Consider the following 60,948-nt stretch of genomic DNA (forward strand, 5'->3'; position numbering starts at 1 on the left):
TGGCACCAAATTCTCCATCTACCCTTAATGCCCATGTCTCAAGATTCCTCCTGGCACTGACTGTCTCTCTCTTCTCTCTTTGAAGTTGCAGGTTGGATGATTTCATTCATTTCCATGGCTCAAGCAATCATGGATATGCTGACATACACATTTCCAGCAGTTCCTGATATTTTGATGGGGCCATTCTGATTCAGCCTTCGGAAGAAACCTTTCTATTTTCACTCTTGCAATGCTTGAAACTGGTAGTCACATCCTATCCCTGGGCTGCATCCCATGAAATTAAATATGTTTCATTGTTGAACTCAAATCAATCATATAATGCTTAAACATTACAGTTTCTAGAAAACAACAGAATGCCCAAATCCTTTTATGAAACTAAGAAAATCGGACAAAAATGGCCCTGGTTCAGTCGAATATAATATGAAGAACAAACACACCAATTATGAATATAATTGCAAACTTCTAAGTAAAATATTAACAACTTGAATTTAGCATTATGGTAAATTTGTGGTTTATTCAGGAATGCAACAACAAAAAAACATTACCATGTAAATAGATGCTAGGTAGTCAGTTGACAAAATTTAAAATTCATCCTCAAGCTCAGGCTTGAAAATCAAAAATATCTGATTTAGAATTATAGGTTATTCACTTATAGCTATCTTTCCATTGGATGTAAATTAACCTATTTTGGAGGCTAGTTCCACTAATTTTTAAAATTAGTCTAGACTGCCTTAACCCTCTGGTTTGAAATACATCTCAAACTTTCCTTTACATAATATTCTTTATCCTTGAAATTACATGTTTAACATCTGTTTTCTCCACCAGACTGAAAGCACCTTGAAGACATGCCTTGCTATTCACCATGTGTAGCTTAGTATGTGTGAGTATGCATGACCAATTACAGAATTTGTGGGGTCCAATGCAAAGTGAAAATGAGAGTCTCCTTGTCCAAAAATAATTAAGAATTTCAAGACAGTGACTGCAGAGCATTAAATCAAACCCAGAGCCCTTTCTAAGCACAGGCCCCATGTGTTCTACACAGAACACATGCCCATGAAGAAGTCCTTCGTGTGTGTGTGTGTGTGTGTGTGTGTGTGTGTGTGTGTGTTTGAAATACGTTGAATATCATGCCTGGAAAATTAAGTTATAGGAACTTCAGAAAATCTCTATAGACAGAATGATATCTAGCATTCAGATTTCAGACTACAAAGAATGGTCATATTAAGTTGGGTAAAAATACTACAGATAATTATCAAGAAAAGATTTTCAGGTTACCCATAATGAACTATTTAGATTGAAGATTGCAGAACATTTAAAAAGACATTAGTTAATCTTTAACAATTCTCTCTTTAAGTTGACATTCATATTGCTTTATTTCCATTTTTTTCAGTACATTGTACTAATCATTCTGAAAATGTTGTCTTCCTTCTTAATGTTTATTGGTTATAATTCATAAACTTTATATACTACTTTGTTTACATATTGGCTTTTCTGCACAATTCTTGTGTCTATGAGTGAACATAATGGTAACCACTCCATTTCTGTATTACAAAACATTGGCATATAAAAATTCATAAAACATTTCTTTTTTCCTTATCTGTCTTATGAAAAATAATGTTCAGTTTATCAAAATATCAAACACGCATTTAAGACAACATTTGGATTTTTTTTTCAAATGGTATTAATTCTGTCATAGAAGAAAATAACTTGATGTAGTTAGAATGTGCCAATTTTCATATAACAATAAAAATGCCAAATGCTTTATGAATATTGTCTTCCGAGTGATTCTCCACGTTTGGGGTCAGAGTCCAGTGTGGAATTTACATCTCCTCTCCTGGAGCTCCGAATAATTTCCGTTCATGCTCCCCAAAAGTTCAGTTATGCACAAGCCCTTGTTCAACCATGTTTTATGGTGATTGCATGAAAAAGGAAGATGGATTTCCTGTTGAGCAAGTTATTGGTGGATGATCTTTTATCTGTCCCTGAGAAGTTAAAAAAATAAAAAAACCTGCAGGTTGTGTGCAATTACATACCTCAATGCTGCTGTCAGGCATTTTAAATAAATCAATAGCCAAGCTAGTTGTGTTTAGTTACAGCATTCATTTTTACCAGTTACTCCAGCCTCCTGTTTCTCTACTCCCCACCTCCAGGCTAGGTTCCATTTTCTTTTCCTCTTTTCTTTGTTCACACTATAGCAGAATCTGGAATGTTCACATGGCCAAGTTAACTGACCTGTTTGGGTCTCAATTCAGAATTCACAAACTCCAGAAACTTTCCCTGAGGTCCCCATACTGGGGCAAAGGCACATTCACATGATATGTGACCCTGTCTCTCTCCTGGCATCAATGTCTGTATTGTTCACAGGACTTCTAATACAGGGGTTCCAAGTGCAGACTCTAGAGCTGGTTTACAGCAGGTTTGTGTCCCAACTCTGTTACTAACCAGCAGAGTGAATCTGGCAGATACTTAAGGAAGTCTCAGTTCCTACATCTGTGAAGCGCAGATAACAAAATTGTCTACCACATAGAAAATTTTGCTTGAGATGACATACCTAAAAGACTTAGCACAATACTAGTACAGAGCAAATGTTAGATAAATGATAGCCATAATACTATTATCACTGTTATTACTTTACATTACCCACCTTCATTTAAGCAGGATTTCTGCAGAATATCAGAAATCAAACGAAAACAGAAAATACCTAAATAATTCAGACCTAGAAAAAAAAATTAACTCTTCTGTAACAGACAGTCAAGATGGATAAATTGATTTATTAGCCAATTCAGATAAATGCATACGAGGCAGTCATTGGTACCATCTATTGTCAGTCTCCACTTTCTCCACCTAATTTGGGCTTTGATTTTCAGGTCCAAAGATAGCACTTACCAGATTAGGTGGACACACCGGGTTATTTTTCTTGGAGGTCTCACCTGGGCAGGTGCATGTACAAAAGACAGAGAGGAAGGAGACTAGAGAGGTTAGAGAGGCTGAGGGCGTGGCCCGTGGCCCTCTTAATCATTCTTTACTTCCTTTTTTTTTTTTTTTTTTTTTTAATTTTACACAAGACGACTGACTTGGCGTCGTCCACCACCACATCCGCGGCAAGAACTGCGACGCCTCCTCCCTGGCGTCCGCTTGCAATAGCCCAGTTTCGCCCTACACCTTTGTGGCTTCTGTGGACACATTAACAACCGATGCTTTTAGATCCTAGTCGCCCGCCTTTGCCAAGGCGGCTTAGAGGTCATCTGGAAAGTCTTTGCCTCGAATCGCCCCCATTCAGAAGGCCAACTCATTCCTTCTGCGGTGCTTTGGGACTCCGCGTCCTCCTCTGGTCCTGGTCCAGGAAGCGCTAGGGGAGGACGCAGGTGACCAGGAGAAGGAGGCGTGCGGGGAGGAGAAGGTGCCCCAGTGATTAACTACTCAGAGATCGAACCTGCAGACCAAGCGCAAAGTAGAAACTGAAAGTACGCTGTCGGCTGATCCTACGGAAGTTATGGGAAAGGCGAAGCGCAGAGCCGGGCGGTGGTGTGTGCCGCCCCCCTTGGGATGGATGAAACAGCAGGCGCGGCGTGGGTAGGAGGAACCAGCTGCAGAGACGGCCCTAGCCGGCACGGACTCCCGGCAACTCCGCGGAAGACCAGGGTCCTGGGAGTGACTATGGGCGGTGAGAGCTTGCTCCTGCTGCAGTTGCGGTCATCATGACCACGCCCGCCTCCCGCAGACCATGTTCCATGGTAAGCGCTCCTCTCCCGGGCGCATAAATTCGCGCGCCCGGCACGCCAGGGGACTCTGGGACATGCTGCGGGGCCCCGCGCCCAGGCGCATCCGGGAACAGCCCGGCCTTGCACTTTGGACCTGCGGAGAGCCTTGGCTCTGCCCCTGGGCAGCCGGCAGCCTCACCCGAGTACTCTGGCCCATCGCCACTTGCACCTGGGGCTGCTGAGCCTGGCGGGCTGCGTGGGAGAAGCAGTCCCCGACGCCTGCTTTCTGTCCCGAGACCGGGCGCTGCAGCCTCCGAGCCGCTCAGCGGTGGCAGCCCGCGCCCAGGTCCCAATGCTCTCCGTCAGTCTCCCCTGGCCAGCGCTGCCCGCTGTCAACCCGGCACCCAGCCCACCCTCCCCGGGCTCCTGGTCGCGCCACGGTACTCACAGGCGCCCCGGGACCGGCGAGGATCTGGGCTCTTGCAGCTCCAACTCCTTAGAGAAGCGAAAGCGAAGCTCCCACGGGACACGCTTTTAAACCTCAAGGGGACAGGTCTCTGGAAAACCCCGTTTTCCCTCATTGAGGCTGGGAGTTTCCAACTGGGGCTGTACCTTGTGTCTTTTGCTGGGAACCCAAGTGCTCGGGCTGGCACTGAGAAAGGCCAGTTTCGGGTTTTGGTTTCTTTCCTATATGGGCACTCCTGGACGGAAGCAGGATTAACAGGCATAATTCTAAATTCTAGACCCTTGCCGAGATTTAATCTATTTTATTTGTGCGAAATACGGACTTAAAATGGACAAGGGCAGAGTTGAGGCGAGCTGGATTCCCGTTGGCAGCCATATGGCCAAGGTAAAGGGTCCAGAAGTTGACTGGAAGAAAGAAGGGGGAAAGAGATGTGAGTGGAGAGGATCTGAGGAGGGAAATTCTACTGTTTTATAGTAAATACTTCCTTAAGCAAAAGGAGACGGGTGGGGGAGGGTGCCAGAATAGGCAGCAGATTGTTCTTGTGTTTGATGCCTGGTCTGTGCCCTTTCCTGGCGGCACTGTTAGATCAAAAGAGCCCTATCCCCACTCACAGGTATTAAAGCATCAAAAATTGACATAGTCAAGAAGTACCTGATCAGTAGCAAAGTAAAGGGGGGTGGGGAGCGGGTAGAAGATTTGTAATGGGCGTCCTCCAGAAGTTTAATATAGAATTAGAAATTAGGTATATCCCTGTTTTCCTTACAATGCCCATGGATCTCCTGCAATTGCTTTTTCCTGGGCCACTCCCAGTTCTAATCTTTCCATCACCTCTGATCTAGAGTGGAGAGGTAAAACAAGAAATGGAAGCTAAGGTGCCCATTATGAACAAGGAACCTCTATTTCCTGAAGTATATCTATACTAATCATGCATCATAAGTTATCAGCAACCAAAATATTAGAATTCTAAACTCCTAATAATAATAATTATGAGTGATTTTGATAATTTTTTTTTCCAGTAGATTTCACTGGAAGCTTAAGGATAGGGTTACTTTTTGTCCTTTTACTTTGCCACTTCTTTTGGGAGTTGAAGTAGTTGAGGACCTACTATGTGGTCCTCAACTGTGCTATCTAGTTTCGATAATTTAATCATATTTGAGGACCCAAAAATGGAATAGTAATAAAAACAGAGAACTGAGAAAGATTAAAAAGCCTGAACAAGTATAAAGGAGGGTTACACAGGGTACCACATTAGTGTTGCAACACCTTAAGCAAAAATGGAAAATGTTATTTTGTAGGACCAACTTACATGTTGATGTCACACACGTGATGTGAGATTGCTTTTCTGGCCTCATCTCTGACACATAACCTAATGCAATAAAGCAAATAATCCGTGTCTTTTTTCCTGAAATAGGAGTACGTGATGCCGTGTTTCAGGAACTGGCCAAGGAAGCGCTGTAGTGAGGTTCATCTGGAGGAAGATGGACTTTTGTACATTTCCCTTGACTACACACATGCAGTTATTTTTATAGGAAACAGTGCAGCTCAGTGGCTAAAAGCTTACTTTCTAGACTCTTGGATTTGAATCATGCCTCTTACAAGACATATTTTATATGGGGGAAAAATGTTTGGGCCCCGATTCTCCATCTGCAAAAATGTTAGTGATTGGTAGTACTTATCTCAAGAAATGGTTATGGTATTAAATGAAATATTGTAGGTAGTATTATAGGATGGCTTCAGAAATGTCTTTAACTGTTGTTTATCATGGGACTTGTGGATAGAATTTATAATCCAATCTTAATATGTTTGTGGAATGTATTAGAATTCTTTATGCGAGCATAATCACATTCAATTTTGTAACCTTAAAAAGCTGATTTTCATATAACATATGGTTATTGCCTACTGTTTATTAACTTTTTCTTTTTTACTCACTTACTTGTGCCAATTGTTCATATTAAAGCCAAGTCTTATATATTCAGATAATGTCTTTCATTCCATCCTGAATGTCTTTTGACCATTTCTTTAAAATCCCAGTGAAAATAGGTCTATGTAATGTCTATAATAGACAATCAGTAAACACTGATTGGTCTTAAACACTAATGAAAGATTGGATTTGAAGGACTGTTGAAACTAATTTGTTCATGTTCACTTTGACCCCATAACTTAAGCATCTGAGGATTAAATGTATTATTTGGCTTAATTTAAAAACCAACAAGAATTTTTTTTAGACAGCCATCATTCTGGTTTAACCAAATTCCCTACTGAAAACAAATTCTCCAGTTTCAATCCCTTCCGGAAATCTGAAGAAAATTCCACAAGCCCGAGCTTGCCTTGCATTATTCTTTATGGTTTGTCTTTTTTGTAACCTAAGGGAAAGTTCAAGGTGGGGGGAAGGAATGGGTATCTATGTATAATCTAAAACAAAACAAAAATAAAAGCAGAGTCTTTTTCTATTGTGACAACAATGTCAAAAGCAGGCTCAAACTAGGCAATACTAATATGTTACTGTCTATGTGGTGTGGAGAAAAGACTTCAATTGCAGACCAAACTGTAAGTCATTAATGAGAAAGCTGGGAACCTCTGAGATGTGGGTTTGAAGCCCTGGGTGTGTCTGCAACATTGTTGGTCAGGCGATTTCAAATCTAAAGAGTTATTGTATTTGGATGGCTAGGTAGATTCTTAGAATTAAGGTGCTTGAGAGTTGAAAGCGACATTAAGAGATCATTTAGTCTAAAGTGAAGCTTTTAAGAGGCTCTGTCCTTCAGTCAGTCACACAACTCATTGGCATACCAACAAAAAACCCCACGTCTTCCTCTGTACTTTGCATTGCCCTAGTCTATCTGGGGCTAGCCTATTTAACAACAAAGATGGCAACCAAAGACATGCTTTACAGATAAGGCAAATATTGTTTTAGAATTGAGAAACTAGTTACTCAAAAAAGACTGAATTTTCCACTAAGCCATCATTTGAAAGCATTGACAAAATGCCATCAAATGAATAAATGGGTGGATGTGAATTTTGGGAGCACTAATTACTGAAATTTGGAGTGAAGAGGGCAAAACAACTAGTGCTCATAGAAAATAAAACCACCTCCTTTATTAAAACATAAAATGTGGACCTTTGAAATGACGTTTATGTATAATAGTAAAAATGTCTCTTCTTCATTCTAATATTTAATTACTTTGTTATATTTCTTTTAAAGCTCATTTCAAGTTATATGCTGTATAAATTTTCCTCACCATCTACTCCTCGCAAAGTATCCCTGCTGGACATCTGTAAGGTGACAGAGAAAGTAAAACGTTTGGCTCTATGCAATCTATACAATCTATACAAAGCTAGGACTCAGTAAATAATTAGCAATGGACCATTGTTTGAGAATCTTCAGGATGAAGGGACTGTGGTAGAAGAAAGAGAGGTAGGGCTGTATAATAGTACATGGAAGTGGTTTTCATTCAGAACACCAAAGTGATGACATGTTATCAGAAGATAATGGGCATTTCTGATCAAATCCTGGTGAAGCAACCAGCTCAGGTTAGGATCCAGACCTGGCACCTTACTATTTATGTTTTATAAAAAGATTAACTAGCAGGTAGGACCCTTTTGATCCTTAGATAGTAAGTATAAGGCACTGAACAGTGCTTGGTACATGACAGGTACTCAATTAAAGGTAACTAGCATCACCATCATTATTAATCTCCAAAGTGAATTCTTGCTCATCATGCATATAGAAATTTAGTGGCAGAGCTATGAATAGACTCCACATCTCATTTTGTTTCTCTTACCTTGTTAAGTGTCAGTGACATATGAAGATTAGATGTAGGATTCCTGTTTGTTCCCCTATCTGCTGCCCAGCCTACATTCTCTATTGTAAAAATATAGGTCACTAATGGCACATAATTTACTGGGGAGAGCTACTAATTTTTATATGACAGATAATGATGGAATAGATGAGAATGTTATGGGAAATTTATGATATATTTGACAGTTTTTAGGTTGTTGTCACAATATTAGTTCCTTGGGTTCCAAGGAGTATTGTTTGTAATCTTAATCAGGAGAAGGCATACATGCGAAATATCTTGCACTCAACAAGAACAGTTAATGTTCACTGGGGAAAATCACAGGAAATATATTGTCAACAATATTCGAGGGTTTACAGAAACATGCAAACAAGACACTCCAGCAGGCTTATGAAGAAATAAAGTCAGTCCCTATAAAACCAGATTTTAATGCCTCAGGGAATCACTGGCTTTCTATCAGTGTATTACTACTGCCCACAATGATACCATTTATAATTTCATTCCTTTTGATTAACAGTTGCCCCTAAATGAGAAGACTTATTTAAAAACAGATATAAATCATTAGTTAACAGGGTATGAATTTATTTATTGGGTTTTCCTAACATGTCAAGAAGCTAAACAGGGCTGTGTTTGAAGAGAATGTGGGTCTCTGGACATTTAGAAAAAGAAGATACTGAAAAGATAAGGAGTCTCATAATATAAATATCAACTTTGTCACAGTTCTGAGGAGGGTAAGCCTTCTAGGATCCATCATTAAAAAGAAAGAATATAATCACAGTGCCATACCATGCAGATAAACTTCCTGCAATGTTGTTTCCAGGAAGCAGCTGGACACTTGAACAACCATCAAGTTTTACATAAATATACAATCACGTGCCATAGATCATAAAATTTCAAAAATGTATAATTGTTAACCTGTAGTTTACCTGTTTTTCTGTTGATGAAGCAAAGAGATTTTGCTGTCATCACACTTGTTCTGCACATTCCCAAAGACTTATATCTGAATAAAAAGTGAAAGAAACCTAGACTCTAAAATATTGTCTTTCTTTTGTAGTTATATAATATTGAACTTTAGAGTTCTTCCTACACTATGTAAAACCAAGATACATTTTAAAAATTATTAGATATAAGTGGTCAGGCCAATTGAAATACCACCATCAAATGATATAATATGACTTATGGCATTTAGCTTATTCTTACTTACTGTTGAATTTAGTTTCTTTTAGGTATATCTTTGGAATTCCTCCCCTGATCCTTGTTCTGTTGCCAGTAGCATCATTTGATTGTGATATTGAAGGTAAAGACGGCGGAGCCTATCAGAATGTTCTAATGGTCAACATCAATGATTTGGTATGTGTTTGTTTTCCTCACGTTTTAACTCATTGGGAAAATTTGAAATATACTGTTGCTATGCAGCTTTTTATTATAATATTTATTTATCTTCCTTGAAATAGGCTGCTAACAATATTTCTTTTTAAGTTGGCATTATTATATCCTGTAATAAGAATTCTTTCCTAGATATCAGACTCCCACAGCTGTCCTCCTCAATCCTAGTTCCCTTCACTACCAAAATTTTTCTGAACATAATTTAGCATAATTATCTGCATTTCCTCACCTCCCATTGATGGTCCCTGTAAAAACATATTAGGAGAAGGAAAATAACAGAATATAATGTTTAAAAATTATCATGAAAAAGTTGTATAGTTATTTTATCTGAAAGTGTGTACATGCATATCCTTAGGTATTTTTATACGTATGTGTATATATATAAAATTTGCTGTTTTTTTTTTACTTACTATGGACTTTTTAAATAATAGCTATTATTCTTTAGAGTAGTTTTAGGTTTACAGAAAAGTTGAGGAAAAAGTAGAGAATTCCCATATACCCACTTTCCTTCTACACAATTTCCCCTAGTGTTAACATCTGGCATTTGTGAGCTGCATTAGTTACAATTGATGAACCAATATTGATACATTGTTATTAACTAAATTCCGTAGTTGACGTTAGGGTTTACTTTTTGTGCAGCACAGTTCTATGGGTTTTGACAAACGCATAAGGTTGTGGATCCACCATTATAGTATAATACAGAATAGTTGCACTGCCCTTAAAAATTGCCTGTGTTCCACTGATTCATCCCTCCCTCCCTGCCTCTGAACCCATGGCAACCACTGATCTGTTATGGTCTCTGTGGTTAGCCTTTCTAGAATGTCATATAGTTGGAGTCATGCAGTATGTAGCTTTTTTAGACTGGATTCTTTCACTTAGCAACGTGTATTTAAGGTTCTTCCATGACTTTTTGTGGCTCGATGGCTCATTTCTTTTTATTTTTAAATAAAATTCCATTGAATGGATGTACTACAGTTTGTTTATCCATTCACTGATTAAAGGATATGTCTTGGTTGCTTCTAATTTTTGGCAGTCATGAATAAAGCTTCTGTAAACATTCATGTGCAGGGTTTTGTGTGGACATACGTTTTCAACTCATTTGGATAAATTCCTAGGAGAATGATTGCTGGATCATATGGTAAGACTATGTTTAGCTTTGTATTAAACTGCCATACTGTCTTCCAAAGTGTACCATTTTGCATTCTCACCAGCAATGAATGAGAACTCCTGACATTTGGTGTTGTCAGTGTTTTAAGTTCTAGCCATTCTAATAGGTGTGTCTTGGTACCTCATTGTAGTCTTAATTAGCAATTCCCTAATGTCATATGATGTTGAACATCTTTTCATATACTATTGCCATCTATATATATCTTCTTTGGTGGGTCTGAACTCACATCTTACCTATCTTAACAATATTGAATCTTACTATCCATGATCATGGAATATCTTTCTATTTATTTAATTTTTTAATTTCTTTCATCAGAATTTTGTACTTTTTCTTGTGTTGATCTTGTTAGTATTTTGTTAGAGTTATATCTAAGTATTTTGTACTTTTGGTACTTTTGTAAACGGTGTTGTGTTTTGAATTTCAAATTCCAATTATTTATTGCAGGTATATAGGAGAGCAATTGACTTTTGTATATTAACCTTGTATCCTGAAACTTTTCTATAATTGCTTTTTAGTTCCAGGAGGTGGTATTGTTGTTGTTGTTGGTTCTTTGGGATTTTCAACATAGACAAATAAGTCATCTACCAAAATTAATTTTTTTACAGTTTAAGAGCTGTATTAAAATAATGGGATGTGTTGTTTTAACAGTGACCAGTACTTGAAACCCCAAATGACAAAGGAAAACCCTCTCAAATGTTCATAAGATGGGAGGAAATTGTCTAACCTTTCCCCTCCTTCCACTCTACTGTCTTCTCCTCATACTCATAGAGAAGCGGCATGACACCTTGGGAAATTCAATGTTATACCTCTTGGAGGGATATGGGAAACTCAAGATGATATGTATTGAACACTGTATCACAGAGAACTGCTGATTTTGTCCACTGACAAAAAAAAAAAGTGCTCACTACATGGTAATTGCCCCCATTTTATATTTCATTAATTGGGGCATTTTTTGCATTAAATTATGCTACTAAATTAACCATTTTGAGTTAAGATAATGTTTTTTACTTGTTACTTACTCTTATTACCTTCATTTCACAGAGGAAAAATCTGAGACCCAGGGCCACCCAGTTAAGTGACAGAGCCAAGATCTGAGCCTCTGCTGTTAACCAGCACACTCTCCTGCCTTCCAGTAGCAATCTCTCTGCCAGTTTATTCATTCAGCAAACATTTATGTGGAGCCTTTTACGTGCCAGTTATTATGGAAAACTCTTTTTTGTGCTGGGGTGGTGGAGGTGTGGCAGTAGACACAAAGGTGGACCAGATACAGACCCTTCTTTTAAGAAGCTTACATTTGGTGATGGTTAAGTCTTGGTGTGAAGAATGCAAGTTGTAGCTTGAAAAGGAGTGGCTGCCATACTCTCATTTCAGACAGACTGGTTGTGAGTCAGATTTGGAAACAAAGAGATATAAACTGTGTTCTAGGAGGAGTTGAATAGATCAGCTTGACGCTAGGAGATAAACCATATTGTGGGATAGTGTGCTGATCTCCAGACTTTTTTAGACAGTACACCCTTTAGTAAAACTATCTTGAGCCTGAACTTCCAATACACATTAGCATTTATTTATATGTCATAGCATTTTCATAGTAATTTTGCACACATTAGTAATGATCAATACCAAATAATGAAAATTTACAGAAGATGAGGAAAAAATGTAGATAGAGTTCCTAAAAATTTTCCTCCCATACTTGCAGTGGATTGTCCATTGTGGACTCCACTTTGAAAAGACTGCTGACATAGTGGAAGACACAAGTGGATATATGTTATAACAAGATTGTCAGTGGTCTTGATGTGATGGTATTTAGACAACCAAAAGTCAATAGTGATTTGATCATAAAAGTAACATTGAATTACAATGCAAATTTTGAGCATTTACTATGTGCAATGTGAGCCATTAAAAAATAAGATAGTCCTTGTTCTTCTATAATTTATGAGGATAAGGTGTACACATGTCACTATAATACGAAATGATAATAGCAGTGCATTAGAAAACAGCTTCATACACATTATTTTATTTGAGCTTCATAATATCTCTGTGAGGTGATAATAATAATAACAACTAACACAGATTCAGGGTTTACTATGTGCCAGAACTGCTCTGACTACTTTCCATGTAATAATTATATAATTCTTATGATAATTCTATGTAATGAGGAAACTGAGACCTGGACCACATAGCTGGCAAGTGGCAAGGCTGGAATTCAAACCCAAGCAATCTGGTTCCAGAAAAAGCCCTCATTATTATGAGGCAAAGCAGATAATAGCCCTGGTTTTTTGTTTGTTTGGTTTTTTGTTTTTTGAGGGAAAACACAAGATAGTTATGATGATAACATAATGAAAGAAGAGTATCAGGGACACTAGATGGTGACTGAACTGGTTGAATTGTAGGGAAGGTGATGGAGAGCTGCACAGATGTTCTGAATACTGTTAAAATCATCCAGAGCAGGTCAATAAGGTAGAATTGAGTTGTAGAAGTAAGAACATAGAAATGATGGGAACTATTACATAGAGTCCAAGTAGGGCCCAGGGTAAGGGTGAGACTCATTTTTCTACCTAGCTCAGAGGGAATGGGAGGGTCATAATAAATAACAAAGGTCCTTTTTCTATATGGTCTACTAAATAAGGAATTCAGATTCCTAGAACTGGGATGACTAGGTTGAATAGAATCAGCACTTTAAGCTTCTTAATACATATTACCAAATTATTTTCCAGAAAGGACCCATCAGTTTACAGTTCTTACAACAATATATGAGAGCATCATTTTTGTCAGCAGTGAGTATTTTTATTTTTGATAATATCTGCCAGGGTAATGGAAAAATAACCTTTTGTTTTGATTTACATTTCTTTGACTGCTAGTGACATTGACTCGTTTTTTTTCAACATGTATTCATCGTTTATGTTTTCTGTGTTTATTTTGCATTGAGCTAAAATTCAATGTACTCTCTAAAGTGTACAATTTAGTGACTTTTAGTATATTCACAAGCTGTGCAATCATCACCATTATCTACTTCCAGAACATTTTCATCACCTCAAAGAGTGATAAAACCATTTGCTATAGCTTTCCATTCCTCATCACCAGACCCTGGTAGCTACTAATCTACTTTCTGTTTCTATGGATCTGCCTTTTCTAGGTGATTCATACAAATGGAATCATACCATATAGAGCCTTTTGTACTGGACTTCTTTCACTGAGCGTAATGTTTTCAAGATTCACCCATATTATAGCATGAATCAGTACCTCATTTCTTCTTATAGATCAATAATCTGTTGAATGGATATACCACATTTCTGTTTATCCATTCATCAATTGAATGGATAAGTTGTTTCCTCTTTAGTTATTACAAGTAATGCTTCTTCAAATGTTAGTTGTACAAGTTTTTGTGGAATACTCTTTGATATACACCTACAAGTGGAATTGCTGGGTCACATGGTAACTCTATTTTTAACTTTTGAGGAAATGCCAAACTATTTCCAAAGTGACTGCACCATTTTACACTCACACCATCAGTGTATGAGGGTTCCAATTCCCCCGTATCCTCACTGAAACTTGTTGTCTGACTTTTTTACTCTAGTCATCCTAGTGGGTGTGAAGTGGTATCTCACTTTTCCTTTGATTTACATTTCCCTGATGACTGATGATGTCAAGCATCTTTTCAATATTGACCATTCTTCCTGGCCATTTGTGTATCTTCTTTGAAGAAATTTTTTTTTTCAAATACATTGCTCACTTTTAAATTGGGTCATCTTTTTATTGTTTGGTTGTGAGAGTTTTTTATATATTCTGGATACCAGACCTTTATCAGATGTACAATTTGCAAATATTTTTTCCCATTCTCTGTGTTTCTTTTCACTTTCGTTATGGTGTCCTTTAAAGCACAAAAGTTGATTTTGATGAAGTCCAATTTATTTATTTTTTCTTTTTTTGTTAATGCTTTTGGTGTCATATTTAAGAAACTATTGCCTATTCCAAGGTCACAAAGATTTGCACTTACATTTTTTCTAAGAGTTTTATAGCTTTAGTTCATATTTAGGTTTTTGATCTATTTTTAGTTAATCTTTGTACGTGATATGAGATAGGGGTCCAAGTTCATTTTTTTCCAGTTGTTCCTGCACCTTTTGTTGAAAAGACTATTTCCCTCCTTTGAATTGTCTTGGCACCTTTATTGAAAATCAATTGTACCAAAATGTATGTGTATATTTTTAGATTTCCAATTCCATTCCATTGTCTATATGCCCATCCTTTTGTCAGTACGACACAGTCTTGATCACTGTAGCTCAGTAGTTAGTTTTAAAATTGGAAGTGTGATTCTTCCAACTATGTTCTTTTTTAAGATTGTTTTGGCTCTTATGGTTCTTCATCACTTATATTAAATCAATTGTTGCTATTTATTCTACTTAGGGATTCTGTTGTTAAACAGCTTTAGAATTTAAATGCAGTGCAAAACTCTGGTGATGCCATTCCTCTGTGCAATAATTATACCACATAACTCCACACACCTGTAATCATGGCCGAGTCAGTGGCATGGACAGAGGCAATGACAGTGGACAAGGTGGAGACCAGCTTAAGGATATCTTCTCCCTTATAGTCCTCAAGATCCTTTGCCATTCTCTTATTGGCTTTTATTGATATTCCCATCATTTGGTTGGAGCTTATTATATACTAAGTATGATATGACTGTCATATTTGATGAAAACATTTTCCAGTTTATCATTTACTTTTTATCTTGTTTTTTTGATATACAGATTTTATTTTATGTAGCCACATCTATAAAATAGAATTACATATAAAATAGGGCACAATGTAGGCATCAAAATGGGAGCTGCCATTTCCCTTTTTAGGGAGGAGGTCAGTCAAGACTTCATAGAACACATGAATATTTTTTGTCTTGACTTTTTTTTCAAAGACAACTTTTTAGAGCAGTTTTAGGTTTACAACAAAATTGAGAGAAAGGTACATATTTCTTATGTACCCATGCTCCCACGCATGCATAGCCACCCCTATTATCAACATCACTCACTTTTTTATGAAGTACATATTTTATGAAGGATGCACCTACATTGACTTATCATAATCACCCAAAGTCCACAGTTTTCCCTTAAGGTTCACTCTTGTACATTCTATGGATTTGGAGAAAGTATAATGTCATATATCCATCATTGTATTGTAATATCATACAGAGTATTTTCACTTCTCTAAAAGTCCTTTTATGCTCTGCGTATTTATCTTTCCATTCCCCCCAACCTCTGGCAACCACTGACCTTTATATTGTCTCATTGTTTTGCCTTTTCCAGCTTTATGCCTCCTTTTCCAATCTGTATACCTTTTATTTCCTTGCCTTATTGCATTAACAAGGACTTATTGCATTAGCAAGTACTTCCAGTACAGTTTTGAAAAGGAGTGGTGTGAGGGGATATCCTTGCTTTCTACCTGATCTTAGTGGGAAAACTTTGAGTTCCTCACCATTAAGTAAGATGTTAGCTGTAGTTTTTTTGCATAGTCTTTATCAAGGTGAGGAAGTTCCCTCTTTTCCTAGTTTGTTGAGAGATTTTTATCATGAATGGGTGTTAGATTTTGTCAAATGCTTTTTCTGCATCAAATGATAAGATCATGTGATTTTTTTTAAAAAACTATGTTGATGTGGTGGATTAAATTAATTGATTTTCCAATGTTGAATCAGCCTTGCATGCTGCGAATAAATCCCCTTTGGTTTTGGTGTATAATTATTTTTGTATTTTACTGGATTGGATATGCTAATATTTTATTGAGGATTTTTACATCTATGTTGATGAGAGATATTGGCCTGTAGTTTTCTTTTCTTGTCATGTCTTAATCTGATTTTGCTATTAAAGTAATGGTAGCCTCATAGAGTGAGTTAGAAAGTGTTCCCTCTACTTCTATCCTCTGAAAGAGATTGTAGAAATTTGGTCTAATTTCTTTCTTAAATGTTTGTTAGAATTCACCAGTGAACCCATCTGGACCTGGTGCTTTCTGTTTTGGAAGGTTATTAATTACTGATTCAATTTCTTCAATAGCTATAGGCCTATTCAGATCATCTATTTCTTCTTGTGAATTTTGGTCACAAATAATTCTTGAATCTTAAAATGCATGTAGGTTTTGCTGAATGGAGCAGAACAGGGTTGGGGGGCTCCCCCAGGAAGGGGATAGATCACCTTGCAAATGAATGTAAATAAGAAAGCAACTGCATGGTGTGGTTGGGTTATAGGATACAAGAAGAGAACCAAATCCTCAGAGGAAGCCTGGACCACTGAGTGCTGGGCCTATTATACAAAGGAGTTTGGATATTTTATCTAAGCACTAGGAAGTCACTGAGGAATTTGGAGGGGAATAAAAGGCACTGAATATAACCACCACAAGAATAGAAATCTTTGTTCTTTGTGTTCACTGCTGTACCCTGAAGGGTTAGAAGTCTCAATAAATATTTGATGAATGAATGAAGAATGAAATAACATCATCAGATTTTTATCTTATAACTGTTTTCTGGCAACCACGTAGATAATTTGTGGGTTAGGATGGAAAGCAAGGAGACAGTGGGAAACAACTTCAGTGATTTAGGTGTAAGTCATTGATGGTTGTAGACTAAGGCAGTGATTCATAACTTTAGGGTCTTTCAGATGAACTGAAAGTCTTGTTAAAACACAAATTTCTGGGCCCTACTCCCAGAGACTCCTATTTTTGAGGAATTTTGGCGATCTGGGAATTCCACTGGATAACTTCACGTATGTCCTTGATGCATATGGAAAGAATTCATAAACTTAAAGGAAAAATTAGAATAGTACGCTGATTTTAATCTGATACCTAAATTCTATTGCATCAAATCTGCAAAGTCATATATTACGCTCTGGGGGTATCAGCTGCTATGATGTTTCTTTGTTTTTTTCAGTATTTAGCTCAACCACAGTAAGAAAAGCTACACAATAAATTCAATTAGCCATTATTTTAAAGTTATCCATTTTATTTTAGAATCCATGATTAAACATCTATTTTAAGGATAAATTAAGCAATCTTTTGCAGCATGGAAAAATATATTTTCATTGATAGCCTTGATTAGATTTCTTTTCAGTGAAATAGCATTGCAGTGCAGTGTAAAGGACACTGAGTGAAGGATCAGAAGACCTAATTTGTTACTAGCTTTGTTATTAGCAAGCACTGTGATCTTGGATAGCTCATTTAACCTCTTTGGTACTTTTCAATCCCCTATAAAATGTGAAAATTGAATTATCTCTGGGGTTCATCGTAGTGCTCAAATTTTTTGAGACAGGGAAAAAAAATCATGTTTTATTTTCTTCTTCCTCTTCCTCCCTTCCTTCATTACTGGCCTTAAATTGATTATTTTCCTCCTTTTATAAATATTTATCAATCTTCCACTACGTGGAATGCTCTGTGTCAAACATTATGCCTCTAAGTTAATAATAATAATAATAATAATAATTAATAATAAACTATCTGTTGCCAATAGATATATAATCAAGGACTGGAGTGAAATTTATTCAAAAATAATTATCTTATAAAGCAACAAATAAACCATATTTGTAGAAGAAAAGACTATTCTTTCCCCCATTGATTAGTCTTAGCACCTTGTCAAAAATCAATCAGTTAAATGTAGATGTATGGGTTTATTTCTAGACTCTTCAATTCTATTCCATTCATATACATATTTATCCTGTACCAGTACCAGAGTTTTATTATCATTGCTTTGGATTAAATTTTGAAAGCAGAAAGTGTGAATCCTTCTGGTTTGTTCTTTTTCAAGATTGTTTTGGCTGTTTCAGTCCCTTGCAATTCCATAAGACTTTTAGAATCATCTCTTTAATTTCTCAGAAGTAGTCAGCTGGGATTCTGCTAAGGATTTTGTTGCCCCTATAGATCAATTTGATGGGTATTGTCTTTTTAACAATGCATAACAATGCTTCTTATCCATGAATATAGGATATTTTCCCATTTATTTAGATCTTCTTTAATTTCTTTCAACAATGTTTTTTAGTTTCCAGACTGTAAGCTTTGAACTTATTTTGTTAAATTTATTCCTAAATATTTTATGTGGCTCTGATGCTATTGCAAATAAGATTGTTCTCTTAATTTCTTTTTAAAATTGTCTGTGATTCTTAACTCTGTACTCCTTGTATACTTACCTAAGTCTGTGTCTTAGTTCCCCATACAAGTCTCTAAGTATCTTAAGGACAGTTTACATCTGATTCATCTTTGTATCCCACAGAATGCTCAGCACAATACGATGCACGTTGTAGTTTTTCATGTAAATAATAATATGAATTGTGATAATGTATAATAAATAACTTATGAATTGTAAATTGACACCATAAGTTGCTGGAAACCCAGAACTTGTTTCAAATAGGCTAAGAAGTCTTTTTTTGTTGAACATCTGTTTGTTTAGAAATTTGTTATGAATCAAATGTCAGGTACTTTTCTGATATCCAATATGAGCTAGTTTTAGATGTTATACAACATTATTTTATCCATAAAAAATTGTTTTGCCTAAATATGACTCATATGATTGAATGATGTAACTCTTAGTCACCAGAACAGAGTCTGGTAAAAATAATAAAGGCTGCTAAAGATGGCCAAATACTTTCTAGGAATGATACAGCCTAATTGCAGGCATATAAAGGGCTGTCCTTTAAGTTATTAAATTATAAAATCTAATGACTAATAGGTTATAATTGGCTTTTATCATTTCTAATATCTTTAATTCTGTCTCTATCTCTATTCCAGGGGCCCTCACAGATTTAAATTCCATACGTAGCTCTCAAATACCCTCAAGTCTATACCTCTTTTGTGAACTTTAAAACCATTCAAGTCAAATACCAATTAGAAATCTCTACCCAGATGTATGTGGCACAATGGAAGACTGATTATCATCACTTTTAGCCTGTCCCTCCTTCTACATTCTCTGTCTTAGGGAACAACATTTGCCCAATCATTTAGTCATCAAAGCCTGGACTCACTCTTTTTTTTTTTTTTTTAATAATAATGCTTTTTGCATTGTTTTAACTTTGGGTTTATTTATTTATTTATTTATGGCTGTGTTGGGTCTTCTTTCTGTGCGAGGGCTTTCTCTAGTTGCTGCAGGCGGGGGCCACTCTTCATCGCGGTGCACGGGCCTCTCACTATCGCGGCCTCTCTTGTTGCAGAGCACAGGCTCCAGACGCGCAGGCTCAGTAATTGTGGCTCACGGGCCTAGATGCTCCGCGGCATGTGGGATCTTCCCAGACCAGGGCTCGAACCCGTGTTCCCTGCATTGGCAGGCAGATTCTCAACCACTGCGCCACCAGGGAAGACCTGCACTCACTCTTAATACCTTTGCTCCTTCATCTCATCCATCACCAAATCCTACAGAGTAGTATATCTCCTTAACACCTGTATAAGTAATTCACTCTGTTGACTTCCACTAGCTTAGTCTTAGTTCAGGCAATCATCAAATTTCACTGAAACCACTTCTATAGACATCAGTAAGCCCCAGCTGATTTCCCTGTCACCTGAGTGCATCTGTCCTCTTTACTGGCACTTGAGTTATCTTTCCAAAATTAAATCTAATACTCTTTCTCTCTCCTTTTCAAAAACTTTTTAATTCTTTAAAGTCTCTCTCCCCTAATACCTGTTGATCTTGCATTTGATTGGTTTGTTAACAGAGGCAGCTAAGAAAATAAATGATCAAATTCTAGTCGAATATTACTTTAGAAATACGTCTATTATGTTTAAATAGCTGTAATTAACAGAGAAAAGATTTAAATTGACTAAATAAAGACTAAATTAGTTCTCTATTAAACAAGTTATGCTAGAAGATAAACCAAATTTCCTGTGTATATAATTTAGCAGCACGACTGAATCAGTTACAATTTAACAAGAGAAGTAACCTTTTAAGAGGTAAGTCTTTTCGTTCTATTAATGACTTTTTTCTTTTTATGATATTGGAACTTCTTGGAACCATTCTATTTATTTATTTTTTTAACATCTTTATTGGTGTATAATTGCTTTACAATGGTGTGTTAGTTTCTGCTGTATAACAAAGTGAATCAGCTATATGTATACATATATCCCCATATCCCCTCCCTCTTGCATCTCCCTATCACCCTCCCTATCCCACCTTTCTAGGTGGTCACAAAGCACTGAGCTGATGTCCCTGGGCTATGCAGCTGCTTCCCATTAGCTATCTATTTTACATTTGGTAGTGTATATATGTCAGTGCTACTCTCTCACTTTGTCCCAGCTTACCCTTACCCCTCCCCGTGTCCTCAAGTCCATTCTCTATGTCTGCAGTCTTTATTCCTGTCCTGCCCCTAGGTTCTTCAGAACGTTTTTTATTTTTATTTTTTTAGATTCCATATATATGTGTTAGCATATGGTGTTTGTTTTTCTCTTTCTGACTTACTTCACTCTGTATGATAGACTCTAGGTCCATCCACCTCACTACAAATAACTCAATTTCATTTCTTTTTATGGCTGAGTAATATTCCATTGTATATATGTGCCACATCTTCTTTATCCATTCATCTGTCAGTGAACACTTAGGTTGTTTCCATGTCCTGCCTATTGTAAATAGTGCTGCAATGAACATTGTGGTACATGACTCTTTTTGAATTATGGTTTTCTCAGGGTATATGCCCAGTAGTGGGATTGCTGGGTCATGTGGTAGATCTATCTTTGATAAAGGAAGCAAGAATATACAATGGAGAAAAGACAGCATCTTCAATAAGTGGTACTGGGAAAACTGGGCAGCTACATGTAAAAGAATGAAATTAGAATAATTCCTAACACCATACAAAAAAATAAACTCAAAATGGATTAAAGACCTAAATGTAAGATCAGACACTATAAAACTCTTAGAGGAACACATAGGAAGAACACTCTATGACATAAATCACAGCAAGATCCTTTTTGATCCACTTCCTAGAGAAATGGAAATAAAAAAAAAATAAACAAATGGGACCTAATGTAACTTAAAAGTTTTTGCACAGCAAAGGAAACCATAAACAAGATGAAAAGACAACCCTCAGAATGGGAGAAAATAATGGCAAATGAAGCAACTGACAAAGGATTAATCTCCAAAATATACAAGTAGCTCATGCAGCTCAATACCAAAAAAACAAACAACCCAATCCAAAAATGGGCAGAAGACCTAAGTAGACATTTCTCCAAAGAAGATATACAGATTGCCAACAAACACATGAAAGGATGCTCAACATCACTAGTCATTAGAGAAATGCAAATCAAAACTACAAGGAGGTATCACCTCACACTGGTCAGAATGGCCATCATCAAAAAATCTACAAACAATGAATGCTGGAGAGGGTGTGGAGAAAAGGGAACCCTCTTGCACTGTTGGTGGGAATGTAAACTGATACAGCCACTATGGAGAACAGTATGGAGGGTCCTTAAAAAACTAAAAATTAATGACCTTTTAAAGTTGCAAAAATGAAATAAAAATACACCAGTTAAAAGACAGAGACTCTCTGAGTGGATAAAAAAAATGAGACCCAATTATATGTTGTCTACAAGAAACCCACTTTAAATATAAAGACACATAAAGATTAAAAGTGAAAAGATGGAGAATGATATGTCATGTTAACCTTAATCAAAAGAAAGCTGAAGTAGCTATATTCATTTCAGACAAAGCTGACTTCAGAGCAAGGAAGACTCTCAGGAATAAACAGGGGAATTACATAATAATAAAGAGGTCAATTCTCTAAGAAAACATAACAATTCTTAGTGTGATTGTGCCTAACAACTGCATTGAAATCTTGGGATCAAAAACTGATAAAATGCAAGAAGAAATAGATAAAACCACTGTTATAATTGGAGATTTCAACACTCCTCTAGCAGTAATTGACAGATTCAGCAGACAGAAAATCAGTAAGGATGTAACTGAACTAAAAAACACTGTAAATTAACCAGACCTACTTGACATTTGAAAAATAATTAATCCAACAACTACACGATACACACTTTGTGCAAGTTTACGTGGAATTTTCAATAGGGTTGAACACATTCTGAGTCACAAAATATACCTTAACAAGTTTTTAAAAAACAGAAGTCATGCAAACTATGCTCTCAAACCAAAATGTAATTAAACTAGAAATCAACAACAGAAAAATAGATGGAAAATTCCAAAATATTTGGAGATTAAAAAACACACTTTTAGATAACATATGGATCAAAGAAGAAGTCTGAAGAGAAATTTTAAAATATTTTGAACTAAATGAAAATAAAATACATATTAACAAAATGTGTGTAACACAGTAAAAGCAGTGCCTAGAGCATTGAATGCATATATTAGAAAAGAAGAAAGATGTAAGTTAATTCTCTAAGATTCCATATTAGGCAAATAGAAAAAAGAGAACAAATTAAAACTAAATTAATCATGCAGATGACATGATACTATACATAGAGAATCCTAAAGATGCTACCAGAAAACTAGTAGAGCTAATCAATGAATTTGGTAAAGTAGCAGGATACAAAATTAATGCACAGAGATCACATGCTTTCCTATACACAATGATGAAAAATCTGAAAGAGAAATTAAGGAAACACTCCCATTTACCATTGCAATGAAAAGAAAAAAATACCTAGGAATAAACCTACCAAGGGAGACAAAAGATCTGTATGCAGAAAACTATAAGACACTGATGAAAGTAATTAAAGATGATACAAACAGGTGGAGAGATATATCATGTTCTTGGATCGGAAGAATCAATACTGTGAAAATGACTCTACTACCCAAAGCAATCTACAGTTTCAATGCAATCCCTATCAAACTACCAATGGCACTTTTTACAGAACTAGAACAAAAACTTTCACAATTTGTATGGAAACACAAAAGACTCCGAATAGCCAAAGCAATCTAGAGAAAGAAAAACGGAGCTGGAGAAATCAGGCTCCCTGATTTCAGATGATACTACAAAGCTACAGTAATCAAGACAGTATGGTACTGGCACAAAAACAGAAATATAGATCAATGGAACAGGATAGAAAGCCAAGAGATAAACCCATGCACATATGATCACCTTATTTTTGATAAAGGAGGCAAGAATATACAATGGAGAAAAGACAGCCTCTTCAATAAGTGGTGCTGGGAAAACTGGACAGCTACATGTAAAAGAATGAAATTAGAACACTCCCTAACACCATACACAAAAATGAACTCAAAATGGATTAAAGACTTAAATGTAAGGCCAGACACTATAAAACTCTTAGAGGAAAACATAGGCAGAACACTGTACGACATAAACTGCAGCAAGATCCTTTTGACCCACCTCCTAGAGAAATGGAAATAAAAACAAAAATAACAAATGGGACCTAATGAAACTTAAAAGCTTTTGCACAGCAAAGGAAACCATTAACAAGACGAAAAGACAACCCTCAGAATGGGAGAAAATATTTGCAATTGAAGCAACTGGCAAAGGATTTTTCTTCAAAATTTACAAGCAGCTCATGTAGCTCAATATCAAAAATACAAACAACCCAATCCAAAAATGGGCAGAAGACCTAAATAGCCATTTCTCCAAAGAAGATATACAGATTGCCAACAAACACATGAAAGGATGCTCAACATCACTAATCATTAGAGAATGCAAATCAAAACTACAATGAGGTATCACCTCACACCAGTCAGAATGGCCATCATCAAAAATCTAGAAACAATAAATGCTGAGAAAACCATAATTCAAAAAGAGTCATGTACCACAATGTTCATTGCAGCTCTATTTACAATAGCCAGGACATGGAAGCGACCTAAGTGTCCATCAACAGATGAATGGATAAAGAAGATGTGGCACATATATACATGGAATATTACTCAGCCATAAAAAGAAACGAAATTGAGTTATTTGTAGTGAGGTGGATGGACTTAGAGACTGTCATACAGAGTGAAGTAAGTCAGAAAGAGAAAAATAAATACCGTATGCTAACACATATATATGGAATCTAAAAAAGAAAAAAAAATGGTCATGAAGAACCTAGGGGCAAGATGGGAATAAAGACGCAGACCTACTAGAGAACGGACTTGAGGATACGGGGAGGGGGAAGGGTAAGCTGGGACGAAGTGAGAGAGTGGCATGGACATATATACACTACCAAATGTAAAATAGATAGCTAGTGGGAAGCAGTCTCATAGCACAGGGAGATCAGCTCAGTGCTTTGTGACCACCTAGAGGTGTGGGATAGGGAGGGTGGGAGGGAGACACAAGAGGGAGGAGATATGGGAATATATGTATATGTATAGCTGATTCACTTTGTAATAAAGCAGAAACTAACACACCATTGTAAAGCAATTATACTCCAATAAAGATGTTAAAAAAATAATAATAAAAAAATAAATAAATGTTGGAGAGGGTGTGGAGAAAAGCGAACACTCTTGCACTGTTGGTGGGAATGTAAATTGATACAGCCACTATGGAGAACATTATGGAGGTTCCTTAAAAAACTAAAAATAGAACTACCATACGACCCAGCAATCCCACTACTGGGTATATACCCTGAGAAAACCATAATTCAAAAAGAGTCATGTACCACAATGTTCATTGAAGCTCTATTTACAATAGCCAGAACATGGAAGCAACCTAAGTGTCCACTGACAAATGAATGGATAAAGAAGATGTGGCACATATATACAATGGAATATTACTCAGCCATAAAAAAGAAACGAAATTGAGTTATTTGTAGTGAGGTTGACGGACCTAAAGTCTGTCATACAGAGTTAAGTAAGTCAGAAAGAGAAAAACAAATACCACATGCTAACACATATATATGGAATCAAAAAAAAATGGTTCTGAAGAACCTAGGGACAGGACAGGAATAAAAACACAGACGTAGAGAATGGACTTGAGGACACAGGGAGGGGGAAGGGTAAGCTGGGATGAAGTGAGAGAGTGGCATGAACATATATACACTACCAAATGTGAAATAGATAGCTAGTGGAAAGCAGCTGCATAGCACAGGGACATCAGCTCAGTGCTTTGTGACCACCTAGAGGGGTGGGATAGAGAGGATGGGAGGGAGATGCAAGAGGGAGGAGATATGGGAATATATGTATAAGTATAGCTGATTCACTTTGTTATAAAGCAGAAACTAACACACCATTGTAAAGCAATTATACTCCAATAAAGGTGTTTTAAAAAAACCTAAATTAATCAGAAGAAAAGCATTAACAAAATTTAGAGAACAAATTGAAAACAAAAAATTAATAGAGAAACTCATTGAAACTGATATCTGGTTCTTTGAAAGATGAATAAAATTGGTAAACTGCTCTCCAGCCAGGCTCACCAAGAAAATAAGAAAGAAGACAAATTACTAACATTAGAAATAAGATGGGTCATTACTACTAATTCCATAGATATTAAAAGAATAATAAAGGAATATTACTGTGATGGTTAATTTTATGGGTCAACTTGGCTTGGCTATGGTATCAGTTGCTTGGTCAAACACCAGCCCATATGTTGCTGTGAAGGTATATTTTAGATGATATTAACATTTAAATCTATAGACTATGAAGAAAACAGGTTAAGTTACCTTCATGATGTGGATGATCCTCGTTTGTTATGGACTAAATGCCTGTATTATTCCCAAAATTCATATATTGAAGCCCTAAACTCAACTGTGATGGTATTAGGTTGGGACTTCAGGAGGTAATTTTAGATGAGGTCATGAAAGTAGGATACTCATGATGGGATTAGTGCCCTTATAAGAAGTGGAAGAGACACCAGAGCTTCCTCTCTCCATCATGTGAGGACATAGTGAGAAGATGGTCCTCTGCAAGCCAGGAAGATTCTCACCAGGAACCAACTTGACTGGCACCTTGATCTTGGACTGTCCAGCCTCCAGAACTGTGAGAAATAAATATCTATTGTTTAAGCCACCTAGTCTGTGGTATTTTGTTATAGCAACCTGAGCAGACTAAGACATCATTCAGTCTCTTGAAGACTGTACGAGTAAAGACTGTGTTCTCCCAAGGAAGAAGGAATTCTGCCTCCAGATTGCCTTCAGATACAAGATTCCAACATCAACTTCCCTGGACCGCCAGCCTACTGACCTATCCTGCGAATTTTGAACTTCCCAGTCCCCCAAATCACATGACCTAATTACTTAAATATATATATATATATATATATATATATGTATGTATATACACCCTATTGGTTCTGTTTTTCTAGAGAACCTTGCCTAATGAATTATGAACAATTCTATGTCCACAAATTTGATAATTTAGATGAATGAACCAATTCCTTAAAAGACACAGTGACCAAAACTCACACATGAAGAAATAGATGATCTGGATAGGTCTATTTTCTTTATTAGAGAAATTGAATCAACAATTAATAATTTTCCAAAACACAAAATTCCAGGTTCAGATGGTCTCACTGGTGAATTCTACCAAACATTTAGGGAAGAAAGTATACCAACTCTCTACAAACTCTTGTAGAAGTAAAAACAGAGAGAATATTTACTAACTCATTCTATGAGGCCAGCATCACCCTAATACCAAAACCTGATGATGACATTACATGGTAGGAAATCTCCAGATGAATATTTCCATGAACATAGGTGGGAAAAAAACTCAACAAAATATTAGCAAATTAATTCCAACAGTGTATTAATTATGCATCATGACTAACTGGAATTTATTCCAGGTATGCAAGGTTGGTTCCATAACTGAAAATCAGTTAATTTAATCAATTAATCAATAACATCAACAGGCTAAAAAGAAAAATCATGTAAATAAATGCAGAAAAAGGATTTTACAGAATCCAACAGGGATTCATTATAAACACTTGCAGCAAACTAGGAATAGAGAGTAATTTATGCAACCTGGTAAAATTTATTTACAAAACACCTACAGCCAACACCATACTTAATTGTAAGAAACTAGATGCTTTCCTTTAAGACTAAGAACAAGTTAATGATGTAACCCTCTCACCACTCGTATCAACATTATTTGAGAAATATAGCTAATCTAATTAAATGAGAAAAAGAAGTAAAATACATACAGAAGAAATAAAAAAGTTTTCTGTTTCTAGATGACATGATTGTCTTGATAAAAAAAAACCCAAAAGAATCAACAAAAGAACTCCTGGAACTAATAAGCAATTATAGAAAGGTACAGTTACAAGATACAAGGTTAATTACAAAAGACTATTGCTTTCTATATACCAGTAATGAACAATTGTCATTTGAAATTAAAAACACAACACCATTTACATTAGCAAGAAAATGAAGTAATCAGGTAAAAATAAGTACAATAACAAAATAAGTACTATGTATATATGAGTAAAACAATAAAACTCTGATGAAAGAAATAAAAAAGAACTAAGTAAATAGATATTCCATATTTATCAATAGTAAGACTCACTATTGTTAAGATGTCAATTCTTCCCAACTGTCATGCTAATGTTCATAGAGGTTTTATTTATTTATAATTGCCAAACATGGAAACAACCAAGATGCCCTTCAACAGGTAAATGGATAAACAAATGTGGTATATCCATTCAGTGGAATATAATCAGTGATAAAAAGAAATGAACTATCAAGCCACAGAAGGACATGGTGGTATCTCAAATGCATATTGTGCAAAAGAATCCAGTGTTAAAGGGCTACCTGCTGTGTGATTCCAACTATATGACATTCTAGAAATGACAAAACTATGGAGACAGTAAAAAGATTAACGGTTCCAGGGATTGAGAAGGGAGGGAGGAAGGAAAGAATAGGTGCTTCACAGGAGAATTTTAGAGCAGTGAAACTGTTCAATATGACACTTTCATGGTGAACATATGGCATACATTTGTCAACACCCATAGAACTTTACAGTGCAAAGAGTGAACCCAAATGTAAACAATGAACTTAAGTTAATAATAATGTAACAATATTGATTCATGAATTGTAACAAAGCCGCCAATAATGCAAGACATCAATAATAGAGGAAACTGTGGATGGAGAGGAGGGGATATATGTGAACTTTGTCCTTTTTTTAGGTAAACAAGGTCCTCTGCATAGCACAGGGAACTATATTCAATATCCTGTAATAAACCATAATGGAAAAGAGTATGAAAAGGTATAAGGTATATATATGAATCACTTTGCTGTACACCAGAAACTAACACAGCATTGTAAATCAACTCTACTTCAATTTAAAAAGAAAGTACAGTTTATTTCTTTTACCAAAAGATGCAAAATACAATAATTAATTAAAAATAAAAGAAGACTAGTAATACTTATTTTATGGTGACGTAAATTCTACAAGTCCAATATGCTTTTTTATGCACAACTGGTTGCTAAGGAGGAAATAATTACATTTCCATAGATAGTTTCCTGGGCAGAATGAGACTAAGAACCCAACCTCTTATTTTTTGAGGTCCCATGATAGTCTTTATGAAAGAGTGAATTGCTCCTGACTGATATTCACTGACAGGGTGAATTCATCATGAGAGAAAGGAAGGAATACTGACTGGTCACCTGGACTCAACGCCAAGTTCAAGTTATCTGTTGGGAAAAGTTTACTCTGGAAAAGAGTGTAAGGATTGGCATCACTTTCAGATTCAAGAACCCTGACATTGCAGATCTCTTTGGAGACAATGCTGGGCATATAAGTATGAATTAGATAATTATAAATTTGGGACTCAGACCTGTGCACCGTTGGAGCTTGTACAGGTATCTGGACCAGCAAGAACATCAAACTATGTTACACTGGTTTTCTGTGTTGATACCTTTTTAGCTGCAACAAAAATTTGAAAAAACAAAAACAAAAACAGGAAAAGCATAAACCAAAAGCTGTGAATGGATCAGATAATCTTGTTTTCTCTAGATGGCATTTGGCAAGAAACTTAGTTTGTTCTCACTGAACAAACTCTGTATGCTTGGACAATTCAGGAGACCAAAGAGATTTCTACAAATTTAGCAAGTGGAGATAGAACTAGTTTAATTGGAAAAATTGAAAAGATATGACATCATGAGTACTCTCAATCTGCTGAAGTATGTCATACCTATTTTGATGGCATATCATGCTCTTTTTAAAACTACTCATTACAGCAAAGAAATGATATAACATAGATTCTGACCTTCATAATGGACTTTAACATACTATTCTAATGATTACACAATAGAGTCTAAAGGTATATGTATCCCTGTCATTCATAAAGTAAAATATACTGGTAGGGTAAGATGACAGATGGAAGCACATTAAAATGAGCTAGAAGTGGGTACCTAAAACCTTACAAAAGTGTAAAGTAGAGAATCAAACTAAGTAAAAGACACTTTATGCGAAAAAGTCATTGAAAGCTGGCAGCCTGAGAGTGAGAAAAATCTTTCAAGAACCCACATGACTAACAGCATCTCCTAAAATGACACCCCTCCAAAAATAATAATATAGGTAGTGTAGTGAGTTGAGTGGTGGCACCCCAAATGATATGTGCACCTAGATCCTGTGAATGTGACCTGATGTGGAGAAAGGGTCTGTTCAGATATAATTAATTTAAGAATCTCCAGATGAGATAGTCCTGGATTAGGTGGGTCCTAAATCCAATGACAAGCGTCCTTGGAAAGGAAGAACAGGGGAAAAGAGTCAAAGAGGAAAAGGCCATGTGAAGACAGAGGCAGAAATTGGAGTTAGGCAGTTACAAGCTAAGGAACCCCAGCAGCCTCCTAAAGCTAGGAGAGAGGCATGGAATTCTGTCAACACTTTGATTTCAAACTTTGGCTTCCAGAACTGTGAGAGAATAAATTTCTATTGTTTTAAGCCACCCAGTTTGCGGACATTTGCTATGGCAGTCATAGAAAACTTATATAGATGGTAACAAAAGTGGGTAAAATTCTGAAAAAGATCTCAGTAGCACTCCACCTTGGAGAGAGGCAGTGGACATGTCTGCTGGAGAGAGGCAAGTGAAGTGGGCAGATGACCCCTGAATATCATAGTCTCTGTCAAAAGCAAAACACTTCACTCTTAATTGGAAGGAAATCTTGAAGACCAAGTGACCACTCTCTCACCAAGAAAGGCAGCTCATCAAACCCCACAATGAACTTAAAAAAATAAATTATTAAAAAAGGGGCACAGTCCTTGTTCACCAATACAACTGACCATAACTTTGCCTTCTTGCATCCCCCTGCTTTACTACCACCCTCACCCCTATCCATCCACCCTGTGTTCCCAGGCTTCATAAGAGCCGATAGAAGAGACAATACCATGCTCTCATTTAGAAGTGCTGAGAAAAGACAATGTTGTCTGGTAGGTGAGAAGAGCTTCATGAGATAAGGAGTAGAGAATAAATATTAGCACAGAGTTGGCCACTGTAAATTTCAGATGAAAACAACAGGGCAACTGTATAGAAATACCAGGGACAGTAATAAGGCAATTTATAGATAAATGTTCCTACAAAAGATAACCCTCAAATGGAAAAGTAAAATAATCTGTGACAGGGGAAAATTTTCCTCCAAATGACTGAAACAATGGAATTAACAAAGGGGAATATCATATACTATTTAAAAATTAATATAAAATGCTTGCCAGTACATTATATCATGGTAGCATGACTGAATTTCAAGATAAAAGAATAATTCAAGCGTTCAGGTAGAAATGGCATGTCATCCTGGGGCAGGAGGGGGCGGTGATCAGAGTGGCTTCAGATTTTCCACACCTAAATACAAAAGATAATGGAATAATAGCCACAAAATTCGGAGGGAAATAAAATGTGACTTGAAGAATTTTATACCTAGCCAAGTTATTGCTTAAGTATAAAGTGCATGGGTAGAAAATTATGCAGCCATGTCAGAATGTAGGGGACAGAGCACTCATGATGAGCCTTTTCTTAAAGAAGAAGAAAAAAACTACTACAGTAGCCACAAAATCCAACCAACTAAAAGAAAAATGCAGACTCTGCGGTGAAAGATGAATTGATGAGCATAAAATTCACTTCCTTCTAGAAATGAGAGTGGCCTCTCCTCTCCCTGCAATGTCTTATATTCTTTCATTTTCCTCGTGCTTCTTGCTACTATCTGAAATTTTCTTATTTGTGAGGGCAGAGACTCTCTTGTTAATCACTATCCCCCAGCATCTAGAATATTACCTAGCACAGAATAGACCCCTCAAAAACAGTTATTGACTGAATGAATGAATGCACATACTTTACTATATTTCTATAAAAAACTTGAAATGTCATTTTTTTTTGAAATGTCATTTTTAAATTATAGTGTAAAGATGTTAATGTACATGAGTGACATTGTAAAATTTATTACATGACTTATAGTTTTTACCATATTGGCTATACTCATGACTTCTTACCACTCTTGGTTTATGTGCTACCAATACATGCACATGTAACTTACCTAATGTCTTGCTTATTGTTGCTGGACCAGGCATTGTTTACAGTTTTGCTTTCAGAATAAAGCACTCCCTTGTGACTCCGCACGATAGTTTGGTTTACCATGCTTGGTTATATTGCTTTGCTTGACATTTTTCTTCAGTAAATCTCTCTCTTTGTTCTACCCGTGACCATCCCACTTCAGCTCACCAGAATCTTTAAATAGACTCAGTCTAGTACTTGGCCACTCATTTTCTCTCATTCATAAAATCCTATGGGTCCTATAGTTGGACCGTGATATATAAAGTTCAGGCAAGTAGTAAGGCAGTTAGAGAATAGAGTATACAAGCACTGGTGATTAGAATTTTATATTTGGCACATTTGTAAATTGCTGATTGCCGTGCTTATGACATAATATGTAACAATGACTGCATATTAACCTTAAGACTGATGAGTGATTAAAATCTCCTAAAATTATCATTGTGCATACGTTGGCAGATTTGCAATGAGTTTTTCTAGATCTCTGTAAAATCTTAACTTCTGTTCCTTAATAGTTCAGTTAAGCATTTATTAAGCATCTGCCAATTATAATCTGCCAATTCAAAGATGTATGATATGCACTCTCTCTAAGAACTCTAGTGACTGGAGAATTACAATTTTAATAGGACTTTGAAAAATGGGTAGGTCTTAAGGAAGTAAGATTGGAGTCCAGGTTTTAATGCAATTTTGTATGCATCTACAAAATGTCTTCTAGTCATTACATGCAAGTTGTTAATTTTTTTCAGTTATACATATATAGATAGAGATATAGATATATATCTCTCTATACATTCCTTTTCAGATTCTTTTCCATTATAGGTTATTACAAGATATTGAGTATAGTTCCCGGTGCTATACAGTAGGTCCTTGTTGGTTATCTATTTTATATATAGTAGTGTGTATATGTTAATCCCAAACTCCTAATTTATCTCTCCTCCCCTCCCCCCATCCCCTTTGGTAACCATAAGTTTGTTTTCTATGTCTGTGAGTATATTTCTGTTTTGTAAATAAGTTCATTTGTATCATTTTTAAAGATTCCACGTATAAGTGATATCATGTGATATTTGTCTTGTCTGACTTCACTTAATATGATAATCTCTAGGTCCATCCCTGTTGCTTCAGATGGAATTATTTCATTCTTTTTTATGGCTGAATGATATTCCATTCTATATATATACTACATCTTCTTTATCCATTCATCTGTTGATGGACATTTAGGTTGTTTCCATGCCTTGGCTATTGTAAATAGTGCTACTATGAACACTGGGGTGTATGTATCTTTTCGAATTAAGAGTTTTCTCTGGATACATGCCCAGGAGTGGCTGGATCATATGGTAGTTCTATTTTTAGTTTTTTCAGAAGCCTCCATACTGTTCTCCTCAGTGGCTACACCAATTTACATTCCCACCAACAGTATAGGAGGGTTCCCTTTTCTCCACACTCTCTTCAGCATTTATTATTTGTGGACTTTTTAATGGTGGCCATTCTGACTGGTGTGTGGTGATACCTCATTGTGGTTTCGATTTGCATTTCTCTAATAATTAGTGAAATTGAGCATCTTTTCATGTGGCTGTTGGCCACCTGTATGTCTTCTTTAGAGAAATGTCTTTTTAGATCTTCTGCCCATTTTTTGATTGGGTTGTTTGTTTTTTGATATTAAGTTATATGAGCTGTTTGTATATTTTGGAAATTAATCCCTTGCTGGTAAGCTGTTAGATATTGAACATGAGTATAAAAAAGACCAGTCTATGAGACAAAGTCCCAGTCCTGTAAGATCACAGTTTTGAAGGAAAGACAAACTTTTAAATAAAGAATTACAACACAATGGGATAATGCTGATATTAAAGATAAAAATATTTAGAGACAGAAACTTATTAAGTATGGGAGCTGGGGAGTTGTCTTTAACGGTCAATGGCCTATGTGGCTTGAGCTTTGGTTGAGATGTGAGTGTATAAAGTTTGGAAGTTAGGCTGTGATCAGATCTTGGAAGGCCTTGTGTGGCAACCTGAGGAATGTGAACTTGATTTTCTAGGACTAGGTAATAGGGAGCCATTGATGGCTTTTTAAACTTCATAATGGTAGAATTAGATCTGGGATTTAGAAAGATAATTCATATGGCTCATATAAAATAAATTAGAGATGAGAAACATTCAGAAAGATGGTTATTTCAGTATTCAGAGTTTACATATGACAGTGGATGTCCTCTGAAAGTTTGGGAATGTGTGAATATTGATACTGTCAATCAAGCAGTGACTTTTTGATTTTATGAAGATACAATGGAAAACTTAAAGACTGATAAAATGTAGTTCTTGCACCAGAAACAAGTAAATAAAAAGTAGTCAATACTAAGTGAGTGGATGGAGTTCTTAGAGCAAATTTCCCAAAAGGAGTAGTGGGACTGAAATAGCCCCCAGCAGCTGGAGAGAAAAAGAGGAGACTATAAATTGCTTGATTTATCAGGGTGAAATTCTACTGAACTTCAAACTTATGCATGATGATTTTGCATCTATAGAACTTAGAAGTAAATCATTAATAACTGTGATTTCAAATTTTTATTTATCCATGAAATTTTTTTTTTCAAATGACCCCTACATAGAACTCCAATGAGGCCCTGAACCTTGACTATTATGCATCATCTCATGCCTATTTATAAGGGCCCCCCAAGTCATCCTGTGGAACCCCAGGATTACCTGGGGTAATCCTGTGTGAAAACTACTGCTCAAGTTCAATGAACTCAGTTTTACAGATGAGGAAATTCAGGGAGAGGCTACCATATGTCAGCATGGTGTTATAGGTCTACTGGTCTGGAATGAAAATGTTTGGGCCAGAGTCCCAGCTTTGCCACTTTGGCTTTGAGACTTTGGACAAGTCAGTTAACTGCTGTTGTGCCTGACTTTTCTAATTCATAAGATTAGAAATTTGGCTTGCATAATCTCTGAAGTCCATTACTGCTGAAAAATTATTTAATATAAATAGTGGAAATGTTAAGATGTAGTTATCCACACCTCAGTTTCAGTGTTCTTCCCATTGCACTGATGTAGGACTACAGTCTATTTAGAAGAAACAGAGAATGGATGCCCTGTATGAAACTTTTATATATGTCTCATAATAACATTCCTACACATCCAGAGTAGATATGCACAACTTCTTGATCTGTGGCACTACACCAGCTATAGGTGAATATTCTGCCAGGTTTCAGTAATTATTCAGTGTTTCTATTTGACATGAACATTGATATCTAGGGAAATCTGCCAATTGCTGAATAATACCAGTCCTGGAACACTGTTTCTTATCCCCAAGCTTACCTAGCCACACCTTGATTAACACAAATGAATAAAATATCAAGTTATGTATCTAAGGTGTGTTGGTAACACTGAAAAGGCATCCCATACATATAACAAATATATTCACTTCCAGAAAAGACATGCAAGGCATAAACAATTTTACACAAGATAAAGAATGGGTTTAAAACTAAGATTTATTCATTAAATCTTAGTTTTCGTGGTATCCCCCTTTGTTTCGTATTCATAACACTATAAGGGCTTCTAATGAATTTTGCTGGCTGATTGGCTTTTAATTTTTTTTATTGAAGTACAGTTGATTTACAGTGTTGTGTTAGTTTCTGGAGTACAGCAAAGCGATTCCATTATACATATATATATTTTTCTCATATTCTTTTTCACTACAGGTTATTGTGAGATATTGAATATATTCTCTATGCTATATAGTAGGATCTTGTTGTTTATCTATTTTATATATAGTATTTTGTATGATTGACTTTTTTATAATTGTGCCTTATCAAAGAAATTCTATAGAGGTATTTTCACAAGTTGAAATTCACATTAACAAATTTTCTTTTCTAACTTTTCTGCATAAAAAAGCATATTATTTTGACACACTATATTTGATAATATAGTCATTTTCAATGTTATTTTTGGACTGGTGTTTTTTGCTTTTATTCCTGGCCTGTTCTCTACAGAACAACCATCAATATTAATTGTTAAAGCACTTAACTTTCTATTTCTGCTATTGTTTATGTACTATGAAGACACGCAATATAAAACATACTATTTTATGAATGTAAATTAAATGAGAAGCAAAATGACAATAAATTTCATTAGAATTGCTTTACTTTGGTTACTCTTGGTCATAGGAAGGACTGGAAATAACATAATCACACTTTGGTAGCCTCAGAGCTTTGATTAATTAACTTATAGTTGTTAATTAATAGTACTGTATATTCACCTTAGAATTTTAGCATAAAATTTAGTAGGAAACATTTTAGCTATTAAATTACCGTATTAAATATCTCCCCCATTTCTTGAATATCAGAGCATAGTTAGTCATAAAAAAGAATAAATGCTAAAGCCAACAATATACCAAAATTAAAAAACAAATGAAAAGGAGCATAAAGAAATAGTAAAGAATATCCGATAATAAATATGAATTATTTTAATCTCTGAACTTAAAACCAATTGTATAAAAAATATGCATTATGTAAGAAATACACCTGAAATGAAACATAGGAAGTTTTCAAAAATTCCTTATATAAAATGTAGAAACTGATCAGTAAAAGACAGACAACCTAAGAAAATTGTTAAGAACAGGCTATTCATAGAAAAGGAAATGCAAACTGTCAATTAACATGAAATGATGCTCATTCTCTAGTAGTCATGGAAATGCAAATTTAAGCTATAATGAGGCACAAATTTTCACATATCAGGATTGGTAAAATTGTGAAAGGCTTATGACATCTGGTGCCGACAAAGATGTGACAAAATGGGTTCCCTTATTTGCTGGTGGAAGCATGAATCATTTTTACTGAACGTAATAATTTTTAAATGAATATACCATTTCCTTCAGCAAGTCTCAATTATGGGAACCAATTCTACAAAAATGCAAACATTAATATAAAAGGAGATAATATACACATACAAATATATACACACACATACACATACAAAGATGTCTATTGTAGCATTGTTTGTTGGAGCAAATATTGACTTTTTTCATCAATAAGAGAAGTGTTGAATAAACCTTGGAATACACTTAGTGTAGAATATTATGTAGTTATTTTTAAAAGCTGTTCTAGATATGCTTGACATAGAATGATGATCATAATATAAAGTGAAAATAATACATAACAAGTTGAAGAGTAATGAATATATTATGATCCTATATTTTTAAATGGTAAAGGAAAGTGCCTTCATAATCCCTATATATGCATGTATATATGTGAATTTTGTATGCATGTATGTACATTACATATATGCATAGGTTTTTTGAGCAAGAAGGGTATTCTTATCAAACTGCTAATATGAATCACCTCAGGTAGGTGATTCTAGTGGGGGCAGTGGAGAAAAAATTTAAGGTTTTCATTATATATCTCAGTATTGTTTGAATAGTGATAAGCAAGCAATACATATGACATTAAAATATTTTTATGTTCAAAATAATTTAAAAAGTTAAAAGATAGGAAAACCATATCATGCAAACCAAAATCAAAACACCATAGTACAAATAGGGTGAGAAAATACATTATTGCCCAAACTGAAACACTTTTAAGAGTGCAAGGGGAGCTACAAACAGGTTGTAATTCTGGTATAATCCAGAATGATCCCAGAAAACTGGGAATTATGTCTTGGGGATGTAATGTACAGCACAGTGACTACAGTTAATAATACTGTATTGTATATTTTGAAAATAGCTAATAGAGTAAACCTCAAAAGTTCTCATCACAAGATAAAAATTGTAACTATGTGTAGTGATGGATGTTAACTAAACTTATCGAACTAGACTGATTGTGGTGATCATTTTGCAATGTATAAAAATATCAAATTATTGTTGAACACCTGAAACAAATGTTATATGTCAATTATGTCTCAATTTTTAAAATGTCTGAGGTTTGATATAGCTAAGGCAGGAATCTATGGTTTCAATGTATGCTGGGTCACTTTATGGGACCCTAGGTGGCAAGAGAATGTTACACTCCTATCTCATTATTCACCTTGTCTAGGTAAAATCACCTCTGGCTGGAAGACTGATATTAAATTATATTTAAAAACATTTAAGTTCTTAAGAAATCAGTCACTGTGGGTGTAAGGCTAATCACAAATGCAGTCATTAAATGATAGAATGTTAATCTTCTGTTGATTCTCCACCTGTCTGTATGAACAACCTTAGTAAACAAGTCCTCTCCTTGCCTCTCCATATAAGTTTTAGAATCAGGTTGTTGATATCACAAAATAACTTGCTGAGATTTTTGAGATTATGATAAATCTGTAGGTCAAGTTGGGATAACATCTTGACAACGTTGAGTCTTCCAATCCATGAACATGGACTATCTTTCCATTTATATAGGTCTCCTTTGATCTTTCACTAGAGTTGTGTAGTTTTCCTCATAAAGATCGTGTACATATTTAGTTACATTTATACCTAAGTACTCTAAACAGTGTTGTGTTTTGAATTTCAAATTCCATTTGTTCATTGCTGGTATAGAAGAAAACTATTAACTTTTGTCTAATTTTGTATACTGCAACCTCGCATAATCATTTATTAGTTCCAGGAGGTTTTTTGTTTTGTTTTGTTTTGTTTTGTTTCTCTGTTGATTCTTTAGGATTGTCTGCATAAATTACAATGTCATCTACTAAAAAAGACAGTTATATTTCATCCTTCCTAATTTGTATATCTTTTTTTTTTCCTTTTCTTGTCATGTTGAATCACCTAGGTTTTTTCATACAATGTTGATAAGCAATGGTGAGAGGGACATATTTGCCTTGTTCTGATCATAGGAAAGTTCTGAGGTTCTCACCATTAAGTATGCTATTAGCTATAGGATTTTGTAGATGCTCTTTATCAAACTGGGGAAGTTCCCCTCTAGTCCTTGTTTACAGAGAGGATTTTTTGTGTTTTGGGGGTTTTTTTTGTAATGAATGCATGTTGGATTTTGTCAACTGGTTTTTCTGCATCTATTAATTTGATCATGTGATTTTTCTTCTTTATCCTCTTAAAGTGATAGATTACATTCTTTGATTTTTTTGAATGTTGAACCAGTCTTACATATATGGGTAAATATCACTTGGTTATGGTGTATAATTATTTTATACATTGTTGGATTCAATTTCTTATATTTTGTTGAGGATTTTTGCGTCTATTTTCACAAGATATATTGATCTGTGGTTTTCTTTTCTTGTACTGTCTTCATTTGGTTTTGGTATTAGGGTAAGCCTGGTCTCATAGAACAAGATAGGAAGTATTCCCTCTGCTTCTCTCTTCTGGAAGAGATTATAGAGAATAGCTATGATTTCTTCCTTAAGAGTTTGATAGAAATAATCAGTGAACCCATCTGGGCCTGGTGCTTCTGTTTTGTAAGCTTATTGACAAGTGATTGAATTGCTTTAATAGATATAGGCCTATTCAGATTGCCTATTTCTTGGTAAATTTTGGCAGATTGTGTCTTTTAAGGAATTGGTAAATTTCATCTAGATTATCAATTATCATCTAGAGTATCTATTATCCTTGTTAATGTTCATGGGATCTGTAATGATGTCCCCTCTTTCATTTTTGATATTAGGAAATTTGTGTCTTTTTTTTTTTTTCTTAGTTAATCTGGCTAAGGTTTATCAATTTTATTTATATTTCCAAAGGAGAAGTTTTTTGTTTTGTTGAGTTTATTGATATCCTGTTTTCAATTTAATTGATCTCTGCTTTAACTTTTATTATTACTTTTTTTTTTATCTTTTGCTTACTTTGGATTTAATTTTCTCTTCTTTTGTAGTTTCCTAAGGTGGAAGCTTAGATTATTGATTTTAGATACTTTCCTTATTTAACACATGCAGTCAATACTATACATTTCCCTCTAAGCACTGCTTTCACTGAATCCCACAGATTTCAATGTTATATTTTTATTTATTTCAAATATTTTAAAATTTCTCTTGAAATTTCTTCTTCAATCCACATATAACTTCAAAGTGTATTGTTTAATCTCCAAATACTTTGGGATGTCCCAGCTGTCTTTCTGTTATTGATTTCTAATTTGATTCTATTGTGATCTAATAGCAGACATTATATGATTTCTATTCTTTTAAACTTGTTAAGATTCCATTTATGGCCCATAATTTGCTCTCTTTTGGAGGATATTCCATGTGTTCTTGAGAAAACTATGTAATCTGCTGTTGGTGGATGAAATATGAAGTTGTCTATGCATGCCAACTATATAGAGTTAACTGATTGTGCTGTCAAGTTCAACTATGTCCTTACTGATTTTCTGCCTGCTGGATCTGTCCATTTATGATAGAAAGATATTAAAGTTTTCAACTATAATAGTGGATTCATCTATTTCTCTTAGTATTCTATCAGTTTTCCCTCATGTATTTAGACTCTTTGCTGTTAGCTGCGTACACATTAAGAATTGTCATATCTTCTTGGACAGTTGTCTCCATTATCATTATGTATTGTCCATTTCATTCTGATAACTTTCCTTGCTCTGAAGTTGGCTCTGTTTAAAATTAATATAGCTACCCTGCTTTCATTTCATTAATGTTAGCATCATATATATTTCTTCATTTTACTTTTAATCTATACGTGTCTTTATATTAAAAGTAGGTTTTTTATAGACAATATATAATTAGGTTGTGTTTTTTGACCCACTCTGACAATCTCTGTCTTTTAACTGGTGTATTTAGACTGTTGACATTTTAAAGTGATTATTGATATAGTTGGACCAATATTTACCATATGTTTTTTACTGTTTTCTATTTGTTGCTCTTATTCTTTGTTCCTATTTTTGTCTTCACACTTTATTTGTCTTTTATGGTTGTGACATTTTATATGATTCCATTTCTGTCCTTTCTTAGCATAACAATTATACTTCTTTTTAAACTTTTATTAGTGGTTGCCCTAGAGTTTGGTATGTATATTTGCAATTAATCCAAGTCCACTTTGAAATAACTCTGTGCCACTTCACAAGTAGTACAAGTACCTTAAAAATAACAAAATATTCCTAGTTCCTCTTTTCTTTCCTCCTGTCCCTCATATCACTGCTTCATTGATTTCACTTGTATATAAGCATGCATTTTATATATATGTGTGTATATATGTATATATATAATCAAATTAGATATAGTCAAATGCATTGTTGTCATTATTATTTTAATCAAAGTGTTAGACCAATTCAGAATAAGAAAATAAAAGTTTTTATTTTTTTCTTCATTTATTCATCCTCTCATGCTCCTCCTTTTTCTATGTAGCTCTGAGTTTCTGATCTGTATCATTTTTCTTCTCTCTAAAGAACTTTTTTTAAACATTCCTTTCATGGCAGTTCTACTGGCAACAAATTACCTCAATTTTTGTTTGAGAAAGTCTTTATTTCTTTTTCCCCTTTGAAGGCTAATTTCTCAGGGTACAGAACTCTAGGTTGGTGGGTTTTTTCTCTCAACATTTTAAATATTTCACTTCACTTTTTTCTTGTTTGAATGATTTCAGAAGAGAAATTGGATGCAATTTTTATCTTTGCTTTTTTGTAAGTAAGTTTCCCCCCCTGACCCACGTGGCTTATTTCAAAATGTTTTCTTTATCTTTGATTTTCTAAAGTTTGAATATGATATGCCTAAGTATATGATTTGGGGCATTTATCCTGCTTGGTGTTCTGTGAGCTTTCTGGATGTGTGGTTTGATGTCTGGCATTGATTTGGGAAAAATTCTCAGCCATTATTGCTTCAAATATTGCTTCTGTTCCTTTCTCTCTTTCTTCTGATATTCTTGCTATGCATATGTTACACATTTTGTAGTTGTCCACAGTCTTAGATATTCTGTTCGATTTTTTCCCCTGGTATTTTTTCTTTTTTCTTTTCAGTTTTGGAAGTTCTATTGTCATATGCTCAAGCTCAGAGATTCTTTCCTCAGCCATGTCTAATTTAATAAAGAGCCCATAATTCTATTACAGTGCTTTTTATCTCTAGCATTTCTTTTTGATTCTTTCTTAGAATTTCCATCTCTCTGTTTACATTATCCACTTTTTCCTGCATATTTTCCCACTAAAGACCATAGCATAATAATAATATTTTTTAAAATTCCCAGTCAGATAATTTCAACATCACTGCTGTATCTATCTCTGGTTCTGATGCTTGCTCTGTCTCTTCAAATTGTGTTTTGTGCCTTTTAGTATTCTTTGTAATTTTTTGTTGGAAGGTGGACATGATGTTCTGCATAAATAAACCTGTGGTAAATGGGCTTTTAGTAATATAGTGATAAGGTGTGGGGCGATGGGAAGCTTTTTATAGTCCTTTGATTAGGTCTCAGTCTTTTGATGAGTCTGTGCCCCTGGACTGTAAACTTTACCAGTGCTTCTCAATACCTCCCCACTTAGGTGAGAAAGGATGTCTAGCAAGGACTGGAGTTTGGTATTTCCCTTACCCCAGATAGGTTAGGCTCTGATAAAATTCCATCAGGTTAGGTTCTCCTAAGGGGAGGCCTTGTTAAGAATAACATAACACTCTGGCATATTTCAAAATCAATGCTTTTTCCCTCTCTCTGCGAGAAGCACATGGGGATTTTTCTCATATTCACTGTGAGGACCTCATAGAACTCCTGTAAGTAAAGCTCAGAAAAAGTGTGAGCAAAGGGGGACCTCCAGTGATAGGTCCCCTTGGAATTTTAACTCTAAGACTTGTCCATTCTGAGTTTCCAGTAATTCATCAATTACAGTTCAGGTTTTTCTATCCCAGCACTGGTTCACATGGAGGTTTCTGCTCCTGGGTTTCTGGTTCTGTAAATTGTAATTATTGTATCAGCTGTCTGTTTCTCCAATATTTGGGGAGGCAGTTTATCCTGTGACCTCACTTCTCTGACAGATATAAGAAGAGTTGCTGATTCTTCCATTTGTTCAGCATTTTACTTGTTGTTATGATGGAACGGTGACTTCTAAGCTCCTTACCTCCCAGACTGGAAACTGGAAGTCCTACACACACTGTATTTTCATTCTAATATTCTTTGATTTATATAGTATTTAATTAAGTGATCTAATTAAATAATAAGTATAACTTAGTGTTAAGGAATTGACTTAGTAAATATGCAACTCAAATTGTGAATGCAAAAACACATGAGTATATCAGAAACTGGAGTTGGGAGTCTTTGGTATACTGTGGGCATTAGTCAATATGTTTTACAGAAGGAGAAGAATATTGATTATCCCAGCAAGTCAAATGAAGATTAATTAATCAAGTCTTATACATATGTTCATGTTTATGCATATGCATATACATTTGAATATATGCTTATATATAACACCTTTTTCTTTTGAAAGATTTTTATTATAAGCATGTTTTATTATAAGCATATGCTCTTGCTTATAAATATTATCTCAAAACAAATATCATATCTGCTTAATACTTCATTTTACCATCTATTTTCAGCTGTTTTTCTAATTTAATTTTGTTTTCTTTATGTGAATAGATTTTGTACAAGACAACTTACTTGACCTTTCGGTTGGCATTGTACATTATGGAACACCACCTTCTTAAAACAGTCTATTCCCCAGGTTTTCTAACTTTCTGGCTACTTTATGTATGTTCTTGGATCTCTGAATGTCAACTCAAACTTCATCTGTTTAAAACCAAACATATTTTATTCACACCACCTCTACTACTATTCCCTATCTCAGTGAATGGCAACACAGTAAATCCTGCTGCACACACCAGAAACCCAGGAATCATCCCTGGTCTGTCAATCTTCCTTAACTTTAATTCTCAAATAATGTTATATTTGCTTTCTAAATATTTCTCAAGTCTATTCACCTATCTCTACATTCTTTCCCACCAACCAGTCCAATAAACCATTATCTCAAGCACTATGTACTAGCCTCCTAAAGATTCACACACATACTTTCTTGAACCCTTCCAAACCATTTACCATGCTGCTATTAATATGATGTTTGAAAAAGGCATTTAGTCATTAATTATTGATTTTAGGATCAAGACAAAGCTCCTTAACATGTCCTTAAGCCCCAGCATAATTTAGTTTCCTCCAGATCTCTTTCGTATGAAACCGGTGATTTCTCTTGCTTTCTCAGCTATGTACCGGCTTTCCCTTGCTCTCTTTCATCCAGCAGCCTATCTGCCATTATTCCCTCCCACTTAACTGAAGCCATACATGCTGTTTTCTACATCTTTAATCCTCCTCTATTTTCTTTTTCTCTAGTTTACTCATGCTTCAGATCTCAGTTGAAGTGTTCCTTTCTTAGGGAAGGCTTTACTGAGGTTCCTAAGTAAAATCCTTCTTTATAGGCTTTATGGTAGCATATACTTTTTATTCATGACAATTATTAATTTGAGATTTGACTGTGATTATTGGATTGATGTTTGTCTTTACCAGCAGACAGTAAATTTCTTGAAGGAAGGAACCCTCTGTGATTTTGATCACAGTTCTCTCTCCACTACTATATGGCACATGGTAGATGTTCGACAAGTATTTGATTGAAGAATAAATGAATGACTTTTAATTTTAGCGAGGAATTAATTACCAATTCTTACAATAATCTGGTAAGCTACCTAATGGTAAAATTTGTAACATTTGAAATAGGATTCCAAGAACAACACAGACCTTTTAAATTTTCATACAGGCTACAGATTTCATTAAAAATAAGTTTCACTTTTCAAAAGGTCCTCCAAATGAGTCTTTATATGCCATAAGACTTTGGGCCGTGAGTGTGCTGTGATAGTGATAATCAGAAATGAAAAATATTTCTGTAGGGACCAAGTTCATTTACAAAGAATAGTAAGACACGAGACTGAATCTTTCTTCTTCATATCAAAACCCCAATCCTCAGGCCCAGACCTACAAAATAGAAGGAGAATAGAAAGCAGAGAGCTATCAGTTATGTAGCTGCCAATGAGAATCATTTATGGGCAGTAAATAGACATTAGTTCTCTTAGAGCACATGTGACCATGAGTGCCCCACTAGAACAGGCATATGGAAGACATGTTGGAGAAAACCACACAAAATTGAATCTTAAAAAATCAAAGATAAATATATAAAAGAAAAAAGTGAAATAGAAAATCAACTGTGTATATAATTAGTGTTTCTGGGTAAGGGGCTGCTGTGCATGCATTAGAAAAAAATTCAAAGATAGAAGAAAACTATGCTAAAATGAAAGAAGATGGAATTCTACAAATCGAAAGAACATTAGGTATTTTAGGAACAACTTATGTAACATAATTTTTTTAACTGGAAAATACTGAGTTCACAGTCAATGTGATCTTGGCTTGTCTCTTGTTTCTTTCATATTCATAATAAATATGAAGAAATATTCAAATATGTCAAGATGACTGTAAGAAACTATTACTGATAAAGTAATTCTACTATTTGTTAAATCAAAAGATGGATATATAAGGTTCTTTCCAACTCCATGATTCTACATATCTTAGTCTGAGCCATCCTTCTCACAGGGCTTAAATGGAAACAATTTCAGAAAGCAACTGTAGTTGGCACTCATGTATGCTCATGTTGAATCTGTTCATAAAATGCACTAAAGTCAACTAGTCAACTATAATTGTGACTTTTATAGGAGTCAACCTTTTAAGTCAACCTTTTAAGTGAAAATTTTATCTACTGCTGTACACATTTGGCAAACAAATTACCTGGTATAAAAACATACTTTCTGTATCTGCCAAAAATGAGTTTTGTTAAATACCTGGAGCAATGGCTTAACCAATATGGCTTTTCAAATATTCGTGTGTCAAGCAATTTGTTAAAATGTTCCAAGAAATAGGTACTAGTCCATATAATATTTTTGGTAAATTGGAAAACATCATACAGATTAGCTGCACATTTGTTTATCTTCTTTTTTTGACGGGTGGCATGGCAAACATGAAAAGCATGTTTTATCAGAGAGAAATGTATACATGATTTATTGTCCTTCTTAGGGTTAAATGCAAGTCAATAGGAAAATGATTTAACAGGCAAACATTAATTTTCCACTATCTTTTCAGGAATATGTATAATGGCAACATGAGGATAGTTATAGAAAAATATATCTATTTGCACTTGAGATATTTGCGGTATGACTGGGATGTTTGGCACTAACAAATCTTCTGTTTACATAAGCATACTTTTACAAATATAAGAAGCGATGTACAAGTGTCCAAGGATGCATCATCTGCCCTTTACATCAAATGACATAAGAAAATGGGACTGTGTTTTCTTGTCTTTTTTCCCCTATCAAGCTTGGCAGAGGACTTTGCCCATTGGCCTGTAGTAAGTGTTGAATGGTGAAATGAATGATTACGTGTTCAGGCTGTAATTCCTATAGGTAAAACAGATACATTTAAAGTCAGGATAAATCCAGAGACCATTTATGCTTTTCAATGGTGAGAAGAGTAATGCATATTTTTCTGAGAGGCAGATGAAGATTAGAAGCCCATGATTACATCCTGCCATTACTCCACTTTTTATCTGTTCCTTAGTTGACAACACATAGGCTAAGATTGATTGAAGTCCTTCTAGAAACTCTGATAGCATGGAATGGCTAGTTTGCTGGACAGAGCTAGTCCAATCCTGTGCATAAAGAATCTGAATCCTTAGGAAATTCTTCCTAATATGTCAAGTACATTCTTGATTCAGCTAATCCCCACCTTCTAATACTACATTCCTTAGAAAAGGAAAATGAGAATGTGCCAGTCTGCCTTCCCCCCTCTTACATGACAATGACAATGCACATATTCAATCTCACTTTTTTCTCAGCAAAATTCTACCTCAAACATCCCCAACTGGATTATTTAAAATGCTGCAGAATGAATTTCAACTTTACTTACTGTCAAGAAGCTTTCCCTTCATTCTAAAGTAAATTCCCTTTGTCGCTGTTTGATAGTGGCAGGAAATTGGACCAAATAACCTCTTAAATGCATCTTAACTTCATGATTTCAAAATTTATAGTACATTGTCTATGTAGTATAACTTCTAAAATAGGTACTTTTATTTCCTAAAAAAAGCCAGTTTCTCTCAATGATTTCTGAGATTAACCTATGGAGTCTGGGGGAAGCTCTAAATACGTGAGGGTTTGTGTATATACTTGTTTATTCTTCAACTATAGACAACTATCCTTCCTGCCTAGTCAGCTAAGTCAGACTAAAGTTATTTTCCTTAAAACGCACATATAAATACCAAGTATTATAACATTGTTATTTTTATAATTACTACATGCTAGAAAGGTCCCCAGTTTAACCATATTATTTTATATTTATTACAGGACAGCATGATAGACTTTGATAGCAATTGCCTGAATAACGAACCTAACTTTTTTAAAAAACATTCATGTGATGATAATAAGGTAATGATAATTATTTGGAGTTTATATGTCATTCAAGCTTGATTTCATAGAAGCTTATATTTTTTGTATCTCTGTTAATTATATTGATTATATTAATAACACAGTCTTTTGGCTTTAACCCGACAATTCCCATTGATATGTTAAGTTATACTATGGTCTTTTATACTTTTATTTTATAAATAGCCCTATGCTTATTTGATAAATATTCCTTTTAATTTTAGCATTTCATTTTCACCTTGAAAATACTAGAAGAACTGCTGAATTCAAAGACACATATCTCTTATTTCCGAAATTTTTATGCAGGAAAATGCTTGTCAGAGTGACTGCTTGCACACACACACACACGCACACACACAAGTAATGGGAGTAATTTAGTTGTAGGCATTTTGGAATTTTTTCTTTCAATATTTGCTTATCTTCAAACCACTACCATTTCTATTTGGTATAATATTACAATCTACAGAACTTCCAACACAAATTTGTGTCATCTGTTTCTGCAGAAACTAGTGTGCTATTCAATAGACTTTTTTTAAACTCACAATAGGTGAGTTAGCCTCATGGCATTTAAGAGTATATCCATAAATTCTTTTTTTTTTTAAATTTCTTACATTAAATATATGAAAAACTTGTTTTAGGTGAATAGGCCCTTTATTTTCTTATTGCCAGCTATTCGTCCATAGCTCAAAAAGGGCAAAAATAATAACAATAAGAAAAATTGCACATACCTTTCACTATTGTTGCTTCCAGAAGCCCTCTCCTTTAGTTTCCTTGTTTAAAATTGAATAAACTTGTTATATGTTCACTCATAAGCAATAAGATCACACATAGCAAAGAAAAGAGACTTTTAAAAGTCAGATAATCATTAAACTGGGTTCTAGGCACTTTAGGCTGTCACCTGGGAGCTAAACAGTTTCAGTCTAGTGGCTCTTCAGTCATGCGATTAACTGGAATAGAAGAAAACTGGGGTGGAGGTGGGGTGTTACTTAGCAATACAGTTCTGGCCTTAGCCTCCTTAGGAAAGGCTATCACTTCTTAATATTTTATTTGAAACACAGCCCTTCTGATGTTTTTTCTGTAATAGGAAGCTTCGTTTTTATATCGTGCTGCTCGAAAGTTGAAGCAATTCCTTAAAATGAATATCAGTGATGATTTCAATCTTCACCTATCAACAGTTTCACAGGGCACATTAACACTGTTGAACTGCACCAGCAAGGTAAGCTGAGGACTGTTTGAACAAAAATGTAAACAACTCCAGTGATAAGATACTATCATTCTCTGATGATCAAGTCTGTTAGCATAGAAATCTAAGTGCTTATAAGAAAATTGAAATACATTTACTCAATTCTAGAAGAGGAAAGCCTCAACTTGTAAAGTACCTATTAATCTCTTGGCTAGGGCAAAGAAATCATTTTTAAAAAGGTACTAAAAATAAATGAAAGCAACATTGTAAGTCAACTATACTTCAATTAAAAAAAGAAAATAAATAAATGAAAGAAAATAATAAATTTTATTGCCATAATAACTTTCAAGGAGGCTAGTGTAATAAGTTGGGTGAGGAATGGTAAATTTTTATTTCTAAAATGTCTTAATAATTTTAATCCATATATGTACACACTTATAAGAACTCATAGCCAATAAAATGGGTAATCAAATGTATTTAACAAATATATTTGTATGTAAAAATTGGGCATATTTATGTCCAACAATTTTCAAGTTTTTTGCCTCAATAATTTTGATAAGTATAGGGCTAAGTTTTTCCTACTTCTCTGCTAGTGGTCATGAAATGTAAACAATAAAACAAAATTTGGAAAACATTATCTTGACACTAGACAAGTTTCTTCACCTGCAAAGTGGAGAAAAATATAGTACCTACATTATAGGATGTGAAAATGACATAATATAGAGTGCTTAGTACTAAAAAGTTTCAATAAATGTTTTATAATTACTATTATTATTATTATTTTTACTCCCTCTTCAGGAATTTTACCAGCTGCCACATAAAGCCAAAAATATTTCTTATAATTTTTAAAAGAAAATTTTAACATTTTTATGATAGAAAAAGGATTGTGTGTGTTTTTAATTTTTAATACTAGTAGTTGCCCACAGAAGGGAAAATGGTAAGATTGTCCTTGAGCCCTACTGACAGTGATGAAAATATATGTTGGACCGTATAAGTTGGTTGGACCACTTCATTTATCAGTACATTATCTACTTGATGCAAGCCAGTGCCCTCTTGGTGTTGTGGATTTGCCAAGCTTATTTCCAATCTTGTCCCCCTACTAATGTTAGTTCCTTATATGGAATTTCTACTGTTCTCTTTTCTGAAAATCTGATCTCTCTTGTTCTATGCATCCTTCAAGGCCAAGCTTAAGATTCATGAAGACTTTACATTCTAGCCTACCATCTCTTAATCCTTATTTATAGTGATTTAAAGTACAGTCAGCCTTTCATATCCATGGGTTCTGCATCCTCAGATTCAACCAACTGTGGATCAAAAATATTTGAAAAAAAATCTCTAGAAAGTTCCAAGAAGCAAAACTCGAATTTGTCAAGCCACATCGACAACTATTACACAGCATTATTTTGTGTTTACAACTATTTACATAGCATTTACATTGTATTAGGTATTGTAAGTAATTTAGAGATGATTAAAGTCTACAGGAGCATGTGCCTGGTTATATGCAAATTCAGGCTATTTTATATAAGGGACGTGAGCATCATCCTTGGATTTGGTATCCACCGGGGTCCTGTAACCAATCCCCCACAAATACAGAGGGACTACTGTACTATCTAATGCAGGAATAGCAGTTCGTTTCATGTTGCTTACACATCCAGTTGCTTAGGTAATGGCTTATGTTGAGTATAAGCTTCAAGTCAGGGCTTAACTGAAAAGACTGCAGGAGCAAACTAGCGAATATCACATCTTGGCCTAGAAAGGTTAAAGGTTATAGGTATGCTGTATATTTGCAATTCTTTCTCTCATGTGTTGAGCTTTGCATTGATTCCCATATTCCAAAATCAACTAATTGTAGAAAAAGAAATACACAAATCATTTAAATCTTGAAATTAATAAAATTATGTTACAAAATTAACCTGCTACAATCCACATTTTTCTGAAATGAAAGGCAAGATGTTAAAGACGGTCAGCTATATTGAATTTTCTTCGTGAGTTAGGCATGCTACAGTGCTTTTATAGTTATTTCATTTGCTTCTGTTGGGTAAAGCTGATAAAATTTATGGTAAGGATTTAACAACTTAATGCTAATGTTATTTTCATGTTGATTTAAAATTCTACTTTTGTCTCTGTTAGTATACTCTTCTATATTAGTTTTTTCATACCTCACAGCATTAACACAGTGCTGGGCATATTTGCAAAATTATGAATCCAGGTTATTCAGAAGACTAACCTCTCTTTTTTCATCCCTTTTCTGTGATATTCTATTTCTAAATGAAATTAGTATTCTGCCATACTAACAATAAATAATTTAAAGTAGATATTCAATAGATTTAGATGAGCTGAGAGTAATATGAAAATTAGCAATTATATTCAATGGAAGGAGTAATAAAGGATAATAATCAATATGTAAATATGACTTGGTTTTTAAGGGGTAAAGGAGAAAACCACTTCCCTGGGTGAAGCCCAACCCACTAAGAATTTGGTAAGAGTGATTGTATAGTTTTCTTTCTACAGCTTTTTACTCAACTTACTATTCCTAATATTCTCTTTGAATTGATTTCTTTTTAAATGCTCAATTTTGAAAATATTCATTATAAATGTTGGTAAAGGAGAGAGGGAGGTACCCCTTAGACATTGGATCCCTTTAAACTGCATTTTTAAAAATCACTATTTAAAATTAAAGCAAAGCTAGGGGAAATGTCAGAAGCATGTGATTTTTAAAAAGAAAGAACAAAATTAAAACCTCAGTAGGTAACAGCAAAAGGAAATGGAACACTATAGGAGAAAAATAACTAGACAACAGAGATACAAGAAAAAAAGTTACTATAGTAAAGAAATACATATTAAAAATGAGAACCCATTTTACCTATTTTATTAGTATAGACTGTACAGTATATACTGTATATGTATAATAGTATTTGAATAGTCTATATTTATATATATTTATAACATTCTATTAGATTATTACACAAAATTATATAACAATGTAGAAAATATGAATGAAAAAGTCAGAATATTTAATTAAATCTGATTATACATTACAATGATATAAATATTAACTAGGATGAGACATAGAAAAATGAACACACCTGGTTCATGAGAGTGATAGGTTCCTTTTTCACACTTCCGTTATGTTATTTGACCACTATATATATATATATATATATATGGAAATTCCTTATTCCTCTTAGAGAAGCAGGGTGAGTCTGCATACCCTGGGACTCAGGAAACCCTAGGAATTCCACCTGAAGTGGAATAGTTGAAATGAATAACTGAGCAACATAAATAAATACATTGAGGGCCTCTGGCTAAGGGAATTCAGAAAGAAAGTTTAGAAAAAGGAGATAACATCTATGTTCCCAGGATTACAGAGGCAAAATCATGGTTCTTTGTTTTTTTGTCTTTTTAATGAATGTTCAGTCTTGATCTTTGAGGAAAAGTCATGAAATATTCACATCTATGTATTTCAAACCTGCTTAGTCACATAAACTTCAATTTGTGCTTTTTAAAGATGTCCTGGGACCCTCATTAAAGAGAAGAATATGACAAAGTCTCCTCATATTTATCTTTGAAATCTGTCCTCTAATCTTTTAAATGCATTATTTAAAGGGTATGTGTTACTGTCACTAAATATATAGCTAAAAGAGATCTGAATGTGACTAAACTAAAAATAGGACAAACAAGCTCAAGACCCAATCATTATACTTACTTGATGTGTGACTATGGCAGCTTATTTATCCTCTTTACATCTCAGTTGCCTCAAATGTGAAAGGTGAAATCATCAATTTCATAATTATTAAGTAGATAAAATGAAATACTGTATGTATAGCACTGAGCACAATACCCAACCTAGAAAACACCCAATAATTGGTTGTTATCTAAATGAAGAAATTACTCAACCCTGTACTAATCCACTTCCCAGAGACTCGCGGAAATATAACTGAGTATATGCACAGCTACTCTCTTATATGTCTTTTCCGTGTGAGGTATCTCTTTCTCCACTTTCTGTAGGTTGTACAGGTAGCCCTTTTTAAGATTTTTGTCAGGAACTGAAAACTAGCTTATAAGCCAGGCATCCTCCATACTCTAGGGAAGGCTAGGGAACAAGCTTAACCAGGTATATCCTTATTAATCATCTTTGACAAAATAAACTGAGTATTTTCAGTATTAATTATTCCTTCCATAAAAGCATTTTTTCCATTGTAAAAAACTCAATTGAATAATGTACAAATCTTTCTCACAGAAGTTTAAATAGCACTCTTTATGTCCACTGTTGCAGTGGTGAGAATGACATCTACCTAACAGCTCTTTAATTAATCCTAAATCTTAAACCATAACAACCTTGACTTTCCTACACATCAATGATCACAATTATGGTTAGAAACCATAGTTTTAAAAAATATCATTCAAGATTCTTTTTAATTAAACCAAATTTTTAGTATAACCTAGCATAATGGATATTAAAGATTAAATATTTTAAAATGTGTATTTTTATAAAAATGTGTGAACTTAAAAACTTTTTTTATATATTTCTCTAGGAAGAGAATAAGTCTTTAAAGGAACAGAAAAAACAGAATGACCTGTGTTTCCTAAAGATACTACTACAAAAGATAAAAACTTGCTGGAATAAAATTTTGAGGGGCGCTAAAGAACATTGAAAAATACGGAGTGGCAATATAAAAACTTAAGAGCTTTATTTGTATCCTCCAAGAATCTATCTGCTTATGCAATTTTCCAGGGTAGAATGCCTTCTGGAAGTTACTGAATGCATCCTGGTAAAAACGGATTACAGCAATTGAGAAATCCTTACTGCAGTACTAGAAGATGGACATAAACAGTGGAAACCAAACGCTGCAATCAACAAACTATTTCACATGCATGAGGATATATATCAATCGGTATTAATTCTGAACTGATTTTTGTAAGACAATCCATGTAAGATATTAGTTGTAATAATACTTTTTAAACCTGTTTAAAATTTTCAGAAGACATATAAATTCTGTGAAATGTATAAAGTTTACAAGGATTAAAAATTAACATTTCATTATTACCAAAATAATTTTATGGCCCACTATGCATCAGCATACTGCAATGAGAGTGGAAATTGTTGTCATCTGTGCTGGAAATGTTTCAGAGTTACAGTGAGATATGGATAAGGCCCATGAGAACAAGAGTCATACAGCTTACAGGAGCAGTAGCATAAAGGAGTCCAAGATAATTGAGAGATGTAATTAAACGTGAATGTATAACACAGTGCCTTTAATAAATGATATAACAGATGTTTTAAAATGAAGATAGAGAATAATTTCACAAAATAGAAAGTCATCTGTTCTAAGGATGCTAAACCATAGTACTGAGTTACTTTTGTCATTTATGTGTAATAAAATTTGTCTAAATGAGTTTGCAATTTGAGAAGTATATTTTTAAGAGAATAATATATGTTGGCCTTTTAATTAATGGAATGTATATATTTAATTTTGACACTCTATCTGTATATAAAAATATTTTCATACAGTATTACAATTTACTTTGGATAACATTTCTCCTTTGATAATAAATGACCTATGTATTAACACTGTCAGATTCACTTAATGAATCCCAATAGGAGTTTTGTTTGTTTGTTTTTTTGGCTGTACCATGTGGCTTGCAGGATCTTAGGTCCCCAAGTAGGGATCGAACCTGGGCCCCCTGCAGTGGAAGTGTGGAGTCCTAACCACTGGACCGCCCAGGAATTCCCCCAACAGAATTTTTTAAGATCAAGATTTTTAATACTGTACCACTATTTGATTTCTCACTTTCACTGAAATATAACCTTTAATCTCTTATTATTGAGAATGTACATGAGACCGGGACCGCCAAACTATACAAGAACAGGAACACTACTTTACTTCCTATGTTAAATTTTAGTCTTTTTAAAGAAACTTTTGTATATACCAGATGCAGCTTAGGAAGGTTTGCCAACAGTCTTCACTTACTTATGAAGGGAACTGAAACCACTATTCTAGGCAAGCCAAGAGTTCTAAAACAGCCACCACGGCCTCATCGCCACCTGGTTAAGAGCTGACTGGCTTTATTTGATCTACTGACGATACTCAGGTGCCATCCTCAATGTGTGGAGGTAAGACCTTCCTCTCAGTTCGTGTCTGTCTCTCTGCATCTCTTTCTCACTCTCCCCAACCTATATGGCGTTTCTTCCTCACTGGTGCAGATAGCTGTATAGAATTGTACAGACTATTGTATAGAATTCACTGATTACCCCATTAATGAGGTGTTGACCCAACTATGTTTTCTGTTTGGTTTTCATTATTAACTCCAGAAAAGGGAGTTCACTAATACTTTTCAGGAGCAAATGATTCTTCACCAAGCTTTTTCTTCAGATGGACTTTTCAAAGTAGGCTATTCTTCCTTCCACCACTAAACAGGTCAACTATGTGGTACATTTCCACCCTGATGAACTGGTGCTATTGGTAAACCATCAGCTATGAAATGGTGAAATTTTAAATTTCTAAAGGGAAACTTAAAACTGTTCTTTAAGATGTTTCCTTGAAGGCTGTCTATAACGTTCCCAACAGTGTTGAAAAAATTCTGAGATTGTGGCAAAATAAGGAACAATATTTTAAAATGCTTTATTAAAAGTTATTAAAATTTTCTTCCATTTTAACCTTTGACCTTGATTTTTATCATTTGTTTATGATAGAATTGAATTTTACAGAAAATTCACACTCAAAAATTTTTATTCAGCATGGTGTGTCAAATGCTTGGAAAAAAATATCCAGGCTTTTATGGTTGTATTTCCCTTCTATGTTTCCTAGCTACTAGCAAGGTAAGTAAAGACAAGGCAGGTTGGTTAATAATGATCTTGGATACTATATTTTTTTATTATTTCTATCCCCCAATTAGACTTGTTTTATCTCAATGAACATTTTCTTTCAAATATGTATGTGGATGCTTTCAATCAGCATTTTCTAAAGTTTGTCTCAAGAAACCCTAAAACTTATTGATTCTTAAAAATAATGATAATAATAATAATAATAATTAAAACCCCAGAGAATTCTGAGTTCTGAGGTCACATAATTTTCTCTTGGTGACTCATAATGCATGTAAGTAATTTAAAACCCTGTAAACTCATAAAGCTTTTTTAAAAAAAGTTTAACACTAACATAGCATTTCCAAAATTTGACTACAGAACACTTTTATGTAAAAACCATTAACCTATCACACTTTGAGGACTATTGCTTTATACAAAGGAACTCCGTTAAAAGTCTTTTAAAATAAGCTTTAAAGGGATCTGCTGAAGGAAATACTCCTTTCAGGATTAAGATAGTTCTTAACAACTAGAAGTTCTTACAACTAGTTCTTACAACTAGTTCTAGTTCTTACAACTAGAAGTGTTTCTTTTCTTTAAGCCATTCTTTCATTGACAGCCAGTTTAAGAAGGACATCTCATCAAATATACTGTAAATATTTCTCTAGAAACACACATTTCTACTCTACAGTCTGTATAGTACTCTGTCCATGCAATCTTCATATCTTTAGTCATTATGTTCTTACTGCTTAGAAAGTTCTTCCAAATTCTATGCAGATCCTGCTCAAACTTCAATGGGCATCTTAATTCCTTTCTTCTCAATTGCTGTGACTTCCATGGTAGTTGTAGATAAGGGATAAACTTGTTTTATTGTGCTTCGCTTTATTGTGCTTCACAGATACTGGGTTTTTTACAGATTGAAAATGTGTGGCAACCCTGTGTCAAACAAGTTTATCTGTACCATTTTTTGCAACAGAATTTGCTCACTTCACATCTCTGGTTACATTTTGGTGAATCTCGCAATATTTCAAACTTTTTTATTATTATTATATGTTATGGTAATCTGTGATTTTTGATGTTACTATTGTAAAAAGATTATGACTCACTGAAAGCTCAGGTGATGCTTAGCATTTTTTATCAATAAAGTATTTAATTAAGGTATGTACATTGCTTTTTTTTTTAGACACAATGCTATTGCGCACTTTTTAGACTACAGGATAGTGTAAACATAATTTTTACATGCACTGGGAAACCAAAAACATTCATATGACTCGCTTTATCGCAGTGGTCTGGAACTGAACATGCAATATGTCAAAAGTCTGCCTCTAATGCTAATGTTTCCTCCTTTAGTTGCCCGTAGAACTTAATTACCTGCATTGTGCATTATTATTTGATCATATTCCTCTTACTACTTTATCTTAAATACAATTATTATTAATTTTTCTATTCACAGTTGTTCAAAGTGTTTTCTCTCCCCTGAAAGAATGTATGACCTTTTGTTTCCTTCAGCACCTAATGGATAAAGCCACACATATGGTAGTTAATAAAGATGAATTGTAAATTAATTAATAAAACCTATTTAAATAATCCAGAAAATACATTTCTACAATATAATTACTTAAAGATAGATAAGGGCCATAAAACATAACTAATTTAAATGAACATGGCCCCTCAACTTCATCTTCTCACAATCTCAATGGAACTTTCTTTGGTTTCTAAACGTTATTAATTGTGAAACATCTTTCAGTCTTGATTCTGACCTAATAGGAAATCTTTTAGAATAAGAGAAACAAAATAGGTAGATACATTGATAATTGCCAATTCCAACAGTTTTTAATGTCTAAATATCAAAATATATGTATTCATCTAGATCCACAAAATTAGTATTTGAGAAAGATGCAAAAATGGTTATTCTCGTTTAGGAATAAACTGGGGTTTGTTTTTCTACCTCTCCATACAAAATGGTAAGAAAGAAGTACATTTTTCTGTATAAGAAATTTTCTAAGTGGGGGATTGGTTAGTGTTTTTTAAGATACTATCCTGAAGGTGAATTTATTTTCTATCACACTTAAATGAAGAAAATGTAGACAAGTGGCAATATTCACAATTTAAGTTTTGTTACTCTTGCATGCTGATTTATTCCTTTTCTTTCAAGACTCATTCTAAGGGTCCCATCCTTTCTGAAGTCTTTTCACACCTTCCCAGGTGGGGTTGACGGTTCCTTTGTTTGTGTCTCCACTGCTCAGCTCAGCAAATAACTCAATCACCATATGCTACTATGTGGAAAATGGACATGTGTTTGCCAATTTCCATCTTTGATGCTTATCACAAATTTTCTTATGTCTGAAATAATCTGGTTCCAACAGGAGCATTTTACTTAAAAATTTAATTAAACAGAAGAAAATCTAATAAATTGCGCTGGAAGTGGTCCAAATACTATCACAAATAAAAGGAGTTTAGTTTGCAGAGCATCCCATATGGTGAGATAAAAGCCTTCTAGTAGAACCAGAAAGATCTGACAGAAAAGTACAAAACAACAGTTATTTACTCTGTCATCTCCTTGCCTTCTTCCCAACAGAAAGTCTTTTGCTGTGAAGAATCTTAAATGTGTAGACCAACACATCTTTCTGCTTAGGAAAGAGTTTCACTCAGGGGAAATTACTAGGGTTGGGACTAATATATTCAGAGCCAATGGGTCTAAAGAAGAAGCTCCAACTTTTGAATACTGACCACTTAACAGGAAGATGCAACACAAATACAGATAATTCATTCACTCAACAAATACTTATTAAGCATCCATCTCTAATGTGATAGTCCTGATCCTATTGGTACAATAGAGTCTGTGCTTTCATGAAGCATATATTCTAGGAGAAGAAACAGTAAACAATAAATAAACACAATTACTACAGAAAACAAGTTCTAATGGAAAAGAAAAAAAAAAAAACAGACTGGTGGAAAGAGGTGGTATTTTAGGTTAAATAATCAAAGAAGACCCCCTTTTAAGAGAAGACTTTTGAAAATATTTTCTTAGTCTAAAAAATTTTAGCATTTAATACATGACTGGCAATATTTACACATTTAATAAATTTCATTGAAGGATTCAAGTCATTTTGCAACAGAAATCAAAACAGAATGCTTCAACTATAGTACATGATGCTGTCATAGAAATAAATTATGAAATTACCAAATGAAGTAGTAATTTGAAGTAGTCTGCTACCCTAAAGTAGTGATACACAAGCTTTACTTTTTAGTTTGAAATAATTTCAGATGCATAGAAGAGGTACAAAAAGAGTACAGCATGTTCCCATATCCCCTTTACCAAGTTTCCTCTAATGCTAATATCTTACAAAACCATAGTACATTTATCCAAACTGAAACATTAGCATTATTTGTTGTGGGTACGGTTGTGCTGTACATTGTTGGATGTTCAGCAGCATCCCTGGTCTCTACTCACTTGACACCAATAGCATCCTCCTCCAAGTAGTGACAATCACAAATGTCTCCAGCCATTGCTGAACTGTCTCAGAGAGACAGTTGAAACCACTGTCCTAAAAGTTTTTATAGTCATATGTTTTACAGTTAGGTCTATGACTCATTTTGAGTTTTTTTTTTTTTTTTATTGGAGTGTAGTTGTTTTACAATATTGTGTTAGTTTATACTGTACAGCAAAGTGAATCAGCTATACGTAGACATATATCCCCTCTTTTGGATTTCCTTATCATTTAAGTCACCGCAGAGCACTGAGTAGAGTTCCCTGTGCTATATAGTAGGTTCTCATTAGTCATCAATTTTATACATAGTATCTATAGTATATATATGTCAATCCCAATCTCCCAGTTCATCCCACACCCTCTTCCCCCTTGGTATCCATACATTTGTTCTCTACATCTGTGTCTCTATTTCTGCTTTGTGAATAAAATCATCTACACCAAAATTTTCAGATTCCACATATATGCATTAATATACGATATTTGTTTTTCTCTTTCTGACTTACTTCACTCTGTATGAATATAAGGTGTGTATTAAGGCTCATTTTTTTGCATATGGACAATCATTTGCCATTTGTTGAAAAGACTATATCAACTGAATTACTTTTGTGCTTTTGTAAATTTCAGTTGACTGTTTTTGTGTGGATTGAGTTATGGATGCTCTATTCTGTTCCAATGATCTAAATGTCTATCTTGTCTACAAAACCACACTGACTTGATTACTATGGCCTTATAATATCTAGAAATTGGGTTGAACGAGTCCTCCAAGTTTTTCTTTTTCAGAATTGTTTGGGCTATTCTAGTTATTTTGCCTTTCCATATACATTTTAGGATCAGGTCGTCAAACCACAAACTCCACCCCCCCCAAAAAAAAAACCCAAAAACTTGCTGGAATTTTGATTGAGATTGCATTGATTCAGCTGGGGAGAACTGACATCTATGCTATGTTTATTCTTTGAATTAATAAACACAGTATATATATCCTTAGATTTTTGTGTTCTTTCATCAGTGCTTTATAGTTTTCAGCATACACATATTTTGTTACATTTATGCATAACTATTTGCGTGTGTGTGTGCGTGCCTGCATGCTACTGTATTTAAAATTCAAATCCCTATTGTTTATTGCTGCCATATAGGATTAACTGAGTTTTGTATATTGTCCTTGGATCCTATGACCTTGTTAGAACTAAACTTATAAGTTCTAGGGTTTTTTGGTAGATTCCTTGAGATTTTCTACATAGAAAATCATGTCATCTGTAAATAGAAGTCATGTGTCCCATGAATGTAGAAACTTCTAAAATCTCACTTTTTAAATTCTTAATTTACCTTCAGCATAACCCCACAAGCCAAGATTTTGTCAGGCTTTACTTTTTGAGGTATTATGAAAGAAATACAATGAATTTGCTTTTTTAAACTATACATTACTCCACTCCATCATCAGAAAATTTGGATACGTTTTTCCCAGAGGTTTGTCTCTTTACTGCCATTGAGAATCTTTGCACCAGATTAATACTAATAAAGAGTTATTAACACATTTTCTACATAAAATATTTCACTTCAGTTTTCAAATTTGCTAGTTTGAAGACTATTACAAATATAAACAAATACTTGTTTTCCAAACATGTCAGTCATTCCCTGGCATATCCACGCCTCCTGTAAAGGAGTCTACACCACCCATGACTTCTGCTAAGTGACTCTGTTCTTAACCACGTGAACTCATGCCTCTATCCCTACTAATGGGAAGAAGGTATAGGGCATCTGCTCAAAGTACAACTAATTGGTAGACTGGGTAATGATCTGTGATGTATGTCACATAGCTTGAGAAGAGGAACTAGTTCAGGTGCTCTGTTCCAGAAATTTGAGCCACAATCCTAAATAAATTTGCCCAAAGTTAAGTCTGAAATAGAACGTTTTAAGGTTTTATTAAGTTGGGCATTGGCAAGCTAAGGAATGGGAGAACAAGAAAGGTACATAGTAGTGAGTGAAGAAGATAGGCAATTAGAGAATGCACAGATGAGCTAAGAGAAGCATAGAGGCTGGCAGATGGACCAATACTTAGAGCTTCCTCAGGACCTAATGACCTTCCAGTTTTAGCCCACATGCATCTTTTATTAACCCTCCCTCCTGCTTTTCAAGGTATCTTAGAAGGATCTCTGTTCCGCACATTTGAAGGTTATGTTGAGATTATTTTACATTGATGAATGAGGAAATAAGAATGATATGTTTATGAATATTAGGTACTATATTAAGAAGGTAAAATTAATGACTAAACTTTGCCTCCCTA

The 60,948-nt window shown here is 34.6% G+C and overlaps 1 protein-coding gene across 1 annotated transcript; it reads left to right on the forward strand.

Moving 5' to 3' along the window:
* The first annotated feature begins 2,729 nt into the window (after window positions 1-2,729).
* Window positions 2,730-53,804, forward strand: IL7 (interleukin 7). The gene is made up of 6 exons (XM_036830482.1): window positions 2,730-3,734; window positions 9,178-9,311; window positions 47,114-47,194; window positions 48,276-48,411; window positions 50,801-50,853; window positions 52,910-53,804. The coding sequence occupies exons 1-6, from the start codon at window positions 3,725-3,727 to the stop codon at window positions 53,027-53,029; spliced, it is 534 nt and encodes a 177-aa protein (XP_036686377.1). The 5' UTR covers window positions 2,730-3,724; the 3' UTR covers window positions 53,030-53,804.
* Window positions 53,805-60,948: the final 7,144 nt, after the last annotated feature.

The sequence above is a fragment of the Balaenoptera musculus genome, chromosome 17 (assembly GCF_009873245.2).
Source record: "Balaenoptera musculus isolate JJ_BM4_2016_0621 chromosome 17, mBalMus1.pri.v3, whole genome shotgun sequence".
Lineage (NCBI taxonomy): Eukaryota > Metazoa > Chordata > Mammalia > Artiodactyla > Balaenopteridae > Balaenoptera > Balaenoptera musculus.

Coding starts and splice junctions, on each gene's coding strand:
- IL7 (XM_036830482.1), top strand. Junction 48,412..50,800: donor GAACTGCACCAGCAAGGTAA/GCTGAGGACTGT, acceptor TTGGTTTTTAAG/GGGTAAAGGAGAAAACCACT. Junction 50,854..52,909: donor CCCAACCCACTAAGAATTTG/GTAAGAGTGATT, acceptor ATATTTCTCTAG/GAAGAGAATAAGTCTTTAAA.